Consider the following 60,948-nt stretch of genomic DNA (forward strand, 5'->3'; position numbering starts at 1 on the left):
TGAGATCTGCCACTTCGTTCTCCTCCTCCTCCCTCAATGTACGCTGTGAAGCGGACAGGAGTGCGCCCTGACTATCCTGCTGGGATGGTTCTGCTCCTATGCCCAACTCCTCAGCGTCCAATGCGTTATCCCGGACTGCGATGAGGGATTCTCGCATCACACACAGGAGCGGGATTGTGACACTCACGATTGCGTTGTCACAACTGACCCTCATGGTTGACTCCTCAAAGACACGCAAGATCTCGCATAAGTCTGCCATCCATGGCCACTCATGGTGCAGAGACTGCGAGGGCTGACTCTGAGGAACCCTTGGGTTTTGGAGATGTTACTCCATCAAGGGTCTCTTCTGCTCACACACTCTACTCAACATATGGTATGTCGAGTTCCAGCGTGTGGGGATGTCGCACATCAGCCGGTGTTCTGGCAGATGGAGGCGTTGCTGGAGGCTTCGGAGGCTAGTAACGGCTACTGTGGACTTGCGAAAGTGGGCGCACAAGCGCCGTACTTTCACCAGTAGCTTGGCTAAATTGGGTTACATTTTTAAAAACCGTCGCACCACTAAATTGAAAACATGGGCCAGGCATGGAACGTGTCGGAGGTTGGCAAGCTCCAGAGCCGCTATAGTCTGTGTTTGCTACTAGCTGCATACTGTTGTACAAGGAGCACATCTAAGCACTAGACTACCAGTACCCTTGGATCTGATGAAGGGGTATATCCCCGAAACGCGTTATCCTAAGCATTAAAAGATTTACTTCTACTATTGTGTCCTGAGGTGTGCGCCACCAGGCTTTTTTCTATCTACATTATATTATATATCTGTACACCATCAGTATATACACCATCTGTACACCATCTGTATATATATATATATATATATATATATATATATATATATATATATATATAAAACAAACATGATAGAAGTATAGATAGAATAGATAAGATAGAATCACTGCATGGTTACCAAATGTTAATTCCCTAATATGTAGGTCCAAAGTAGAAGGTAGGCCCCAAAATTCACAATCAAGAAACTACCAAAAACCAAAAAAAAGATGACTGGAGCACAAAAATATTATCAAAAATACAAAAATCTTTATTAGACAATGATGCTAAAAAGTACAGAAGGGAGGACAAGTGCTATCAGAGCAGAGAAGCCGTCTGAAGGAGGGGTAGTAAAGTATACATGGGTAATTGTATAAGAAAGGGGGCACTACTTCCAGAGAGCAGCCACTGCTGCTGCAGGAGAGAAGCTAACCAACCAGAGACATCCACACCTCCTGCCTTCTCCCAGCCCCGTCTCACCGTGCTGTCTCCACTACCCAGTTAAGTGCTGTTCTCCCCCTCCCCCCCCAGAGACGAGCTTCTCTTTGCTACTCTCTATCCTAAGGACTGCATGTACGGCCCTGAAGGCTGAGTATACTGCATTCTTCTGGACATTGTGTTTCCCAGGACAACAGTAAACTTGCTATACTAGAGGGCCATAGCTGAAGGTCTGAGAACCCTTGCTCTGTCTGCACTATTGATGTGAGCCTCCCTCCCCCTCCCTTTACATCTGGCACGCATAGACAGTGTCCCTTGGGACTAACTGACAGCACTTCCACTGGTGAAGGGGTTAATGCAGTGTGTAAGGGAACTCTTCTGCTCTCTGAACCCCTTGCTCTACCTGCTGCCTGGCATCCCTGCATTGCCTGAAGTGGAGACACCTCACCCCCCCCTGCTGTTTGGCTCCCATCCTGACACTTTCTGCTGGGACATTCTGCTAACTCTGTGAGTACTCCCTGCTGTTTTTTGGACTTTCTTACCCCCTTCAGAGACCTTTCTAGCAGGGAATTTTGTTGTCGTGCACTGCAGTGGTGTGAAGGGAGTGCTGAGCCCCTACTCCACCATCAGGGGGGGCTCCTCACCTTCCTCCACTTGCTGTGTGTTCCACGTTCTGCAGTATATCCCCACGGAACTAGCACTTCTCCCATTGCTCCTTTTGCACCTCATGGGTACCAGGTTTGATTATGGAACTGTGTGACCGCCTCATGTAAGGCCTGGTGATACTGCGAGTGTACCTTCATTACCTTCTATGGTCGCTTCTCATTGTGATATGTCCAGAAGACGTCCTAACACCTCTACTGCTCCTTCCCGCACGCCGGGCCGCTCTCTTACTCACTCACCGTCAATCTCTACCTTCCTGTCCCGATCTGGAACCTCGGCTACTGGGTCTGGCACTGATGACATGGCTCCTCCATCTCCTCCGCTTCGCCAATCGCAGCCACCTCCTTCACTGTTTGCCACCCTCCCTGGACATGACGTGCAATCCATGGATTCAGCCTCCCTGCCCTGCTCGGCAGCCCATATTGCCTCTGCGGACTTTCAGCTACTTCGGGACCTTATTCAAGCTCTGCCCACTAAACAGGACCTGGATGCTGTAGTTTCCCGAATGGAACAATCCCAGGCACAGGCCCTCGGTGCGATCCAGTCTGATGTGTCTCAACTTACTACTAGGGCTGACGCTACTGATCAAACACTGTCCTCTTTGGAACAACGCCTGTCTGCAGTGGAGAGCAATCAAACCCACTCTGAGGCCCGCCTCCAGCATATTGCTTTGCTCCTGGATGACCAGGAGAACCGGGGTCGCAGAAATAATATTCGATTACGAGGAGTGCCAGAAAAAGGCCCTCAGGATGATCTGATCAGCCGTATTAATACCATTTTCAATATGGCGACTCAACGCCCGCTGGATGCTACCTTCATGATGGACCGTGTGCATAGAGTCCAACGTTCTGGCCCGCTTGACCCTGCTAATCCTAGAGACGTTCTGTGTAGACTACATTACTTCACGGACAAGGAACACATCCTGAGGTGTGCCTGGGATATGGGATCGGTGCCTTTTGAGAATGCCTCTGTCAAGCTCTACCCAGACGTCTCATCCCGCACATTGGCTATGCGCCGTGCCCTTCAGCCGGTGTTGACTCTGATTAAGGACTGTGGAGGTTCCTATAGGTGGGGTCATCCCTTCCATTTGATTGTTCGTGTTGGCTCGTCTTCGATTGTTGTCCGTTCCCCGGCGGACTTGCCTGATTTGTTTGCCTCCCTGGCTGTGCGCCCTGTCTCAGTCCCGAACTGGCTTGCTCTGGATTCCTCCCGCCCTACTATACCCAGACGCGGCCGCGGTTCCAGGCATTCTTCTTCGGCTGCTTCCAGAGAGAGACCTCGGCGAAACTCATCTCCACGACGTCTTCCAATACCGGATCCGCCTGGGTCTCCGCTCCGCCAACCAGATCGCTCAGCTCAGCTTCCCATTGAAGCATGATCCCTCATGCCGCCGGTCTTTGATCTGCCCACAGGACAGTGTTAATATCCTTTTATGTTGAGTGGTCTTGGACTTGTTTCGCGGTTGGTGGACATTTTCACTATGTTTATTTTGTTCTGTGACTACTCTGTTCCTCTTGATCCTGTTCCTGCTGGGCTTTATAGATGGCCCTTGTTGTTGATATTGCTGTGTTTTTATACAATGTTGTTATTTGGACCTTAGAGTCACTTTGTAGCCCTGTGCTTCCTATCCCTGTACATTTTGTTGGGGGTGGGGGCATAGGGTCTTCCTTACCAGGTACACTCGTGGTGCTTGCGGGCCCACTTCTCCCCCCATCTTTTCTTACTCCCTCACTCCTTCCTGTTTGTTGTTGTGCCCCTGGCCCATTTGTCTAGGGGTAGTTAGATTTGTTCTACTCTTGGTTCTTTTTCCCTTTCCTTTCTTCCCCCCCCCCCTCATTCTTTACTGCTCTCCTTCCTCTACTCTGTTACTTTTCTCTCTTTTTTTTTTCTTTCCCTCCCCTTTACCCTCTTCAATTCTTCGCCCTCTCCCCTCCCTCCCCCCTCTCCCCCCTTTTTTTTTTTTTTTCCCCTCTGCTCCTAGGGTGTGAGCTGGGAAAGCCCGTCTCCCTCCATGCCTCCGCTTGATCGCCTTTCCTCCATCACAGTGGGCTCCCTCAATGTGAGAGGCCTTCATAGTCCAGAGAAGCGCTCCGTACTCTTCAATCTGCTCAAAGGTAAGCGCCTTCATGTTGTGTTTTTGCAGGAAACTCACCATTGCTCTACCAAGCCATACAAGTTGACTAATGCTTGGTTTCCTCATGCATATCATAGCTCTTCTCCTGACCCGAAATCCAGAGGGACTAGTATCTTGATTTCTCGCTCCCTGCCTTGGGAACATTTGGAGACTCGCACTGATTCTGAGGGGAGACTTGTTATGGTCAAGGGTCGTATCTCCTCTCAGCTTTTTACTTTTGCCTCTTTGTATTTACCTAACTCGGGACAGGGTCGTGCCCTTAGTTCTTACTTAGGGCTGTTGGACGGCTTTGTGGAGGGCTTCCTGGTGGCGGGGGGTGATCTTAATCTGGTCCTAGACCCTTCATTGGACTCTTCTGCTGGCGTCTCTTCTCACCCTTACTCGCTCATCAGGAGGGTTAAGAGGGACCTTCATTCCCACCAGCTTGTGGACTCCTGGAGGTTACTCCACCCATTAGATAGGGATTACTCCTATTACTCTCCGGTCCATCACCGATACTCTCGTATCGACTACCTCTTTATCCGTCACCAACATCTCCACTCTTTGTTGGCTGCGGAAGTCGATAACATTACTTTCTCCGACCATGCTTTGGTTACTTTGTCTGTTTCCTTGTCCTCTCCTATTCCCTTCCAGCATCAGTGGAAACTTAACGCATCACTTCTTGATGACGTAACCATCCTGGATGACATTAAGACCCGTTTGGGGGAATACTTTGAGAGGGAGGAATTGTCGGGGATTGCTCCTCCAATGGTGTGGGAGGCTCACAAATGTTTTATCTGGGGTATCCTGTTGCAACATGGTTCCCGCTTAAACAAGGAACGCCGGGCTTGTATTGAATCTCTGCTGCAGCGGATCCGCTCATTGGAACTTCTTCATAAACGCCAAATCACTCCTGATGTTTATTCCCAGCTTGCCAGCGCCCGAGAGGAATTGCGTACGCTCGTCACTGATAGGGTGAAGGGTACTCTAGCTAAATGCAGACGTCATTTTTATGAGTTCGGAAATAAGAGCGGGCGTTCCCTAGCTAGGGCCCTTCGGGTTCAGCAGTCCTCCACCTACGTTCCATGCATCAGTTCCGCCCAGGGTACTCGATTACACATGCCCATTGATATTGCAGCTGCCTTTCGGGACTACTATGCCTCTTTGTATTCTGTAAACTCTGGCCCTTCTCCTCTCCCTGAAGCGGAGTTCCGAGATCGCATTCGTTCTTATCTCTCCTCCTCTGGTCTCCCGTCGTTGTCTCTAGAGGACTTGACGGCCTTGGAATCTCCTATTGTTGAAGAGGAAATTTCTTTGGCTATCTCCAGTATGGCAACGGGTAAGGCCCCAGGCCCAGACGGCCTTACCTTGGTATACTATAAGAAACTTGGCCCTGAACTCCGTCCCAGACTGTTGAAAGTTTTCAATTCTCTCACCGATGGCTCGGCCCTTTGTCGTGACTCCCTGTGTGCTCACATAGCGGTTATCCCCAAACCCGGAAAGGACCCTCTTCTGTGCTCTAACTACCGCCCCGTTTCGCTAATCAATGTTGACCTAAAAATTTTAGCCAAGATCCTTGCGACGCGTTTATCGCCCTTGTTAGGAAATATTGTTCACCCGGATCAAGCTGGATTTTTACCCGGCCGTGAGGCTCGAGATAATACTACCAAAGCTATCAACCTCATGTATGGGGCTAAACAATCGGGCTCTCCTCTCATGCTTCTTTCAACTGACGCTGAGAAAGCCTTCGACAGGGGCAACTGGCGGTTCATGGAAGAGACCCTGTTACATATTGGTCTTGGAAATCGCATGATGAGTTGGATCATGGCTCTATACTCTCTCCCTACAGCGATGGTTAGGGTGAATGGTTTATTGTCCCAGTCCTTCCCTATCCGAAATGGCACTAGGCAAGGATGCCCCCTCTCGCCTCTCATTTTCGTCCTGACTCTTGAACCCTTCCTCCGCCAGGTTCGAGCCGACCCGAACATCTCAGGCGCTGCTCATTCTTCCTGTTTATACAAAGTGGCGGCTTATGCAGACGACTTGCTATTTTTTCTTTCCTCCCCTCATGTTTCTCTTCCAGCTCTGATGTCTGCCTTTCAGGTTTACTCGACCCTTTCGAATTTTAAAATCAACTTTTCGAAATCAGAAGCCCTTAATGTGACCCTTTCCTCCTCGGCGGCCACCTCCTTGAGTCAATCTTTCCCTTTTCATTGGGCCCCCACTTCTCTCAAATATTTGGGGGTTTATCTTACTCCGGACCCGAAAGATCTCTTTCGTTGCAACTTCCCCCCACTTCTGGCGTCTATCAGGGCTGATTGTACTCGATGGTCCGCTGGAGCCTTTACTTGGTTCGGGAGATGCGCGATTTTTAAAATGAACATTCTCCCTCGTCTTCTCTACTTGATGCAGGCGCTTCCCATTCACATCCCTCTGTCTTTTCTTAGATCCCTCACTTCCGTCCAACTGAAGTTCATCTGGTCGGGCAGACCCGCCCGAGTGAGCAAGGTTTTTCTCTTTCGTCCCAAGAGTTGCGGTGGTTTATCGCTTCCGGACCTGAAGTCCTATTACTTGGCTACCCACCTGACTCGTGTCGTGGACTGGTGTAGGCATGCTGTTTCTAAACCTTGGGTCTACATCGAACAGGCATTCTCTCCGATCCCTTTGCAGGTTGCCCCATGGCTGGACTCCTCCTCATTGTCATCTCTCTTTTCTCACCCTACCCTTGGTCCCACGCTTCGGATTTGCTCCAAGGGCCTTGTTCGCTCCACTCTCCTCCCTAAGGATTCCGCTCTTTTTCCAGTGCTGGGCAATCCTGCCTTTCCACCTGGAATGTTTGACCGAGTTTTTCGTAATTGGCGCCGTCATGGGATTTTCCGTGCCTGTCACTTCCAGGACGCTGGGGGATGGACTACACTTCTGAATTCCCAGGCCCCTCCTGAGCTGCCCCCTTTGGACGCTTGGCGGGGGATGCAACTTCGTCACTTTTTACATTCTCTCCCTGCTCCTGCAGAGTTCCGCGTCGATCCTACCCCCTTGGAGAAGATTTGTGTTGGTGCTGGCCCCCTTCGCCACTCCCTCTCGCTCACTTACCGGATCCTGGTTGAACCTCCGGAGGACTTTGTTCCACCGTTCTTGTTGAAATGGGAATCTGACTTATCCCTTTCCCTCTCTCAGGAGCAGCGTAGGCGCATTTTTCGCCTTTCTCATACTGCTTCCATCAGCTCTCGCCACCAGGAGGCCAGCTACAAAATCTTGTCCCGATGGTATAGGGTTCCTACGAGACTCCATGCTATGTTTCCTCAGGTCTCCCCATTATGTTGGCGCTGTGGCGACGAGGAAGGCACGCTGCTACACATTTTTTGGTCCTGTCCTGCCCTTTCGTCCTTCTGGGAGGGGGTCAAGCGGATAACCCTCCAGCTTACTGAAACTTCTCACCATTTGGGCCCTGCCCTGTTCCTCCTTAATCATTGTGAGTCTTCTGTAAAGGTCTTTAAGCGTTCCCTACTTAGATTCCTGATCCTCGCTGCCCGGGCTTGTATCCCCCTTTTTTGGAAACGAGTGGATCCTCCTCTCTCCCTCTGGATTTCGAAGGTCAACGAGATAATGCGCATGGAAAATCTCACGTCTTTCCTGCATGGCACGACTGAGGCGTACATCAAAACCTGGTTCTACTGGTTCAGGTTTCAACAGTCTGCAGAGTACCGGACGCTTCTGGGCTCTGACCCCTCCTCTGATTGATACTCTTGTTGTTCGTCTCAGGTATTTGACCAGTGGTTGCTCCCGAGCCCTTCCCAACTGGCTGTGGTATGGATGACCTGGCGATCGCTCTCACTGGTTTCCTGACTGCTCACACTCACCCCTACCTACCCTTTCACCCCACACATTTAGTCCTCTCCCCCACTCATCTGTCCCACTAACCCCTCCCTCCTCCTCCCCCCCCCCTTTTTCCTTTTTATTTTTTTTTTCTATGTTGCTTTCTTTGTCTTTAATTTTTTTTTTATTTTATTTTTATTTATTTTTTTATTCTTCTATGATTGTATTTTGTGTTGCACTGTGTGCTTTTTCTGTTCGCAGGGCGGGTGTTCGCCTTGTAACTTGTAATTGTTTTTTCTTTTCTTATTGTTTAAAAAAATTTTCAATAAAAAATTTGAGTCATAAAAAAAAAAAAAAAAAAAAAAAGGGGGCACACCATATATAGCGACAAGTATATAGCGACAGGTATATAACATATATAGTGACAAGGAATATTACTAAATCAAGCCATATAGCTCTGGTATACAAAAAGTCGCCAAATGCATATATAAACAAGTATAAAAGTGTGTCCACAACAAAAATACTGGAACAAGGATAGTATATGCCATAAAGCAAGAAACAACAGATATCAAGGCCACTGGAATCCCAACATGATGGGAGACGACTGCGGGGACAATGTGACCTTCACAAACACAAAAACCAGTCCTGGGCATTACTGAAGGAAGACTTTTACTCTGAAAAACAAAACTTTTTGACATTTTATTATTCCATTCCATTTCCATACACTGTTTACTAGGAAAACTTTGATGTAGATCAGGAAATTGTTGGAGTAAAACTCGTTCTGTTCAGAATTGTTGTTGGGATCTGTCTCCATTGTAGAAATATCTCTATGGATCCGCTCTTCATGTTCGTCACTTACGTGTCCCATGATGGGAATGTGAGAATGCGTCTCAATGACATTGGGCAGCCGCCTTGTCCATACGCTGTAAGCCTGGTGTCTACTAATCCTGCAGAGTCTTCAGCTCGTCTGTTCCCGGGGAAGTTCTGCCCTACGAACACAAATCCATCCTGAGCTGCAGGTCCAGGGGGTTTTGTTCTGAATGTGTCATTGCATTAGTTTGTTGATTTCGGGGCCAATAAAAGTTCCGACCTTTATTTTCGCCTCAGTTTTCGCTAAACTTCTCCTTCATATACTGGAAGCCGTTTCCATCACCATCAAGTGCAATTACAACATTAGTCATTAAACCAAGGTTAATGTGAAAAACTGCAAAACGGACTTGTTTTTGTTATAAAATCTCTATAGTGATACAAAAGTGGCTAACAATAAGCCTACATTCACATGGCGTGAGAATCAGAGGGGCTGCAGAGCCTTATTCACTTTTTTACCCTTTTTCACATATTCCTCAATCTGAGTCTAATTTTCCAAAAGTGTCCCAAATTTTTGGTAATAATTCTTGCAAATTTGAGCATGTCCTAGCCCCAAAAGAGGCAAGAGTTACAGAACCCCTGCGTTTTACAGCAGCTGCAAAGTGAAGGAGATTCTGCTAATCCCATCCACACATTGCAGAAAAAAACCCACTGGGGGAAAAGCTCCTGCACCTCTGAAAATCGCAGCAAGTCAATTATATCTGCGGAAATGCAGAACAATCTCCCTATAGGTTTAATAAGGGAAGAAAATCCTCAGATAAAAACTCAGCAACGACGCAATGAAAAACGCTAAAAACACTAAAGTAAAAAACGTGATGGGATTTCAGCAGGTGAATATGGGCTCAGACATAGAGAACGCACGGGCACACTATGTCCACACGTAACACATGTATAGTGGCAGGAATGATATTCACTCATTATCTCCAGGTGTTAACTTTGTAAAATCCATCTAATACGGAATCTGATTTCCGCACATTAACTCATCCTGACGTACAAACATAAATCCTTCCACGCCTGTTTTCCTAATGGGTGTATCCATATTGGCAGAGATCCCTCTTCATCTGAATGTAGGCTGCGATTATTGCCAAAATATAAGGAGATGATACGTGTCTGACCTCAGAGACAATGGAGGCGGCCATATGGACAGTAAACATGGCACCTACGTAGCCTGCACGCAGTACAAGCCTGACTCCTCGGCTGGAAAAATGTGTTTACCCTTGAGCACGTCGGTCCAACATCCAACCAAAAAAGTCACCAGTGCCAAAGTGCACAAGACAGAGCCCCTACTAAGAGGATAAGATAGAAGGGTAAGACATTGCCAGAAAGCAGGGGTCTGCCTGGTCCTGGACATAAGACGTGCAGACGACAGATACTCAGCCAATGAAGCAAGAATCTGGCAAATATTTTTTGGGGCACGACCTGTCACCACCCAGAGGCCGGCAGCACATGCTGAAAAACCACAGATAAGAGAAAAACAGAAAACCTCCAGCTTAGCAGAAAGTTCTGTTGTTCTGCCGTCTGCCGGTCGTGTTATGGGAATTTTCCAGGATTTTCAGAGAATTGCCTGGCAGGTATAAATAGCCAGTATCTAAAGGGAGTCTGTCAGCAGCAAGCACAACATCCGCACCGGGTTCAGGACCACACACAGTTTTGTTTTTTTGTATGTGCAGTTTTGAGGGCTAAAACATTTTTTTTCCTTTGGGTCATTCAAATTATTTTTCGGTGATAAATGCGGCTTTATTTTGAAGGTTTTTTTATTTTTCCACATTTTTTCTTTAGTTGAACCATCTCCAGACCACCCATTGGGTTTTTACATCCGGAAGGAGTTTGCCTAGTTCTGCAAGGACGCACCGATCTATCCAAGCAGAACTCGGAAGCTGCTGAAACGGGAAATCAGGAGAGAATCAGCCGGAGGTCCCGGAGAGAAGGCGGGGGCGGGATATTACTTTCTGTGCCTTCTCCATCGCCGTGTATACACAGCTATAGGCGCCACCATGATACAGCCGCCCTATGACCCCGGCGGTCACGTGATCCACTGGGATCAGCGCTATAGAACGGCAGGAGGCGAAATGTACCAGCCCCAGTTACAGGGAAAATAATCAGCCTCCCCCCCCCCCCCCCACCGAAGAAACAGAGATCAGATGTCTATTATCACCTTATGGGGACAACATGTAAAAAGAAAAATAAGAAAACATTTATAGAAAAGTGAAAAAAAAAATTAAATTAAATAATTTAAAAAAAAAAATTAAATAATACGCCAATAAAACGCTGTTATTAAAGGTTATAGCCCCACCCCCGACAACACCATACAAAATAAAAATTACCGTCATGGAGAGGAAAAACTATTTTATAAGGTTTTTAGTAGCACTGTGTGTTATTAAATTAAAAAAAAAATTGAAGAGTAAAAAACAGACAATCAGATCAGACAATAATCAATCAGACAATAATCAGAGAATAATCAGATCAGACAATAATCCTACTACTATTATACATGTGACAGTTTGGATGTTTGTTCCTCAATCACCCAAAAACAGCTGAACGGATTTGGATGACATTTGTCCCATAGATATTCTGTAACCTGGAGTAACACATCAGCTACTTTGTATCCCGGTACATGACATGGCTTCACTACTGTTCTGGATTTCTGGTCACATACTATATTACACTGCTCTTATCTCAGGTCCCAGGGCTGTTATCTCTCTATGTAACACACAGATAACCCTCAGTGGTTTGTGGACACACATTTGCATAGAAGTGAGAGTTGGGGCTGGTGAATTGTTGCAATGAAAGTCGTGATCCTATTGAACGCTATTGATACTTTCAAAGAAAGTATATTTCTGAAGGTCCTAAATTCTCCCCAGATGTCGGTAACAACCCACCCAATATATATCACTTAAAGGGCTTATTCAGTTTTTAAAAAATATGGGCCAAATAGAAGGTTGCATTAATACGAAACACTTCCTAACATATATATATATATATATATATATATATATATATATATATATATATATATATATATACACACACACACACATGCTATCCTATTAATATTATAAAGGTGAAAGTTTGTGAGTTTGTGTGTTTGGATGTTTGTTCCTCAATCACAACCAAACGGCTGAATGGATCTTGGGGAAATTTCACCCCCCCCTGGGGTGTCCCCAGGGATCAACCACGTTCCCCAGCTTCATGTCCCCCTCCTACATCACCCCCGGTGTAGTAGCACTCTCCTTGGCCACGCTCCCCCGCAGCTGTCTCCGCTCGCTCAGTGCACATAGCTTGCGTGCTGCTGCCTGTGGGTGTCGTAGGTGCAGCAGAGCGCGGCCCGGCATCATAGCAACCTGACGCCACACACAGGCAGCAGCCCGAACACTATATGCACTGAGCGAGCGGAGAAAGCAGCGGCGGGGGAGCGTGGCCAAGGTGAGTGCTACTATACTGGGGCTGATGTAGAAGGGGGACATGAAGCTGGGGGCAGAGATGGGGGGACATGAAGCTGGGGGCAGAGATCGGGGGACAAGAAACTGGGAGCACAGACATGAAACTGGGGGCATAGATGGGGGGACAAGAAACTGGGGCCAGAGATGAGGGGGACAAGAAACTGTGGGGACACAAAACTGTGGGCAGAGATGGGGGAACAAGAAACTGGAGGCAGAGATGGGGGGGGAAACACATATAAGCGGTTCAACGGCACCGCCAACCCACAGTTTAAATCCTGCACCATTTATCTGATTGATTTGCAGGACTTCAGTTTCATATACAAGCTCGCTGCCCCTCCCTATCAGCAGTTCAGACAGGAAACAAAACATCACAGCGTCATGTGACCTTGTACGTGGGAGGGATTTATTGGGGGGAGGGGCACACAGCGAGGGAGAGCAGGCAGATGAATCCTGGGACTTGTAGTTTGTTCACATTCACTGCAGGTAAATAACAGAGAAACAAGGAGCAGCAAGTAAAATAAAGTCAAGCAAAGGAAGCAGAAGGGAACAGCGAGGATTTAGTCCTTGACACAAAATATCTTTGGGTTGTAGGATGAAAGAGTCTGTAACATCTAAAGCTTTGGGTATCATAGATTGCTAACAGATGTGGTTATAAAACACTATAATAGCCACCATTAGGCACAAACCAAGGACGATGTGAAGAGCCTTGGTCATGGATAATGTGCACAAGGTCTTTCATCTACAAAAGGACTTCAGGTACTTGGAGAGCAATAAACTGCTAGAACATAAGCTTTGTAATGTAGATAAAATCAGCAATTTAAGCAAATCACATGCAGTCACATGACCACTTTCTCTGTCTTTATGACTCAGTCTCTAGTCAAGTCACTTATCTCGGTCCCTTCAAATAGAAAGGTATATACGCTCCTCCGATATTTGGTCTTGGTGGCTCCTGCTGCTCTTCCAGTTCTGAGACCGGATCCTCCCGCTCTCTAGATTTTGACGGTCAATGAGCTTATGCATACGGAGAATCTTCCATCTTTCCTACATAACAACTGAAGGATTGGGATAAACCCTGGTGTTATTGGATGGAGTTCCAATGGCGAATACCAGTTCTTTTCTGCAGCTTAGTGACGAGGACCTTAGTATACGCTATATATTCACCTGCAGATTCCCCCGTTGTTTTTCTTTTCCAACATGACGTGATACCAGTGTGCTCAGTGGTGGACGCTTCTACCTGGTTAGATCTTTATGGCCACACACACACACACACCATATATCTCATATAATACATGTCCTTATCTACTCGGTTTACAATTTTCTACTTTTAATCCCCTTCTCTCTCCTCTAGGGGACGCACAGCGTTTGCTATCAGCATATAAAAGTGTCAGTATACAGTCAGCATGTGCATCAGTCCGTTTTAAAGTCTCAAACTGAATTCAAACAGACGGATGGCATACTGATGTGTGAACCAAGCCTAATGGTTGTCTGAAGAGCGTTGTAAAGTCCTGCTCGCGGAAAAAACAAGCAAGCTGCCCTTTCTTCAAGCGGATTCTGCTTCGCGACACCTCTCTCCCAACTAGGCCCATTCATTCTGGCCTAATCTGGAGCAGAAAGCCGCGACCGTTGGAAGCCATGACAGTAGTTGCAGCTAGTCGTGGCAGGTGCAATTTGGTCTGGATTCTGACGTGGTGTCCCGCATCAAAATCCAGACCATGTTACACCGTCTGAACTAGCCCTTAAAGAGGAGCTTTCATGATCCGGGGCACAGGCAGTTCTATATATTGCTGAATTCAGTGTCGGCTTTCTGATCTGTGCCCCGGGTACAGCGCTTACGTTCCTCCCCGCTCACACTGTACAGCGCTATAGGCACTGCTGGGAAGAAGGACGTTCCTCCCCGCTCACACTGTACAGCGCTATAGGCACTGCTGGGAAGAAGGACGTTCCTGACTGACTGTGAAGCGCTACGCTACCAGGACAGATAGCTCTTCACCCGGGCACAGATTGTGAAAGCCGGCAGTGCGCTGAATTCAGCCGTATATAGAACTGCCTGTGCCCCGGACCATAACCGTTCCTCCCCGCTCACACTGTACAGCGCTATAGGCACTGCTGGGAAGAAGGACGTTCCTCCCCGCTCACACTGTACAGCGCTATAGGCACTGCTGGGAAGAAGGACGTTCCTCCCCGCTCACACTGTACAGCGCTATAGGCACTGCTGGGAAGAAGGATGTCTCTGACTGACTGTGAAGCGCTACGGTACCAGGACAGATAGCTCTTCACCCGGGCACAGATTGTGAAAGCCGGCAGTGCGCTGAATTCAGCCGTATATAGAACTGCCTGTGCCCCGGACCATAAAAGGTCCTCTTTAAATTGACTTTGTATGAAAAAGATAGAAAGTCAATTTAAGGACGCATAGGAATGACACGCTCTGCAGAAAGTGATGGCACTAGATTTGCAAAAAGAAATAAAATTCTAAAAACAATTCAGTTGAAAAAAAAATGTTTTTACAAGTTTAATAAATCAATAAGAGGGCGTTCACACTACTGTCTGTGGCGGCTGCTAAAGTCCGTTCAAAATCTTGTGCAGCATTAGCATCAGACACTCGCTGTGTCCATGACATTTTGTATTGATTTAAAAGGAGATCGGGTGCGTCTTTTACAGTCCGTGTCTGTCCTTAACTGTCCGTTCCCAAAGTTGTCCAACTTATCAAGTGGACAGAAAAAACCTACATGTCGGGTTTAGCTGTCCGCTTGAAAAGTCTGACATCTTTGGGAACGGACCGTAAAAGATGCACCCGATGTCCATTTAAATCAATGCAAAATGTCACGGACACAGCGAGTGTCTGATGCTAATGCTGCACAAGATTTTGGATGGACATTAGCAGCGGACACTAGCTGTCGGACACCGATGGTAGTGTGAACGCTCCCTAAGATGACACATTCTGGACAATGAACTAATAAAAAACAGAAATGAAAACAAATATCAAAACCAACACCAGAAAACAAATCCCTATTTCTGCTTGGCCTTCTTTTTGGATGGGGTGGCTTCCTCGGGGGCGGGATCACACAGGGCATGCTTTATAAACCTCTTCGCCGCTCCCTTGTCCAGTCTGGCTGCTTTCTTACGATCTGATATTTCTTTGACTCTGTTCATATAACTTCGTATTCTTTCCTACAAAACAAAATTATATTGACTTAGAGACTGACGGAGCCCCCCCCCCCTCCAGGACTCAGGTATTTTCAGCTAATGAAACAAATGATGTATCTGAATTGCAGCCAAGCCTGTTGTAGATGAGCTGCTGGTTCTGGCGGCTTGTCATATAGTGAATACTGGCAGTTTCTATTGTTTGTTCACATTGTGCATTACTGCAGAGTATTTACCACAACCTGTTGGCAGTTTCCGAACTAGAACTTGCTATTCACATCTGCTAAAAGAATGGAAACACATTTCAAGTGCACATCATAGGGGAAGTTTATCAGGGTTGGGCGCCAGAAATCCGATGTACAAGCCATGAAAAAATTTGCACATTAGAATTTTTGCACAAAAATTGAGACTTGCCATAAATTAGATGCAAACTTCAATGGGAATGGATTGTTAAAGTCAGCATGGAGAACAATGGTCTTGATAAGTCAGCCACCATCGCCAAGTATCCGGAAATCCTTAATGAGCGCTGACACAGCAACACCACATCCACCGACCAATACAGGCGAAGGGTAAGTTCACATTTGCGCCTGGGTCTCTGTTGGAGACTCCATCGTATTGTCCACCTGAAATTTGGCAGAGAAAAGTCCTGCACAGAGGATTTCTTTTCTTCCACTGGTTTCAGTTTTAGAATGACGGCCACCCAACCGGCCCCAATATAATCAATGAGGTCCGCTAGACGGATGTACTAGATTGTAGACTGGCCAGATTTCATGAAATGCGCTGCAGTTTACCAAGTATTGGTATAAAAGTCTATGAATATAAAAGTGTATCGTTATACCTTGACTTTGTTCTCATCTTTAGTGGTGGGACGCATCTGAAATATACAGATTTTAGGAAGACGAAGGCATGACGATGAATCCAACAATACCAAATAGTCATAGGTTCAGGCATGTTAAAGGTAGCCCGCCAGCAGAATCCAGCTCGGCATATAGATAGGTTAGGGTCCTCTAACTCACATAGTGTTAGCCGACGTTTGCTTGAAATCCCGGTTTTTGTCAGTATACAAAAGAGTTCTCTTGCAGCACTGGAGGCGTCCCCAATATAGCCAGAGAACTCTCCAGCGCCGCCTCCATCTTCTTCAGCCACGTCCTCTTCACGTGGCTTCTTCCGGCACAGGCTTCAGACTTCTAGGCCTCAGGCCAAAGCCAACTGCGCATGCCCGCCGGCCACGAGAAGAGGATGTTGCTGAAGAAGATGGAGACGGCGCTGAAGAGTTCTCTCAAAGCATTGGGGACGCCCCAGTGCTGTTTGAGTGCTGGGGACCGCCCCCAGTGCTGCGAGAGAACTAATTTGCATACCAACAAAAACCGGGATTTCAAGCAAACGCGGCACAAAGAAGACAACGAACGGTAGGAGAAGAAGAGCGTTTCTTAAGGCTATTCCGACATGTTAATTAGAAAAAAAAATGTGTTTGAATGATAGGATCCCTTTAATGACAAAATTAGTGGGACAAACAAAAAAAAATCACTGTAGGTTCTTTGTAGGTTTTTAACATGAACATATTGTATAGTTTTAACATTAGGAGTCAGAATTCATTATCTAAGTTTCTATACTTTGTATTTATGTCCCGTTAATCCCAGTGTGAAGAATATAATCTGGAGACACAGCCCAGGCAAATAAAGCGGCGAGGCGAGTGACGCGGCCCCATACAATGCACCAAATTCGTATTTTGCTTGGCTCAGAGTTTTTGGATTATAAATGTATATTGAGATCCATTATTATTCCTCGGTGACGAGTCACAATGGAAGCGGTTCATTCCCATTTGTAATATTTCTTACTCAAAATAAGTGATGGGCTTTGATGTTCCCGGCTGGCAAGAAACCTTGAGATCCCGAGCGTCTCGATTCAATCTGTTCATTCAACTTAATGGAACAAAAAAAGACAAACTGAAGAGATTTATTGGAGGTTGTAAATCTGTCACTTCTCCATGATTACTGGACAGTACACAGCCCGCCCCTGCCAAAAAAGCTTTTAGCTTTGTTGTAGAACCAAATTCTTAACTGTTGAGAAAATGAATTAATGAGGGAATAGGACAAGGTCTGCGAGGAGCGTGAATGGATGGGAGTGTGTAAAAGCCTCCGTCTATCGGGGGCCGCGCGCTCGTAAATCACCGCCTGCAATATTTATGGACTTACACAGGAATGTAGAAAGCCCAGATACCATTTAAGCTTTTACACAAAGATCATCTTAATGAAACATCTCTGCATTAATATCTCTTGGGGGGGAAAAAACATGGAGGAAATATGTATATATAGATATATAGTGAAAGAACCCGGGAAGACATGGCAGAAAACCTACAAGTCACGCTGGAGTCTGGGGAGGAGTCAGAGCTTAGCGAATAGCTTGTAGGTGTGATATAAAGTGGTAAGTGATCAGAGTGTATACCCGCTCTGTATGTAATGTGTAAGTTTATAGACAGGGCGGCCTCCACGTGGCTCGTGACCTTCTGACTACAAAGTGAACGCCAGAAAAGTGTCCTGGTCTCATTGCGATAGTACCAGATTCCCAGCGGTGTCTCGGCTCATCACATATATTTAATCCTTCGGGCATAGCTTGTCTAATCCAATACCGCCATGACTGGCCTGGAAGGAAGAGCTGGAAGGTGCCTGCTGACTGGCTGCAAGCATGTAGGGTCCTGTTAAGTAGGGACTGTGTTAGTGGGGGCAAACTGGGCAATTACCCGGGCCCCCACCCCCTTAGGGGGCCCCATACTTCACCTGCTGTTAGGACTAAGCACCGGCAGCAAAGAAATCTTTGGCAGTTGCAGGGGCTGAAGATCGCTTCTTGTAAAAGCTTCCTGCACTTATCAGACGCCTGTGCCGCCCCTGCTCCTCCTCCTAGCAGTGACTCATCCATCTCATCAGAGTGTGAGGGGACTTGTCCTTTGGCAGTAGAGAAAGCTGTCACATCACAGACAGACCTGCACATCATAACCCCCTCCCCCCCACTGGAAACGCTGCTGCACAAAAATCATCTGGTTTATCGCTCCATGGGGCCTTAGCTCTAGTGCACAGGAATCGCAGTTTGGCTTCTACAGTCGTTTCGGTACTAAGGCAGTAAAACTTAAGAGCAATAGATTTTTTTTTCTTGCACACTACAAAAAAGTGAAACCCAAGAAGGCTGTGAGATGGAGAAATGAATCCAGCGACGTCTCCGGCCTCAGACTAGTCCATCATCTCTCCTTGCAGGACATGGCTTTTTCTATATACCTCCTGTAGGTATACCCCGCCTCCTGTAGGTATACCCGGCCTACTGTAGGTATACCCGGCCTCCTGTAGGTATACCCGGCCTACTGTAGGTATACCCGGCCTACTGTAGGTATAGCCCGCCTCCTGTAGGTATACCCGGCCTACTGTAGGTATACCCGGCCTCCTGTAGGTATACCCGGCCTACTGTAGGTATACCCGGCCTACTGTAGGTATAGCCCGCCTCCTGTAGGTATAGCCCGCCTCCTGTAGGTATAGCCCGCCTCCTGTAGGTATAGCCCGCCTCCTGTAGGTATAGCCCGCCTCCTGTAGCTATAGCCTGCCTCCTGTAGGTATAGATATGTGTGAAATGGATCTATAGGCGGTTTAGTCCTGCTATAGGACGGCACAATCTTTTGGGGATAGGAACATCTAAGTATATTTTTCTTTTCTAATGTGTCCGGTGAATCCTTAGGATAGGCCATCCATATTAGATCTGTGAAGGTCCAACCTCCAGGACCCTGCAGATCATCTCCTTAGACAGCGCAGCTCTCAATAATGTTACATACCAGTACCGAGCGGTATACTCGCTGTACAGTGTGTGGCGGTGACTTTACATACCGCAGCATTGTCCCATAGACATCACTGGAGCGGTGCAGCCGTCGCTGCGGCTTGTTCTTTGTGATCATATATAGCACATATATAAAAATATAAGCACACGACTGACCCGAGGTTTGTGAATTTCTCTTTTGCTCATAAGCCGTTATCCTAAATCTGACCCTCCCCATCCTGATCGGACCCTCCTCGCGTTCTGCTCCCATTTTACCAATAAAGAGGCTTTAATATCACACAAGTAACCCGAGGATCCATTATCCCTAAGTGCATGGATTCATCCCACTGGCTTCTGCACGTGTGATCGTCGTGGTCTCATTGGCGTTGGACATCCTCGCCGTCACCCTCACGGTTTGTTTAATGCTGTGACACTCACAACTCACCTGGGTGACGGCCATCTTTGGCCACTTCTTCCATATCACACAATGAGACAGATCTCCACTATCATTTGCTCCCCTTTTTGTATTAGCAGATACTAAATATGACCTCATGTTCCCATCGCAGCCGTATCCACATAGTAGAGGTTTATAGCAATTCATCAAGGCTTAAGAGGAAGACACCCCAATGTGTATAGCGCCTGTATCTAACGTCCGCAATAACGAACAGGTCATCAGGGTCACGTAGTCTGCGGAGAACCTCAAGACTCAGTTACAGTGAACCTGAAGAAGTAGGACAACTCCCGACAGGACTCCGAGCAGGGAGAAGGAGAGTCCGACTAACCCAGACGTCAATCATTGTTTATTGGTGGGAAAGCAGCCGGCGTCTAGAAGAAGCCGACGAGGAACACGGTCACAGTTAACCTGTCTTTTTATGTTTTTGCTCCAAATTATATCCCCCCTATATATCACACAGCTCAGCTTCTCTCTTCTATCCTGTACCCCTATATATCACACGGCTCAGCTTCTCTCCTCTATCCTATACCCCTATATATCACACAGCTCAGCTTCTCTCCTCTATCCTATACCCCTATATATCACACAGCTCAGCTTCTCTCCTCTATCCTATACCCCTATATATCACACAGCTCAGCTTCTCTCCTCTATCATATACCCCTATATATCACACAGCTCAGCTTCTCTCCTCTATCATATACCCCTATATATCACACAGCTCAGCTTCTCTCCTATACCCCTATATATCACACAGCTGAGCTTCTCTCCTCTATCATATACCCCTATATATCACACAGCTGAGCTTCTCTCCTCTATCCTATACCCCTATATATCACACAGCTCAGCTTCTCTTCTCTATCATATACCCCTATATATCACACAGCTCAGCTTCTCTTCTCTATCATATACCCCTATATATCACACAGCTCAGCTTCTCTCCTCTATCCTATACCCCTATATATCACACAGCTCAGCTTCTCTCCTCTATCCTATACCCCTATATATCACACAGCTCAGCTTCTCTCCTCTATCATATACCCCTATATATCACACAGCTGAGCTTCTCTCCTCTATCCTATACCCCTATATATCACACAGCTCAGCTTCTCTCCTCTATCATATACCCCTATATATCACACAGCTGAGCTTCTCTCCTCTATCCTATACCCCTATATATCTCACAGCTCAGCTTCTCTCCTCTATCCTATAACCTTATATATCACACAGCTCAGCTTCTCTCCTCTATCATATACCCCTATATATCACACAGCTCAGCTTCTCTCCTCTATCCTATACCCCTATATATCACACAGCTCATCTTCTCTCCTCCATCATATACCCCTATATATCACACAGCTCAGCTTCTCTCCTATACCCCTATATATATCACACAGCTCAGCTTCTCTCCTCTATCATATACCCCTATATATCACACAGTTCAGCTTCTCTCCTCTATCCTATACCCCTATATATCACACAGCTCTGCTTCTCTCCTCTATCCTATACCCCTATGTATCACACAGCTGAGCTTCTCTCTATCATATACCCCTATATATCACACAGCTCAGCTTCTCTCCTCTATCCTATACCCCTATATATCACACAGCTCAGCTTCTCTCCTCTATCATATACCCCTATATATCACACAGCTCAGCTTCTCTCCTCTATCATATACCCCTATATATCACACAGCTCAGCTTCTCTCCTCTATCCTATACCCCTATATATCACACAGCTCCGCTTCTCTCCTCTATCCTATACCCCTATATATCACACAGCTCCGCTTCTCTCCATCCTATCCTATACCCCTATATATCACACAGCTGAGCTTCTCTCCTCTATCATATACCCCTATATATCGCAAAGCTCAGCTTCTCTCCTCTATCATATACCCCTATATATCGCAAAGCTCAGCTTCTCTCCTCTATCATATACCCCTATATATCACACAGCTCATCTTCTCTCCTCCATCATATACCCCTATATATCACACAGCTCAGCTTCTCTCCTATACCCCTATATATATCACACAGCTCAGCTTCTCTCCTCTATCATATACCCCTATATATATCACACAGCTCAGCTTCTCTCCTATACCCCTATATATATCACACAGCTCCGCTTCTCTCCATCCTATCCTATACCCCTATATATCACACAGCTGAGCTTCTCTCCTCTATCATATAACCTTATATATCACACAGCTCAGCTTCTCTCCTCTATCATATACCCCTATATATCTCACAGCTCAGCTTCTCTCCTCTATCCTATAACCTTATATATCACACAGCTCAGCTTCTCTCCTCTATCATATACCCCTATATATCACACAGCTCATCTTCTCTCCTCCATCATATACCCCTATATATCACACAGCTCAGCTTCTCTCCTCTATCATATACCCCTATATATCACACAGCTCAGCTTCTCTCCTCTATCATATACCCCTATATATCACACAGCTCAGCTTCTCTCCTATACCCCTATATATAATCACACAGCTCAGCTTCTCTCCTCTATCATATACCCCTATATATATCCCACAGCTCAGCTTCTCTCCTCTATCATATACCCCTATATATCACACAGCTCAGCTTCTCTCCTCTATCATATACCCCTATATATCACACAGCTCAGCTTCTCTCCTATACCCCTATATACATCACACAGCTCAGCTTCTCTCCTCTATCATATACCCCTATATATCACACAGCTCAGCTTCTCTCCTCTATCATATACCCCTATATATCACACAGATCAGCTTCTCTCCTCTATCCTATACCCCTATATATCACACAGCTCAGCTTCTCTCCTATACCCCTATATATATCACACAGCTCAGCTTCTCTCCTCTATCATATACCCCTATATATCACACAGCTCAGCTTCTCTCCTCTATCATATACCCCTATATATCACACAGCTCAGCTTCTCTCCTATACCCCTATATATAATCACACAGCTCAGCTTCTCTCCTCTATCATATACCCCTATATATATCCCACAGCTCAGCTTCTCTCCTCTATCATATACCCCTATATATCACACAGCTCAGCTTCTCTCCTCTATCATATACCCCTATATATCACACAGCTCAGCTTCTCTCCTATACCCCTATATATCACACAGCTGAGCTTCTCTCCTCTATCATATACCCCTATATATCACACAGCTCAGCTTCTCTCCTATACCCCTATATATCACACAGCTGAGCTTCTCTCCTCTATCATATACCCCTATATATCACACAGCTCAGCTTCTCTCCTCTATCCTATACCCCTATATATCACACAGCTCAGCTTCTCTTCTCTATCATATACCCCTATATATCACACAGCTCAGCTTCTCTCCTCTATCCTATACCCCTATATATCACACAGCTCAGCTTCTCTCCTCTATCCTATACCCCTATATATCACACAGCTCAGCTTCTCTCCTCTATCATATACCCCTATATATCACACAGCTCAGCTTCTCTCCTCTATCCTATACCCCTATATATCACACAGCTCAGCTTCTCTCCTCTATCCTATACCCCTATATATCACACAGCTCCGCTTCTCTCCATCCTATCCTATACCCCTATATATCTCACAGCTCAGCTTCTCTCCTCTATCCTATACCCCTATATATCACACAGCTCCGCTTCTCTCCATCCTATCCTATACCCCTATATATCACACAGCTCAGCTTCTCTCCTCTATCATATACCCCTATATATCACACAGCTCATCTTCTCTCCTCCATCATATACCCCTATATATCACACAGCTCAGCTTCTCTCCTATACCCCTATATATATCACACAGCTCAGCTTCTCTCCTCTATCATACACCCCTATATATCACACAGCTCAGCTTCTCTCCTATACCCCTATATATAATCACACAGCTCAGCTTCTCTCCTCTATCATATACCCCTATATATCACACAGCTCAGCTTCTCTCCTCTATCATATACCCCTATATATTACACAGCTCAGCTTCTCTCCTATACCCCTATATATATCACACAGTTCAGCTTCTCTCCTCTATCATATACCCCTATATATCACACAGCTCAGCTTCTCTTCTCTATCATATACCCCTATATATCACACGGCTCAGCTTCTCTCCTCTATCCTATACCCCTATATATCACACAGCTCAGCTTCTCTCCTCTATCATATACCCCTATATATCACACAGCTCAGCTTCTCTCCTATACCCCTATATATCACACAGCTCAGCTTCTCTCCTCTATCATATACCCCTATATATCACACAGCTCAGCTTCTCTCCTATACCCCTATATATATCACACAGCTCAGCTTCTCTCCTCTATCATATACCCCTATATATCACACAGATCAGCTTCTCTCCTCTATCATATAACTCTATATAGACCAAACGAAGATCACTCCGCACAGAGAACTAATGATTATGACGATGACCATGAGGTCTTCCTCTTTCTCTTCTGTTTTTCCTTAGCTGCCATGGCCTCCTAGTATATCTTCTCTTCTCAGCTTATCTGTGTCTACGTCTGTAATATATTACTCTGTATTATCCTGTATCTGTATTACTATGCTGCTGTAACACGCTGAAATTTCCCCAATGTGGGACTATTAAAGGATTATCTTATCTTATCTTATAGCACACTATATACTCCGGTCTTGGGCAGGGGTGCGCTCTGCTCTCACAGTATATACATAGGCTGCAGATTTAGTAAAAGTAAATGTCTTCTCTTACCAGCTCTCCTTTCACTGCGTGCTCCTTAGGATTAACCCCTTGTGTTGTCAGATATACTAAATTAAGCAGAAATATCAGATTAGTCCCCTTTCCCATCCAGGCTTTCCCCCCCCATTTCCAGCACCATTAACACTTACCCCAGAACAGAGAGTTTAAGGCGTACGCAGACACCAAATCTAATTTTGCTTGTTCCAGCGGATCTATCTGCAACAAAAGAGAAACATTTACATAACGCAGAAAAACGGTAAAGTGTCCCCAAATCCCCCAGTACAAGGGCTATTCTCTAGGGGCTTATAGAATAGCACAAAGGATTTATTTAGGGATGTTGGGGCGGCTGCACCTCTCCTGGACGCTTTCCTAAGCCCCAGACTGTTACTATAACATCCCACAGGCCTGATGTGGTCGAGCACCAAATGTCAACACTGAAAAGACAGGAAATGAATTGACCAGAAACGCCGGAACGCATAGTCCACTGAAGAGCGTGCGGGAGACCAAGGGGTTTATTGGCCCTCAGCGTGAATAGAGTCTGGGGGCCGAGAGCGCCTGTGCGACCCAAGGGGGCTGAGTCCAGGGAAGAGTATGCTGGGGAAATGCGTGGGGTAGTGACACAGTCATAGACGAAAACCAGACCACAGTCATTCACTGGGCTGAACCCTTCACCAGAAAGTGGTGACGTCACCGGGGAATAGATCTCTACATTCCGCGCACACATTAGGACAGATTCATTAGGACTGGCACCAGGGAACAGAGGACACCAAAATGTGCGGTGCCACTCCTACTAAAGTCAGAGACCTCTGCAATGACCTGATGGAGAAGAGACCTGTCATGGCAGAAGAATTCTACAATGACCTTCAGGCTCTTGTATACATTTGTTTTCGCTAAAGGGATTGGCCCAACTTTTGATATTACCCCCATCCACAAGCTGATCAGTGGGGGTCCAACCACTAATGATGTGTTCCAGCCATCTGAATGGGGCGACAGGCCAGGCAAGTGCTCGGCACGGCAGTCAGTAATCTCTATAGGTTCCCAAGAAAGTCAATGAGGCTGCGTACTCGGCTGTCACTCCACTGGCACAGATGTACGGGAACTCTGTTCTCATGATCAGTGGAGGTCCCGTCGGTCAGATCCCCACTGATCAGCATGTGCAGAATTTTTTTTTTTTTTTTTTAGAAAGGTCTGTTAGTGCTAGTAATTGGTTAATAAGTGCACCCATATACCTGTAGCGGAGTTTGGAGTGATTTCTGGGGGTCTCTGGTTGCTGCTGCATCGTCTGCCTTGATTTACATGGTGTAACTTCCTGCTGTGCAGCTTCTACACAATAGCCCCCCTCCTCTCTCGTTCCGTTACAAAACCATCCATGCCTATAGATCCCTCCATTAATAGCCCCTCCCACCGTCCATGTCTCATAATGCTAAGCGATCCGGCTCATTACTAGCCCCTCCCACCCACTCCCGTCTCCCTAGCTAACCTATTCCGCCCACTGCTAGAAGACCAGAAGAGGGGAGGAGCCATTCCCCGGACACAGGGAGTCTTGGTAAGTATTGATGGGGATAGGGGAGGGGGAAACGTAATGGAGACGTTCTGTTTCGGAAGCGGTGAAACAGAACATCACCGGATTATCAGAGTGTGTCCCTGGGGTGGTCACATGATCATTCCAGGGATATGGATAATAGTTTGTTTTGTTTTTTTAATTAAAGTAAATTAGCAGTTAGGCGGGTGGGGGGGGGGGAGGGGACAACCCCTTTCATCTATGGATAAGGGATAACATTAAAACTTGAGACAAACTCTTTAATGGGATATCTACCACCTTGGTTTCTGTCCCACTGATATGCCTAATTTGGTCTACAATTGCCATCGCGCCTCTGAATTTACTGAGAACAGTCTCCCCGCACTGCGCAGTCTCAGTCTCCCCGCACTGCGCAGTCTCAGTCTCCCCGCACTGCGCAGTCTCAGTCTCCCCGCACTGCGCAGTCTCAGTCTCCCCGCACTGCGCAGTCTCAGTCTCCCCGCACTGCGCAGTCTCAGTCTCCCCGCACTGCGCAGTCTCAGTCTCCCCGCACTGCGCAGTCTCAGTCTCCCCGCACTGCGCAGTCTCAGTCTCCACGCACTGCGCAGTCTCAGTCTCCCCGCACTGCGCAGTCTCAGTCTCCCCGCACTGCGCAGTCTCAGTCTCCACGCACTGCGCAGTCTCAGTCTCCCCGCACTGCGCAGTCTCAGTCTCCCCGCACTGCGCAGTCTCAGTCTCCCCGCACTGCGCAGTCTCAGTCTCCACGCACTGCGCAGTCTCAGTCTCCACGCACTGCGCAGTCTCAGTCTCCCCGCATTGCGCAGTCTCAGTCTCCCCACATTGCACAGTCTCAGTCTCCCCACATTGCACAGTCTCCCCGCACTGCGCAGTCTCAGTCTCCCCGCACTGCACTTTCTCTAGGAGCAGCTACTAATAGATCAGCGACACTGCAGAGCCTCAGTTTCCCCGCACTGCGCAGTCTCAGTCTCCCCACATTGCACAGTCTCCCCGCACTGCGCAGTCTCAGTCTCCCCGCACTACACTTTCTCTAGGAGCAGCTACTAATAGATCAGCGACACTGCAGAGCCTCAGGGTATGACCATGTGTTACAGCTTCAGTCTGTAGCCCCTTCTTCTGACATGTGATAGATTTCCCCCTTTCAGCTCTGAGAGCAGTAGGCAGGGTAGAGAGTGTCACACCATCTCAGGAATACACTGGAGATTCTGCACACAGTATACACAGATAGCAGGGATAGGCAATGTGATCCAGGAGTGTTTTATAACTCTGCAGGTAATCACTGTACGGACTCACAAACTTTACTGCTGCCTGAGATATGGGAGACAGTATATCTAGTAGAAGTCTATGCATTTTATTGTAGGTCTCCTTTAAAAACGGAATTAGTCCGAATTAATATTCCAAATAGAAAATTCCATTGAAGATACAGATATTTGGCAGAAGGCCATGCTGTATATTTACCGAAGAGCATTACTGACACCATCAGGCACACGCAACCAAGAAAAGCTTCAGCAAAGCAAACGCTTCCAAGCCTATGAATACGTATGGTGAACCCTCTCAGGGTACCTACCGTATATACTCGAGTATATACCGAATACTTACCAAATAGCCAGAAGTCACAGTATAAGGATCAATCATAGCAGTGAGCCAGTCAGAGATTTCAGAGTAGTCACAACTATAACTGGGAAGGATGAAGTTTAAAGGGGTTGTCTGAGACCCAGATGAAAAGGATCCGGATGACCGTAGAACCGTAGATTGTATATAATATAGAGTATCTAAGTGAATGGCAGCAGAGCGGCTCCACCACTACGGTATACGGCTCCATATACTGTATACAGCTTCCAGCTCTGCACAGTAATGGTCACAGCGGGAAACTGTAGGTCTGCTCACAGTCACTTGAATAGAAGCAGAGCTATTAAAACAGCTGATCAGTAGGTGGTCCAGGTGTCAGACCACTAGCCCATGGATGGGTCATCAGTATCCATTTTACTTGGGTCTTACCAACCCCTTTTTCTTAACCTACTGCAGAAAGGTCCAATGGGGGGAGGCTCCTGCTGCAGCCAGTCATCTTACAGACTAGTCAGGAGGGGACATGGCTGATCTCCTGGGGTACATACAGAAGATTTCTTTATATTCTAAACCATAAGTGTAATAGAAGAGAAAACAGAAGCAGATGAAGAGAAGAAGAAAGGGATGTGTAAAGTTACAGAGCGGTCATAAACCAATAGTCTATGTAGGAATGGAAAGGTAAAGGCATCTATGCAGATTAGCAGAAGCTGTGCCTTTAATAGCGCCTGCTGGAGGGCAAGAAATGTACAATGTCTGATCCATAGAAGCCAGAAAGCGATACACAGCTCAGATCTTGTCTGATGAACCTCCTGGCACAGGCGATTATAGGGGGGACATAGACTACGGTCACCTACCATCAGCTCCTGCTGGAGACACGAGGAGGGAGCAGAGGACAAAGGTAACTTGCAAATATTTTACCAGATAAGTTATTTGGATTTATGCCACAAAGCATCTTTATCCTTTAACCATAAGATAGAGGATAAATAGATGATCGGTGGGAGTTTCTCCGCCAAGACCCCCATCTATCCTGAGAAAGGGGGTGTCTGACCTCATTGGGAATGTAGGCTGAATGGAGGACTGCCCCTGATGCATGAAAACCCCCAAGTACAGCTTGAACTCTATATGTTACTGCAGTCACTAGAGGGCCGCACACCGGCCGGACACTAGAGGGCCGCACACCGGCCGGACACTAGAGGGCCGCACACCGGCCGGACACTAGAGGGCCGCACACCGGCCGGACACTAGAGGGCCGCACACCGGCCGGACACTAGAGGGCCGCACACCGGCCGGACACTAGAGGGCCGCACACCGGCCGGACACTAGAGGGCCGCACACCGGCCGGACACTAGAGGGCCGCACACCGGCCGGACACTAGAGGGCCGCACACCGGCCGGACACTAGAGGGCCGCACTCCCGCCGGACACTAGAGGGCCGCACACCGGCCGGACACTAGAGGGCCGCACACCCGCCGGACACTAGAGGGCCGCACACCCGCCGGACACTAGAGGGCCGCACACCGGCCGGACACTAGAGGGCCGCACACCGGCCGGACACTAGAGGGCCGCACTCCCGCCGGACACTAGAGGGCCGCACACCCGCCGGACACTAGAGGGCCGCACACCCGCCGGACACTAGAGGGCCGCACACCCGCCGGACACTAGAGGGCCGCACACCCGCCGGACACTAGAGGGCCGCACACCCGCCGGACACTAGAGGGCCGCACACCCGCCGGACACTAGAGGGCCGCACACCCGCCGGACACTAGAGGGCCGCACACCCGCCGGACACTAGAGGGCCGCACACCCGCCGGACACTAGAGGGCCGCACACCCGCCGGACACTAGAGGGCCGCACACCCGCCGGACACTAGAGGGCCGCACACCCGCCGGACACTAGAGGGCCGCACACCCGCCGGACACTAGAGGGCCGCACACCCGCCGGACACTAGAGGGCCGCACACCCGCCGGACACTAGAGGGCCGCACACCCGCCGGACACTAGAGGGCCGCACACCCGCCGGACACTAGAGGGCCGCACACCCGCCGGACACTAGAGGGCCGCACACCCGCCGGACACTAGAGGGCCGCACACCCGCCGGACACTAGAGGGCCGCACACTAGAGGGCCGCACACTAGAGGGCCGCACACTAGAGGGCCGCACACTAGAGGGCCGCACACTAGAGGGCCGCACACTAGAGGGCCGCACACTAGAGGGCCGCACACTAGAGGGCCGCACACTAGAGGGCCGCACACTAGAGGGCCGCACACTAGAGGGCCGCACTCCCGCCGGACACTAGAGGGCCGCACACCCGCCGGACACTAGAGGGCCGCACACCCGCCGGACACTAGAGGGCCGCACACCCGCCGGACACTAGAGGGCCGCACACCCGCCGGACACTAGAGGGCCGCACACCCGCCGGACACTAGAGGGCCGCACACCCGCCGGACACTAGAGGGCCGCACACCCGCCGGACACTAGAGGGCCGCACACCCGCCGGACACTAGAGGGCCGCACACCCGCCGGACACTAGAGGGCCGCACACCCGCCGGACACTAGAGGGCCGCACACCCGCCAGTCACAAGTGGTCGGACCGCTCTAGTACAGGCTGTGGCTATCAGGTCCAATGAATTGAATACCAAGCTGATGGTCCATTCAGACTGGGGTGCAACATCCTAAGTTCTTGGGATCACTATGATTCCCAATGGTTGGACCCCCCACCCATCATGTGAATATACGGAGCAACTTGTGACAGAAATATCACTTTAACCTGTTCTGGATCGCCCATAGACGTTTTTAGCAATTCCACTCAACTCTGCAATGACGTCCCCATAGACCCTTGTAGCTGCAGAACTGGGGAGCCGCTGTAACCAGAGTCAGATCCCCGATAGAGAAGAGCGGGACGGTTTATTGCGCTCAATGAATGTTGTGTACATAGCCATGGGAGCCTCCATTGTGCAGCCTCCTTCTGACCCTCGGCCACATGACCACTAGGGGGCAGCAACTGCTGGGTCCTAGAGGATCCAGATCGGGTCAGGTCAGAAGGCCACAATCCTCCTGTAAATGGTGATAAATAGATCAGTCCCAAATGATGGAAAAATCTGATTTAACAAAAAAAAAAAAACACACGGTCTATGATGACTTAATAGGGGCACAACGTAAATTTTTTTTTAAAAAAGGGGGTAACCACCCCCCCCGTCACAGGTTCTCGTCCTTCCCCTGGAGACACTACACTACATAAAAGTTACTGTAACGGACGGGGAAACTATTTTAATAAGTTTTTTTAGCAGCACTTTGTGCTATTAAAGAAAAAAAAATAAACTTGAAAAATATGAAGAGGCTTCCCCTCATTTTTGGTTTACATTTTCCTGTATATAGGAACCACATGTAGGAAGAAACCCGAAAATGTGTCCGGCCCTGACCCGAGGCAAGTGGCCCAGAACAGAAGGGGTTAATGTGTCCATGTGCTTGTAAGGATTAGGGCTCACCTTCTGGAGAAGCTCAGACCGCGACACCGACATCATCTGCTGCAACATTTCATCAACGCTGCCCACCGAGTCATTAAAGGCCACCAGGTACTCGTGGATCTCTGTGGGGTAGTCCTCTGTAGTCATGGCTGCCTCTGTGATGCCCCCTGGAGGGAGAAGAAAGAAGAGCACTTTGTATGAGAAAAGCACATTAAGAAGGTTAAAAGCTACTATATACACATTATATATACACAGACACACATATATTATATACACACACAAGTACACTATATACTGTATATACACAGACACATATTATACATACACACAAGTACACAATATATATACAGACACATATATATATACACACACACACACAAGTACACTATATACTGTATACATATTATACATACACACAAGTACACAATATATATATACACACAGACACATTATATACACACACACACACACTATATACTGTATATACACAGACACATATTATACATACACACAAGTACACAATATATATACAGACACATATATATATACACACACACACAAGTACACTATATACTGTATACATATTATACATACACACAAGTACACAATATATATATACACAGACACATATTATATACACACACACACACACAAGTACACTATATACTGTATATACACAGACACATTATACACACACAAGTACACAATATATATACACACATACACATATTACATATACATACATGCATACTATATATACACACACTATATATACACACACATATATATTATATATATACACACACAAGTACACAATATATATACACACACACATTATATATACATACATGCATACTATATATACACACACATACTATATACACACATATATATTATATATATACACACACACACACACACACACAAGTACACTATATACACACATACACATATTACATATACATACATGCATACTATATATACACACACTATATATACACACACACATATATTATATATATATACACACACAAGTACACAATATATATATACACACACATTACATATACATACATGCATACTATATATACACACACATATATATTATATATATACACACACACACACACAAGTACACAATATATATATATATATACACACACATATTATATATACATACATGCATACTATATATACACACATATATATTATATATATACACACACAAGTACACTATATACACACATACACATATTACATATACATACATGCATACTATATATATACACACACATACTATATACACACATATATTATATATACACACACATACTATATACACACATATATATTATATATACACACACAAGTACACAATATATATATATACACACACACTTACACTTCTTTAAAACAAGCAGACCATAATTAGGACACTTAATATGCAGATATTTTTTTCTCTAGGAATCTCCCCAGACCTCTGCAATCCCTCCATATCCTCCCGCTCCCTTGTGCAGCCTTTGCTTGGCTTTATTTTACTTGCTGCTCCTTGTATCAGTCTTGTTCTGTGCACAGACTACATTTCCCAGGATTCCCTTTATCCTCCCGGCTTCAGGGTCTGTTTTGTGTCTTCCTTCTTCAGTGGGTGCAGCATCGCCGACCTCTGAATACCTGAGCAGGCAATAATGAGTGGCTTCAAGGGGAAAGAAAGTCACGTGCTGCGGTCACGTTTCCTTTGCTGGCTGCACTGCTAACAGGGAGGGGTAGCTGGGTTTTTTTGTGGGACAAGCTATACTTTTTAATCAGCCTTGGGTACATAAGAATTTTTGATCAGTTCTATTACAATTTTTGGAGGCAACGTTGTAAAAAAACAAAAAAACAAAAAACAGCACTTCAGCAATTGTATTTCTGCGGCTTACTGTGTGAGCAACGTGTTAGTTTTATACTAGAGGTTTTCACATAAGCAACAATGTAACGGGTGTAGTGTGAATGTTCCCTTAATAGGTAGCCGCAAAACGTGCAGAAATTGAGAAGAAAAACGGAAATCGACTCAATTCCCTCAAGCTATTTTTCGGACTATAAGGGCTCATTCACATCTGCGCCCGGTCTACGTTCTGCAGGTTTCTGTTTCTTGCACAAAACAGAGGCAGGAGACGGAAACCTGCAGGACTCTTTCATTTGAATGGGTTTGAAAGATGTCCGGCTGTGAGCGCCGGTGAGCGTTTTATGTTCTCCACTGCGAAACCGTTTTTTTTTTTATAATCGGACACAGAGTCGGACATGCAGTACTCTGGGTCTGGTTTTAAAAAACCGGTTTCGCGACGGAGAGCACAAAACGCTCACCGCCGCACCAGCTCTGAAAGCTGAGAACGGAGACCCGAACGCTAATGTGAACCTAGCGTAAGACGCCGTTTTTTCCCAAAAAATTTAGGGGGAAAAGAAGGGTGCGTCTTATAGTCCGAATGTGGCCGCCTGGCATCCGCTGTAATAGAAAGGCAGATTCCGGGGAGGGTTAGCCGCCGGGGCCTGAGAGATCGCTACACTCCTGCCCTGCAGGAAGCCAGCAGCGGCAGGAGCGATGCTGCTATACCGGGGGGGGGGGGGACGACGGAGGAGCGGAATAGCAGCATCACTCCTGCCGCAGCTGGCTTTCTGCAGGGCAGGAGCGTAGCAATGTCTCAGGCCCCAGCACCTGTGTCGGCGTCTAACCCTCCCCGGCATCCGCCTTTCTATTACAGTGGATGCTGGGTCTGTATTGGCGGCCCTTTTCCCCCAGAGTGTAGAAAATCATATGTCAAACACATACACATTAGGTGTCCCTGTGTCCGAAAATGCCCGGTCTACTAATAGTTTTCCTGTACAGTGAACGTCAAAATCAAAAGTGTCAAACCACCGGGTTTTTTTCTCAATAAAAGGTGATGTAAGCAATAGACATTCCCCAAAATGGTATAATAAAAAGTACATCTGGCCCCGCAAAAAAAAAAACACTCTATGCGTCCCCGTACAGCTGCAGGGTCACCTGTCAATGTGCAAAACAACAACTCCCATATATTAAATATTTTACCATTTTTTGCTTCAAAATCTTTTTCCCTATTTTCCTCCTCTAAAACCTAGGTGCGTCTTATAGTCCGAAAAATGCGGTATTTATGCTGGTGAGCGCACCGCTAGTGAAAGATACTGCGCTGGAGGATTGTGGGAAATATCTGGAGAAATGATAGGTTATCAGTAAGGCCACGTATCAGCCATATTAGTGTAACACTCTGCACATGGATATACATTGCTGTATACTCTCCATCACATTGTACACTAATGGACCTGGTTTGGGCGCTCCTCACCCGCTGCGAGCACCTGAAGCGTTACAGCCGTACGTGCTAGCGGTTCACTACGAATGTTATGGAGAATATACATTTACCCGGCTACGCTAAACAAACATTAACAAACCAAGGAAAATCTGCTGCAAAGTGGGGCGGCCAATGCCAAAATCAACAACGTCACAGCACGTTCACACCGACAGACCTCACACACATCCCCAATGCCCACAGGGTAATCCTGTTCTAAATCCTCTACAATGATTGTTGGGTAAGGGAGTGGCTGCTAAGAAATACTGTTGAGATACTATAACAGGATGAGACTGGAACGGATTGAGAAATCCCCATCACGTACACAACTAGGAAGTGCTGGAATAACAACGCAAGTGAGTGGCACAAATCCACTTGGCAGACTCAAAAGGAAAAAAGCGTCTATTGTGCCGGGTGTCGGTGCCAGGGCATTAGTTACATGGCTTATAAAATAACGTGAGATACACAAGTGTCATTAGCGCTGATCCACTGACGTACGAAGGACAAATCAATGTCTTGAACAAGAGGGCTGACATTTCCCAAATTCTAAAAGGCCCCGGGCTCCAACTAGTGGCCCACAGGAGAACTGCAGCTGTAGAATCTGTAGTGGCCGGTAACACGAGGCGAGAGTACCGCCGCTGGCACCGGGTGCGCTATGGCCTGACATGATATTAGGCGCTCCTTGCTGCAAAATCAAGTGGGGTGTCAGACACTTGGCTTAAGCAAATGTGACAATAAGCACAGCCCAATTACAACGTGTTAAAGTTCTTCAAGGAGGAATTAGGGGGATGATTGAGGGGAATTAAGATCCAAATGTCATCCAGAACCTGCCTCCTATTAATGTCAATGGGAGGTCACGGTGGACACTTCTTTTCAGGACGATCTTCACATAGATTCTGCAGATGATTCAGCCACCAAACCCACAGCACAAGACCGCTGCTGATCAGCCCATTTCTACCTCTGCTTTCCTTACCTTGGGTAAGCCTACATTCATACAAGAGATTCATCTGTGAACTGGAGTCCATGTACGAGCCGGATTTCCTGACCTGGACATTGGTTGAATCTCAGTCATACAAATGTCGGCTAACGCAGGGCTGAAGAGGCGTTTGCAGAGGGCTGAAGAAGCGTTTGCAGAGGGCCGATGGTCTTCTGTAAGCCCAATATAACAGAGTTTGGCATCATGTGGGGGATCAGCAACCAACGGGTGCAAACTCACAACTGAACTTCTCCCCAATCAGGCAGGTTACTTGTTAGAGGGGTTGTCTGGTTTCTAAGATTAATCAATACTAGATTTGGGGATTTCCCACACCCCCGCAGATCACCTGTACAGAGACAGTGCGATTCTCAGTAATGTTTCCATACCACAAGCCATATAGGCAAAATTAGATAAGATATTAGATATCTGTAGGGGAATGGGACCCGGGAAACGGTGGTGGTGTTGGCAGGCACGTTAGGCGAGTGCAGGCACGTTAGGCGAGTGCAGGTATATTAGGCCATGGTTAGGCGATTGCAGGTACATTAGGCGATTGCAGGTACATTAGGCGATTGCAGGTATATTAGGTGATTGCAGGCATGTTAGGCGATGGCAGGTATATTAGGCGATTGCAGGCACGTTAGGCGATTGCAGGTATATTAGGCCATGGTTAGGTGATTGCAGGTACATTAGGCGATTGCAGGTATATTAGGTGATTGCAGGTATATTAGGTGATTGCAGGCATGTTAGGCGATTGCAGGCATGTTAGGCGATTGCAGGTATATTAGGCGATTGCAGGTATATTAGGTGATTGCAGGCACGTTAGGCGATTGCAGGTATATTAGGCCATGGTTAGGTGATTGCAGGTATATTAGGCGATTGCAGGTACATTAGGCGATTGCAGGTATATTAGGTGATTGCAGGTATATTAGGTGATTGCAGGCATGTTAGGCGATTGCAGGCACGTTAGGCGATTGCAGGCACGTTAGGCGATTGCAGGTATATTAGGTGATTGCAGGTACATTAGGCCTTCCTGTCCACACAATGGAGCCCGCCTATAACCCCATCCCCATATGACCAAAGCCCGGCCATGGAAAAATCATCTTGCTTGAAGCCAGTCCCTGGTGCAAAAAAAGTTGGGGACCCCTGTACTAGCCCACTTATCATGGCAGAGACAAGATTAATGGGGTTTCCCAGCCCCAAACTGATTTTGGACACTGCTGTGCTATCCTCAGCAGGGTCTGGTTGTCGGGCCCTATAGATCACCTGTTTTAGCAGCCTCCAGGTGCTGGAAGCTACAAGTGGACGTACGCCATGTTCAGGTAATAGAAGAGGTGCTGCCGATCCGCTAACTACTGCTATATAGTGGACAGGGCTGCTGCACAGCTCCTATAACTTGTGTAGTGGTTCTGCATACGCTGCCCGGCCACCAACACTCAGAGGATGCTAGAAGTCCAGATGTCCTGACGCGTCACCTACTGATCACCTATCCTGCTGATAGCTCATGTTATGAAAATTCAGTTTGGGGATTCCCCCCCCCCCCCCATCCCCAGTGGTGAGGCAGCTACAACCAGTAAGAGAGTGGCTGCACATGTGCAAAGCTTCATGTCTATGGAAGAGGCAGAAAGGCCGCACTGTCCTATGGATGTGCCATCAATGTCTACGATGGGAATAGCCCACGAGCGCATGGTTGGTGGAGGTCACAGGGGTCAGCATCTTGTTAGGTAGCAAATTATCAGTGACCACCAACTGTATACAGCGCCAAGACCCGGAAATTAAGGTTCCACTTTTATGTAAAGCTTAAAGGGTTTGTCACAAAATAAGTGATAAATGGAATTGCCGCTGATCAGATGGCCGCCGTAAGTCACATGTTCCTCCTCACTAGTCACTGACTACAGGACTGACCGACACAGACCAGTACAAGGCTCAGTCAGCCCAATAGACACTGAATGGGGCAACAAGGTGCACGTCCTTTCAATGGGAACAATTGGTGAGAGGTAATAAGGGGCTCAGGCGCCCGGCTCTAGTGAGCACATGTGAATCTGCCTTGTGGTGGAGGTCTCTTTAATTACTATCTAAGTTATTGTATAGAAATATTATTACCGATATGTAACAAGTCTTATTGTAATCAATAAATCATCAGTAGGTGTTGGACACAAAATTTCTAAAATATCATTTCTTTAATTAGGCCATTGGAGGTGACAAGAAACCAAAGACCCCGGAGTCTTCCCAGCTCGGTCCGGTCCTGCTGCTCGGATGTCTCGCTGTGACATCCCGGGTCCCTTCCTTATGCCATAGTCACATGACGGCCGAGGCCAATCAGTGGCTAAGGAAGGAATCCAAGAGGACAGAGGTTACAGTCAGTGCAACCGAACAGCAAGACCTCAGCAGACACATGCGGCAGGGACAGCGGAGCTACAGGATTGGGCCGAGAGGCCACAGAGCACTGGGGACCGGCGACTATGATGTTTGGGGGGGGGGGGGGTTCCTCCTCCTATGGCCTGATTAAATATTTCTTTTACAGTGATTATTATTAACAATGGGAATCTCGTTTCCCTGCAGCCATCCTGGCTCTTTGGATTTGCCTCTTGTGGAGTCCACTGGGTGATCACGACGTCCAGTCACTGGCAGCGGAGGCGCCAAAAGTTATAAATAAGAGATCCTGGAAAATCACCTTAAACTTTATCAATGTTATGAACGGCCCTTCCAAAAAAAAAAAAAACTCCTAAAAGTTCATGCCCCGTGACATGTGCCAGCTCTCCACGCTCTGCAGCTTAATAATCTGTGCCGGATACCGGTAACCACATCAGTAACCGCGAACAATGACTGGCAACCTGCAGGGAAAGCAAACGAAAATCCTGCACTAGTCCTTGGCAATAACATTAGCTCAAACAGAATTTGGGCAGAGCGCCAAGCTAGAGTATAAGACTCCTCAAATTATCAGGAGGAGCATAAAAGGTCAGCGAGCGGGGCACGATGGGAACCCATCAGAAGTATGGGGCTCCTTATAGAGTAGGGCTGGTGCGGCCTCTAGCCATGGTCAGTATAGGCCATACCCTAAAGCTCATACATGTCTGCTGTCTCCCAATACCGTAGACCCCGCTGAGGATGGAGCCATGTGAAGGTTTGTATCCTGGCAGACATCTCCTGGCCTACTTCCATTGGGATTAATGGGATTGGGTCCTCTGACAGATGCCAGGGTAGCGTTAGGACCCCCCCCCCAGGGCTGTGGAGTCGTTAGGTCAAACCACTGACTCCTATTTCCCCACAGTCCAGCCCCGACACCTCCATAACTGGCTGATAGCCGAGGTCAGACAGACGCAGTAAGGCCCCATTCACACGGGGCGTGGATGGCGGATTTTGATCCTGATTTTGACACAGGAAGCCGCGGCAAAATAAGGTCAAAATCCACCTGCTGCGACTTCTGACAGTCACGGCACTCCAGGCTGGTGTAGGCCCAAATGAATGGGCCCAGTCCATAGGGGGCTGCCGCGAGGTGGACGCGGAATCCACCGGAAGAAAGGGCACAGCTGGCAGCAGGGAGGGCACAGCAGAGGGCACAGCGGGCAGCAGGGAGGGCACAGCGGGCAGCAGAGAGGGCACAGCGGGCAGCAGGAAGGGCACAGCAGGCAGCAGGGAGGGCACAGCGAGCAGCAGAGAGGGCACAGCACAGAGGGCACAGTGGGCAGCAGGGAGGGCACAGCGAGCAGCAGGAAGGGCACAGCAGGCAGCAGGGAGGGCACAGCGAGCAGCAGGAAGGGCACAGCAGGCAGCAGGGAGGGCACAGCAGGCAGCAGAGAGGGCACAGCACAGAGGGCACAGTGGGCAGCAGGGAGGGCACAGCGGGCAGCAGGGAGGGCACAGCGAGCAGCAGGAAGGGCACAGCAGGCAGCAGGGAGGGCACAGCGAGCAGCAGGAAGGGCACAGCGGGCAGCAGGAAGGGCACAGCGGGCAGCAGGAAGGGCACAGCGGGCAGCAGGAAGGGCACAGCACAGAGGGCACAGCGGGCAGCAGGGAGGGCACAGCGAGCAGCAGGAAGGGCACAGCAGGCAGCAGGGAGGGCACAGCGGGCAGCAGGAAGGGCACAGCGGGCAGCAGGAAGGGCACAGCGGGCAGCAGGAAGGGCACAGCACAGAGGGCACAGCGGGCAGCCCGGGAGGGCACAGCAGGCAGCAGAGAGGGCAGCAGGGAGGGCACAGCAGGCAGCAGAGAGGGCACAGCGAGCAGCCCGGGAGGGCACAGCACAGAGGTCAGCAGGGAGGGCACAGCACAGAGGGCAGCCCGGGAGGGCACAGTGGGCAGCAGGGAGGGCACAGCAGAGAAGGCACAGCAGAGAGGGCACAGCGGGGAGGGCACAGCGGGCAGCAGGGAGAGCACAGCAGGCAGCAGGGAGGGCACAGCAGAGGGTACAGCGGGCAGCACAAGGTAGAAGATAGTGGTGTAATGGTGGTGACTGCAGGACGTCCAGCAGACCCGAGGAAGGAATAATTCGGACATGTTTTCTTACAATTATTCCTCCTGGGAATTGATGACAGGCGGGCGCAGCCATTTTCACGGCACCTGACTGGACAACGCCACGCTTATTGGAAAGTGACACAGTAACACCGAGTTCTCAGCCTATTATTACATTTCCAAGAGGGACAACAGAGGAACAGCACAACAAAGTATTAGTAAAGGATGCTATGGACGTGTAATCCTCCAGGACCGTACGGACACGAGAAAGGGGGTGGAGGTGCCACAATATATTAGGAGAGCCACTAAAAACACTTGGGAGGTGTAAGGGGGGGGGTGTCCAAGATCCAGAATTTATCAGAGGACTACAGGACAACTGGAAGAACTGAGGAACATGTGACGTCACTGGAAGAGCCTCGGAGGGTCACATGACACTGGGGGAACGCAGCACACGCGGCCATGACAGACCTGACACCAGATTGTTACCATCCCATTCACTACACTGTAACGTCAGCATACCGCAGCAGTGTGAACTGGCACCATAGTCACATGACCCGCTCCATGCTGGACTCACACAGCGGCCCCTGGACATGAGGTGGAGAAGCCTCACACACGTAACACAACACTACAGAGAGCACAACATAACACATAACACACACTACAGAGAGCACAACAACAACCCCACACACTACAGAGAAGAGAACAACAACCCCACACACTACAGAGAGCACAACAACAACCCCACACACTACAGAGAGCACAACAACAACCCCACACACTACAGAGAGCACAACAACAACCCCACACACTACAGAGAGCACAACAACAACCCCACACACTACAGAGAGCACAACAACAACCCCACACACTACAGAGAAGAGAACAACAACCCCACACACTACAGAGAGCACAACATAACACATACACACTACAGAGAAGAGAACAACAACCCCACACACTACAGAGAGCACAACATAACACACACTACAGAGAGCACAACAACAACCCCACACACTACAGAGAAGAGCACAACAACAACCCCACACACTACAGAGAGCACAACAACAACCCCACACACTACAGAGAGCACAACAACAACCCCACACACTACAGAGAGCACAACATAACACATACACACTACAGAGAAGAGAACAACAACCCCACACACTACAGAGAAGAGAACAACAACCCCACACACTACAGAGAGCACAACAACAACCCCACACACTACAGAGAGCACAACATAACACATACACACTACAGAGAAGAGAACAACAACCCCACACACTACAGAGAGCACAACATAACACACACTACAGAAGAGCACAACAACAACCCCACACACTACAGAGAGCACAACAACAACCCCACACACTACAGAGAGCACAACAACAACCCCACACACTACAGAGAGCACAACATAACACATACACACTACAGAGAAGAGAACAACAACCCCACACACTACAGAGAAGAGAACAACAACCCCACACACTACAGAGAGCACAACAACCCCACACACTACAGAGAGCACAACAACAACCCCACACACTACAGAGAGCACAACATAACACATACACACTACAGAGAAGAGAACAACAACCCCACACACTACAGAGAGCACAACATAACACATACACACTACAGAGAAGAGAACAACAACCCCACACACTACAGAGAAGAGAACAACAACCCCACACACTACAGAGAGCACAACATAACACATACACACTACAGAGAAGAGAACAACAACCCCACACACTACAGAGAGCACAACATAACACATACACACTACAGAGAAGAGAACAACAACCCCACACACTACAGAGAAGAGAACAACAACCCCACACACTACAGAGAGCACAACATAACACATACACACTACAGAGAAGAGAACAACAACCCCACACACTACAGAGAGCACAACATAACACACACTACAGAGAGCACAACATAACACACACTACAGAGAAGAGCACAACAACCCCACACAGAAGAGCACAACAACAACCCCACACACTACAGAGAGCACAACATAACACACACTACAGAGAAGAGCACAACAACAACCCCACACACTACAGAGAAGAGCACAACAACAACCCCACACACTACAGAGAAGAGCACAACAACAACCCCACACACTACAGAGAAGAGCACAACAACAACCCCACACACTACAGAGAAGAGCACAACAACAACCCCACACACTACAGAGAAGAGCACAACAACAACCCCACACACTACAGAGAAGAGCACAACAACAACCCCACACACTACAGAGAAGAGCACAACAACAACCCCACACACTACAGAGAAGAGCACAACAACAACCCCACACACTACAGAGAAGAGCACAACAACAACCCCACACACTACAGAGAGCACAACAACAACCCCACACACTACAGAGAGCACAACATAACACATACACACTACAGAGAAGAGAACAACAACCCCACACACTACAGAGAAGAGAACAACAACCCCACACACTACAGAGAGCACAACATAACACATACACACTACAGAGAAGAGAACAACAACCCCACACACTACAGAGAGCACAACATAACACATACACACTACAGAGAAGAGAACAACAACCCCACACACTACAGAGAGCACAACAACAACCCCACACACTACAGAGAGCACAACAACAACCCCACACACTACAGAGAGCACAACAACAACCCCACACACTACAGAGAGCACAACAACAACCCCACACACTACAGAGAGCACAACAACAACCCCACACACTACAGAGAGCACAACAACAACCCCACACACTACAGAGAGCACAACATAACACACACTACAGAGAGCACAACATAACACACACTACAGAGAGCACAACATAACACACACTACAGAGAGCACAACAACAACCCCACACACTACAGAGAGCACAACATAACACACACTACAGAGAGCACAACATAACACACACTACAGAGAGCACAACATAACACACACTACAGAGAGCACAACATAACACACACTACAGAGAGCACAACATAACACACACTACAGAGAGCACAACATAACACACACTACAGAGAGCACAACATAACACACACTACAGAGAGCACAACATAACACACACACTACAGAGAAGAGCACAACAACCCCACACACTACAGAGAGCACAACAACCCCACACACTACAGAGAGCACAACATAACACACACTACAGAGAGCACAACATAACACACACTACAGAGAGCACAACAACAACCCCACACACTACAGAGAAGAGAACAACAACCCCACACACTACAGAGAGCACAACATAACACACACTACAGAGAGCACAACATAACACACACACTACAGAGAAGAGAACAACAACCCCACACACTACAGAGAGCACAACATAACACATACACACTACAGAGAAGAGAACAACAACCCCACACACTACAGAGAGCACAACAACCCCACACACTACAGAGAGCACAACATAACACACACTACAGAGAGCACAACATAACACACACTACAGAGAGCACAACAACAACCCCACACACTACAGAGAAGAGCACAACAACCCCACACACTACAGAGAAGAGAACAACAACCCCACACACTACAGAGAGCACAACATAACACACACTCGTTACCTCACACACGCGTGTCCGCAGCACTTCCGGGAGAGGCCGGCGTGAAGAGGGTTAAAGGCTGTCACGTGGCCAGGGCAGGAAAGGGCGGGGCTTACAGTGAGACAGTCTGTACTGGAGGAGTCTGCTGGGAATGGGCGGGGAGGGGGCGTGCCTAATAGCAGAGAGATGCTCTGCAGGGGGGGGGGGGGTAATATCAGAGAGATGCTCTGCAGGGGGGGGGTAATATCAGAGAGATGCTCTGCAGGGGGAGGGGGGGGTAATATCAGAGAGATGCTCTGCAGGTGGGCGGGGGGCTAATATCAGAGAGATGCTCTGCAGGTGTGGGGGTAATATCAGAGAGATGCTCTGCAGGGGGGGGGGGGTAATATCAGAGAGATGCTCTGCAGGTGTGTGGGGGGTAATATCAGAGAGATGCTCTGCAGGTGGGCGGGGGGTAATATCAGAGAGATGCTCTGCAGGTGGGGGGGTAATATCAGAGAGATGCTCTGCAGGTGTGGGGTGTAATATCGAGAGATGCTCTGCAGGTGTGGGGGGGGGGGTAATATCAGAGAGATGCTCTGCAGGTGTGTGTGGGGGGCTAATATCAGAGAGATGCTCTGCAGGTGTGGGGGTAATATCAGAGAGATGCTCTGCAGGTGTGGGGTGTAATATCGAGAGATGCTCTGCAGGTGTGGGGGTAATATCAGAGAGATGCTCTGCAGGTGTGTGTGGGGGGTAATATCAGAGAGATGCTCTGCAGGTGTGGGGGTAATATCAGAGACATACCCTGCAGGTGTGTGTGGGGGGGGTAATATCAGAGAGATGCTCTGCAGGTTGGGGGGGGGTAATATCAGAGACATACCCTGCAGGTGTGTGTGTGGGGGGGTAATGTTAGAGAGATGCTCTGCAGGTGTGTGGGGGTAATATCAGAGAGATGCTCTGCAGGTGTGGGGGGTAATATCAGAGAGATGCTCTGCAGGTGTGGGGTGTAATATCGAGAGATGCTCTGCAGGTGTGGGGGTAATATCAGAGAGATGCTCTGCAGGTGTGTGTGGGGGGTAATATCAGAGAGATGCTCTGCAGGTGTGGGGGTAATATCAGAGACATACCCTGCAGGTGTGTGTGGGGGGGGTAATATCAGAGAGATGCTCTGCAGGTTGGGGGGGGGTAATATCAGAGACATACCCTGCAGGTGTGTGTGTGGGGGGGTAATGTTAGAGAGATGCTCTGCAGGTGTGTGGGGGTAATATCAGAGAGATGCTCTGCAGGTGTGGGGGGTAATATCAGAGAGATGCTCTGCAGGTGTGGGGGGTAATATCAGAGAGATGCTCTGCAGGTGTGGGGGGTAATATCAGAGAGATGCTCTGCAGGTGTGGGGGTAATATCAGAGAGATGCTCTGCAGGTGTGGGGGGGGGTAATATCAGAGAGATGCTCTGCAGGTGTGGGGGGTAATATCAGAGAGATGCTCTGCAGGTGTGGGGGGGGTAATATCAGAGAGATGCTCTGCAGGTGTGGGTGATGATCTGCAGGGTCATGTGATATAAATCCCCCTCCCCCATCAGCAGATTAGACCATGGTCACATTTGCATTGTAGGTTCCATCTTCGGAGACAGTAATGTGAGACGCCATGGTGAGGAGCTGCGGGATCTTAGGTGTGTGACATGATGGAGCTGGCACCCTATGGTCCTATATACAGTGTCACCCCTCACACCCAGAAGAGTCCCCTGGGCGGGGCATTGCCGATACTACAGAGTCCATTACCGTCCAACTATTCGATTGCAAGAAGTCTTCACCATGGAAACCGCGTCCTTAACACCGCGTCTCCTGACCTGACGGAAGATCTGTCTAATAGAGCGGCCGCCATTAAAGTGAAGACCAAACTCTATGTAAACCTATGGCAGCAGCCACAGCAATATGGCGGACATACTGGAGACAAACAAGCCTGTGTTTCTTAGCCAGAGATTCTTCAGTGAAGCTGCGAGGAGATAAAGGCAGTCTGAGGATCTCTCCTTGTATACAGCTTTCTGTGCTATATTCTGTCCTAACTCTGATGTATTGTGCCATTTGGTTCAGAATCCTTGTGTGTGTGTCTTGTCCTTCGTGTCGTCTCCTTCCAGTAAGTTAGTAATAAATCACAGGGGTGCAGTGTGTAACGGGCACATTCATAGAGTGTAAGCTCTTGTGCCCGGGCAGACACTTCTATGGATTATTCCTTTGTCTCATACTGTCTGTTCATGTCTCCTCTGCTACGGTATATGTCAGCGCTATATCAATAAAGTTATTATTATTCATTCACCAGGAATTTGTGGCGAACTTCGACCTTCTGCTGAACCATAAACGTGTAGAAATAACTCTGGGACAAATTGGACGTTCTCATTCCAAACTCTGGAGCGAATGGAAGACGAGCTTAAAGGGGATGTCCAGGAATTACAGGTTTCTGCACTTAGGCTGCTGATGGGGATAAATCAAGAAAACATCCATCCTCAAGTGTCCCCTGTGCTGTCAGCGCCCTGGGAATTGTACCCGCGGAAGCCCTCTCTGCACGTGAACTAAGGAAAGGACCCGGGACGTTACTCCTATACATCATCTGTAACGTCCCATATACATCATCTGTAACCTCCCATATACATCATCTGTAATGTCCCATATACATCATCTGTAACCTCCCATATACATCATCTGTAACCTCCCATATACATCATCTGTAATGTCTCATATACATCATCTGTAACCTCCCATATACACCATCTGTAATGTCCCATATACATCATCTGTAACGTCTCATATACATCATCTGTAACGTCTCATATACATCATCTGTAACCTCCCATATACATCATCTGTAACCTCCCATATACATCATCTGTAACGTCCCATATACATCATCTGTAACCTCCCATATACATCATCTGTAACGTCCCATATACATCATCTGTAACGTCTCATATACATCATCTGTAACGTCCCATATACATCATCTGTAACGTCTCATATACATCATCTGTAACGTCTCATATACATCATCTGTAACGTCTCATATACATCATCTGTAACGTCTCATATACATCATCTGTAACGTCTCATATACATCATCTGTAACGTCCCATATACATCATCTGTAACGTCCAATATACATCATCTGTAACGTCTCATATACATCATCTGTAACGTCCAATATACATCATCTGTAACGTCCCATATACATCATCTGTAACGTCTCATATACATCATCTGTAACGTCTCATATACATCATCTGTAACGTCCCATATACATCATCTGTAACGTCCCATATACATCATCTGTAACCTCCCATATACATCATCTGTAACGTCTCATATACATCATCTGTAACGTCCCATATACATCATCTGTAACGTCCAATATACATCATCTGTAACGTCTCATATACATCATCTGTAACGTCCAATATACATCATCTGTAACGTCCCATATACATCATCTGTAACCTCCCATATACACCATCTGTAACGTCTCATATACATCATCTGTAACGTCCCATATACATCATCTGTAACGTCCCATATACATCATCTGTAACCTCCCATATACATCATCTGTAACGTCTCATATATATCATCTGTAACGTCCCATATACATCATCTGTAACGTCCCATATACATCATCTGTAACGTCTCATATACATCATCTGTAACGTCCCATATACATCATCTGTAACGTCTCATATATATCATCTGTAACGTCCCATATACATCATCTGTAACGTCCCATATACATCATCTGTAACGTCTCATATACATCATCTGTAACGTCTCATATACATCATCTGTAACGTCTCATATACATCATCTGTAACGTCTCATATACATCATCTGTAACGTCCCATATACATCATCTGTAACGTCTCATATACATCATCTGTAACGTCTCATATATATCATCTGTAACCTCCCATATACATCATCTGTAACGTCTCATATACATCATCTGTAACCTCCCATATACATCATCTGTAACGTCCCATATACATCATCTGTAACCTCCCATATACATCATCTGTAACCTCCCATATACATCATCTGTAACGTCTCATATACATCATCTGTAACGTCCCAAATACACCATCTGTAACGTCCCATATACATCATCTGTAACGTCTCATATACATCATCTGTAACGTCTCATATATATCATCTGTAACCTCCCATATACATCATCTGTAACGTCTCATATACATCATCTGTAACCTCCCATATACATCATCTGTAACGTCCCATATACATCATCTGTAACCTCCCATATACATCATCTGTAACGTCCCATATACATCATCTGTAACCTCCCATATACACCATCTGTAACGTCTCATATACATCATCTGTAACGTCTCATATACATAATCTGTAACGTCCCATATACATCATCTGTAACGTCTCATATACATCATCTGTAACCTCCCATATACATCATCTGTAATATCTCATATACATCATCTGTAACCTCTCATATACATCATCTGTAACGTCTCATATACATCATCTGTAACGTTCCATATACATCATCTGTAACCTCCCATATACATCATCTGTAATGTCTCATATACATCATCTGTAACCTCCCATATACATCATCTGTAACGTCTCATATACATCATCTGTAACGTCTCATATACACCATCTGTAACGTCTCATATACATCATCTGTAACGTCTCATATACATCATCTGTAACGTCCCATATACATCATCTGTAACGTCCCATATACATCATCTGTAACGTCTCATATACATCATCTGTAACGTCTCATATACATCATCTGTAACGTCTCATATATATCATCTGTAACCTCCCATATACATCATCTGTAACGTCTCATATACATCATCTGTAACCTCCCATATACATCATCTGTAATGTCTCATATACATCATCTGTAACGTCTCATATACATCATCTGTAACGTCTCATATACATCATCTGTAACCTCCCATATACATCATCTGTAACGTCCCATATACATCATCTGTAACCTCCCATATACATCATCTGTAACGTCCCATATACATCATCTGTAACGTCTCATATACATCATCTGTAACCTCCCATATACATCATCTGTAACGTCTCATATACATCATCTGTAACGTCCCATATACATCATCTGTAACGTCCCATATACATCATCTGTAACGTCTCATATACATCATCTGTAACCTCCCATATACATCATCTGTAACGTCCCATATACATCATCTGTAACGTCTCATATACATCATCTGTAACCTCCCATATACATCATCTGTAACGTCTCATATACATCATCTGTAACGTCTCATATACATCATCTGTAACGTCTCATATACATCATCTGTAACGTCTCATATACATCATCTGTAACGTCCCATATATATCATCTGTAACGTCCCATATACATCATCTGTAACCTCCCATATACACCATCTGTAACCTCCCATATACATCATCTGTAACGTCCCATATACATCATCTGTAACCTCCCATATACATCATCTGTAACCTCCCATATACATCATCTGTAACGTCCAATATACATAATCTGTAACGTCTCATATACATCATCTGTAACGTCCCATATACATCATCTGTAACCTCCCATATACATCATCTGTAACGTCCAATATACATCATCTGTAACCTCCCATATACACCATCTGTAACGTCTCATATACATCATCTGTAACGTCCCATATACATCATCTGTAACGTCCCATATACATCATCTGTAACGTCTCATATACATCATCTGTAACGTCCCATATACATCATCTGTAACGTCCCATATACATCATCTGTAACCTCCCATATACATCATCTGTAACGTCCCATGTACATCATCTGTAACCTCTCATATACATCATCTGTAACGTCTCATATACATCATCTGTAACGTCCCATATACATCATCTGTAACGTCCCATATACATCATCTGTAACGTCTCATATACATCATCTGTAACGTCCAATATACATCATCTGTAACCTCCCATATACACCATCTGTAACGTCTCATATACATCATCTGTAACGTCCCATATACATCATCTGTAACGTCCCATATACATCATCTGTAACGTCTCATATACATCATCTGTAACGTCTCATATACATCATCTGTAACGTCTCATATATATCATCTGTAACCTCCCATATACATCATCTGTAACGTCTCATATACATCATCTGTAACGTCCCATATACATCATCTGTAACGTCCCATATACATCATCTGTAACCTCTCATATACATCATCTGTAACGTCCCATATACATCATCTGTAACGTCCCATATACATCATCTGTAACCTCCCATATACATCATCTGTAACGTCCCATGTACATCATCTGTAACCTCTCATATACATCATCTGTAACGTCTCATATACATCATCTGTAACGTCCCATGTACATCATCTGTAACCTCTCATATACACCATCTGTAACGTCCCATATACATCATCTGTAACGTCCCATATACATCATCTGTAACGTCCAATATACATAATCTGTAACGTCTCATATACATCATCTGTAACGTCCCATATACATCATCTGTAACCTCCCATATACATCATCTGTAACGTCCAATATACATCATCTGTAACCTCCCATATACACCATCTGTAACGTCTCATATACATCATCTGTAACGTCCCATATACATCATCTGTAACGTCCCATATACATCATCTGTAACGTCTCATATACATCATCTGTAACGTCCCATATACATCATCTGTAACGTCCCATATACACCATCTGTAACGTCTCATATACATCATCTGTAACCTCCCATATACATCATCTGTAACGTCTCATATACACCATCTGTAACCTCCCATATACATCATCTGTAACGTCCCATATACATCATCTGTAACCTCCCATATACATCATCTGTAACGTCCCATATACATCATCTGTAACCTCCCATATACACCATCTGTAATGTCCCATATACATCATCTGTAACCTCCCATATACATCATCTGTAACGTCTCATATACATCATCTGTAACGTCTGATATACATCATCTGTAACGTCCCATATACATCATCTGTAACGTCTCATATACATCATCTGTAACCTCCCATATACATCATCTGTAACCTCCCATATACACCATCTGTAACCTCCCATATACATCATCTGTAACCTCCCATATACATCATCTGTAACGTCTCATATACATCATCTGTAACGTCTCATATACATCATCTGTAACGTCCCATGTACATCATCTGTAACCTCTCATATACACCATCTGTAACCTCCCATATACATCATCTGTAACGTCCTGGGTCCTTTCCTGAGGCCACTGATTGGCTAAAGTGGTGACATGTGCCAGGAAACGCCGGAGCACGCGTGTGAGTACGTTTCATTTTTTCCATGTGTCACCTCCCCCGGCCTCCTGTAATTCCTAGACCAGCGCTTTAGTTTCTTCGCCTTCTGGTGTGAGATGCGCCTGAATTATTAAGAGGCCCAGACCTACAAGGATGACATGTTCACCAGTCAGGGGTTGGCCTGGATTTCACATGTAACTCCCACCAGTTTTCTGTCAGGTGAGGGGTTCCCGTCCCAGCCCCCCATGTTCTCCCTCCTGCTCTACTAACCTTTCTAACAAGTGGCAAGCTGAGCAATAACTAGAGAAACTGGCACGCTTAATGCTGCAAATGGGCAATGCCCTACAAATGCATTACTTTTACGCTAGAAAACTGGTGTTGGTATTTTTGTAAATTTGCCCCGATGTCCCGGGGAGGCAGTTGCATGAGGAGGATAATTGTGACCTGGAGAGGCTTTCTGTGTCTGGAGTAAAACTAGAACCTCTTTACAAATCAGACATAACCAGATACCAGGTAAGAGCGCCCAGTCAGGTCACACAGCTCAGCGTGGACACGTGGACACGTGACTCAGGGGCTACCTGCACATTACTGCTGGGTCTTCTTCAAGGATTTTATTCCTTTAGCCTCCTTTTGCCTTGTTCTCCTTATTGTAGGCAGAGAGACTGGGAGGAATTGAGTAAGACACATTGGGCCACATTCTTAAAGGGGTTTTCCGGCCTGAATTGATTTTCAATACAAATAACGTACCCACAGGATAGGTCATCAGTATGTGATCTCTGGGGATCCAAAACCTGAACCCCACACAGATCAGTTGCTGCCGTAGTCACTTTGTACCGGAAGCTGTTAGTGGATGGGGAGCCCTGCTCTTATATAAGTAATAGGAGCCGAACTGCTGCCTCATCCACGGTATTGTGGTGATTCGCTGTGTGCGCCATCCATCCACGAGCAGCATCCGGCTCTCAGAGATTGCTGCAAAAGCTGATCTGTGTGGGGTCCAGGTCACATAGTGAATACGTGTCTCAGCCCACCTTGACTCTCTTCGCACTCCATCAACTTTTTAAAAAAGTGGCAAAGGTGTCAAGTAATTGGACCAAGTGGCACATTTCTGGTGCAAATGATCATCAGAAAACCAAAGTAAATACAGTACAGACACACACACGCTCGCACACAGACACGTGGACACACACAGACACGCACACACTCACAGACACACACACTCACACACACATAGAAACACGCTCGCACAGACACGCACACATAGACACACACACGCTCGCACACAGACACGTGGACACACACAGACACGCACACGCTCACAGACACACACACTCACACACACATAGAAACACGCTCGCACAGACACGCACACATAGACACACACACGCTCGCACAGACACGCACACATAGACACACACGCTCGCACACAGACACGTGGACACACACAGACACGCACACGCTCACAGACACACACACTCACACACACATAGACACACGCTCGCACAGACACGCACACATAGACACACACACGCTCGCACAGACATACGCTCACACACACATAGAACACACGGACACACACAGACACACACATAGAAACACACACACAGACACACACACGCTCGCACACACATAGACACACACACGCTCGCACAGACATACGCTCACACACACATAGAACACACGGACACACACAGACACACGCATAGAAACACACACACAGACACACACACGCTCGCACACACATAGACACACACATGCTCACACACACAGACACACGCTCGCACAGACACGCTCGCACACACATAGAAACACACACAGACACACACACACTCGCACACACACAGGCACGCACACACACACACGCTCGCACAGACACGCACACATAGACACACACACGCTCGCACAGACACACACGCTCACACACACATAGAACACACGGACACACACACACACGCTCATACACACATAGAAACACACACACAGACACACACACGCTCGCACACACAGACACACACATGCTCACACACACACAAAAACACGCTCGCACAGACACGCACACACACAAACACACGCTCACACAGACACGCACAGACACACAGGCTCGCACAGACACACACACACACAGACACACACACGCTCGCACACACACACTGTATATCAATCCATTCCGGGGGCTTTTTGCCTTGTAAAGTACAGACTACATGACTTATGTTTCGACTGTTTTCTGGACACAATTTTTTTCCAAAGGTAAAAACACCTCGGCTAAGAATAATATCCGGTTGTGCATCTAAGAACAGATGAAGGAGAGGTGGTGGGTTAGGGTTCACATCTGCGTTCAGTATCCTGTTTGGGGTGTCTGCATGGGAACCCCCGAATGGAATACCAAGATTTAAGATATTTAGCAGCAAGGAGGGATTCTGTAACAAAAAAGGGGGTGTGATAACTGTTTGGGGGGAGCTGATGGGAGCGATGGGAAGCTTGTGTGCACTGAACAGTCTTCATGGTGGTCTGGGCCCAGATGGCTGTAATGTATCGGTGGGCTGTGGCCGATGGAGGAGACCCTGCAGAAGCAGACATGAGCTTGTAGAGTCCTGCACAGAGCGCCTTTCATCCTGAGGCCAGACATTAGACTTTGTAATCCAATAATGGCAATGTAGACAGACGGTATCTCGTGTCACTCCGCACTTACCGCTCGCAGAGATGCTGCGCCATTGTTCTTTGTCACTAACTCACTTTTAATGATCTGCTTTGTCCTCTCACTTGCAGGGAGGTGGTGGCTCGAGGACAGTGACTTTGAGAGATGGCCTGAATCCTGTAGTGGTAGAAGTGACTGCTGAAGATGGAACTGCCAAGAAGTATCCGCTAGAAATCACTGAATTATCTGCGCGTCACTAGAAGGGATCGCTCTGTCTGAGGAGCTGAATGTGGCCCCGCCATTTGCTCCAGATGTCTTGGAATATTCATGTACTTCTATCTCCTAGACCTGTCACTGTGAATGATTACTGTCTAATACATTAGGAGCTGCCAATGCTGCACAGTACTCGTATATTCCAAAAACATTGATTTTATTACTTAGTTATGCTTTTTCCATCTTGCTAGTTCAATCCCATTTGATCTCTTGCAGTAACCGCCATACGTACGTTATACTACAATTCATTGCCGTTGTCATCACGTGAACAGCTGTAAAAAATTGTATTTCATTAGGCTGGAAATTGGAATTAATGGGATTACACCTGCTAAATGGAATATTTTACAGACGGGGTCAGTGGACGTGATGGGGGGATTTTACTGAGACCGGTGTTTCTTATTCCAGTCTTAATCATTTCACCCTCTGCAGTGACATTCACCTCATTCATTACGAGGATCCGGCCTGTTCTTATATCTGGGACGCTCCCATGATGTGCCTCAATAGAAATCTACGACAGTCACAGACGGCTATAAATCACATCACACATCACATCATCACATCACACATCACATCACACATCACATCATCACATCACATCACACATCACATCATCACATCATCACATCACACATCACATCACACATCACATCATCACATCACATCACACATCACATCATCACATCATCACACATCACATCACACATCACATCATCACATCACACATCACATCACCACATCACATCACATCACACATCAAATCACATCATCTGCAGGATTTATGGCCCATCAGAAAGGGCCAAGTGCTGGAAAATTGGCAGAAAATTCCCCCCCGTCTGTAGTCACTTTCTAATAGTCACCTGCACTATCATTCTTTGTCTCTTGCCCTTCCTTGCTGACAACTCATCGCCGTGTCTGTATATAATTGGTCATTATGTAATCAGATACCTGCCTGGTAACGAGCTGTGCACCTGTGTGTCCATCACATGACCCTGGACTGTATATCACATGACTATGGACTGTATATCACATGACCCTGGACTGTATATCACATGACCATGGACTATATATCACATGACCCTGGACTGTACATCACATGACTATGGACTGTATATCACATGACCCTGGACTGTATATCACATGACTATGGACTGTACATCACATGACCATCGACTGTATATCACATGACCATAGAATGTATATCACATGACCATGGACTTTATATCACATGACCATGGACTGTACATCACATGACCCTGGACTGTACATCACATGACTATGGACTGTATATCACATGACTATGGACTGTATATCACATGACCATGGCCTGTATATCACATGACCCTGGACTGTATATCACATGACCATGGACTGTATATCACATGACCATGGACTGTATATCACATGACCATGGACTGCATATCACATGACCCTGGACTGTATATCACATGACTATGGACTGTATATCACATGACTATGGACTGTATATCGCATGACCATGGCCTGTATATCACATGACCCTGGACTGTACATCACATGACCCTGGACTGTACATCACATGACCATAGACTGTATATCACATGACCATGGACTGTATATCACATGATAATGGACTGTATATCACATGATAATGGACTGTATATCACATGACCGTAGACTGTACATCACATGACCATGGACTGTATATCACATGACCATGGACTGTATATCACATGACTATGGACTGTATATCACATGATAATGGACTGTATATCACATGACCGTAGACTGTATATCACATGACCCTGGACTGTATATCACATGACCATGGACTGTATATCACATGACTATGGACTGTATATCACATGACCTTGGACTGTATATCACATAACCATAGACTGTACATCACATGACCATGGACTGTATATCACATGACCGTAGACTGTATATCACATGACCCTGAACTGTATATCACATGACCATGGACTGTATATCACATGACTATGGACTGCATATCACATGACCATGGACTTTATATCACATGACCATGGACTGTACATCACATGACCCTGGACTGTATATCACATGATCATGGACTGTATATCACATGACCGTAGACTGTATATCACATGACCCTGGACTGTATATCACATGACCGTAGACTGTATATCACATGACTATGGACTGTATATCACATGACCATGGACTGAATATCACATGACCATGGACTGTATATCACATGACCATAGAATGTATATCACATGACCATGGACTGTATATCACATGACCATGGACTGAATATCACATGACTATGGACTGTATATCACATGACTATGGACTGTATATCACATGACCATGGACTGTATATCACATGACCCTGGACTGTATATCACATGACTATGGACTGTATATCACATGACTATGGACTGTATATCGCATGACCATGGCCTGTATATCACATGACCCTGGACTGTACATCACATGACCCTGGACTGTACATCACATGACCATAGACTGTATATCACATGACCATGGACTGTATATCACATGATAATGGACTGTATATCACATGATAATGGACTGTATATCACATGACCGTAGACTGTACATCACATGACCATGGACTGTATATCACATGACCATGGACTGTATATCACATGACTATGGACTGTATATCACATGATAATGGACTGTATATCACATGACCGTAGACTGTATATCACATGACCCTGGACTGTATATCACATGACCATGGACTGTATATCGCATGACTATGGACTGTATATCACATGACCTTGGACTGTATATCACATAACCATAGACTGTACATCACATGACCATGGACTGTATATCACATGACCGTAGACTGTATATCACATGACCCTGAACTGTATATCACATGACCATGGACTGTATATCACATGACTATGGACTGCATATCACATGACCATGGACTTTATATCACATGACCATGGACTGTACATCACATGACCCTGGACTGTATATCACATGATCATGGACTGTATATCACATGACCGTAGACTGTATATCACATGACCCTGGACTGTATATCACATGACCGTAGACTGTATATCACATGACCATGGACTGAATATCACATGACCATGGACTGTATATCACATGACCATAGAATGTATATCACATGACCATGGACTGTATATCACATGATCATGGACTGTACATCACATGACCATGGACTGTACATCACATGACCCTGGACTGTACATCACATGACCCTGGACTGTACATCACATGACCATGGACTTTATATCACATGACCATGGACTGTATATCACATGACCATGGACTGTACATCACATGACCATGGACTGTACATCACATGACCCTGGACTGTACATCACATGACCCTGGACTGTACATCACATGACCCTGGACTGTATATCACATGACCCTGGACTGTATATCACATGACCCTGGACTGTATATCACATGACCATGGACTGTATATCACATGACCGTAGACTGTATATCACATGACTATGGACTGTATATCACATGACCATGGACTGTATATCACATGACCATGGACTGTATATCACATGACCATAGAATGTATATCACATGACCATGGACTGTATATCACATGACCATGGACTGTACATCACATGACCCTGGACTGTATATCACATGACCATGGACTTTATATCACATGACCATGGACTGTACATCACATGACCATGGACTGTACATCACATGACCCTGGACTGTACATCACATGACCCTGGACTGTATATCACATGACCATGGACTGTACATCACATGACCCTGGACTGTACATCACATGACCATAGACTGTACATCACATGACCCTGGACTTGTACATCACATGACCCTGGACTGTACATCACATGACCATGGACTTTATATCACATGACCATGGACTGTATATCACATGACCATGGACTTTATATCACATGACCATGGACTGTATATCACATGACCATGGACTGTATATCACATGACCATGGACTGTACATCACATGACCATGGACTGTACATCACATGACCATGGACTGTATATCACATGACCATGGACTGTATATCACATGACCATGGACTGTATATCACATGACCATGGACTGTACATCACATGACCCTGGACTGTACATCACATGACCATGGACTGTATATCACATGACCCTGGACTGTATATCACATGACTATGGACTGTATATCACATGACTATGGACTGTATATCGCATGACCATGGCCTGTATATCACATGATCCTGGACTGTACATCACATGACCCTGGACTGTACATCACATGACCATAGACTGTATATCACGTGACCATAGACTGTATATCACGTGACCATGGACTGTATATCACATGATAATGGACTGTATATCACATGATAATGGACTGTATATCACATGACCGTAGACTGTACATCACATGACCATGGACTGTATATCACATGACCATGGACTGTATATCACATGACTATGGACTGTATATCACATGATAATGGACTGTATATCACATGACCGTAGACTGTATATCACATGACCCTGGACTGTATATCACATGACCATGGACTGTATATCACATGACTATGGACTGTATATCACATGACCTTGGACTGTATATCACATAACCATAGACTGTACATCACATGACCATGGACTGTATATCACATGACCGTAGACTGTATATCACATGACCCTGAACTGTATATCACTTGACCATGGACTGTATATCACATGACTATGGACTGCATATCACATGACCATGGACTTTATATCACATGACCATGGACTGTATATCACATGACCCTGGACTGTATATCACATGATCATGGACTGTATATCACATGACCGTAGACTGTATATCACATGACCCTGGACTGTATATCACATGACCGTAGACTGTATATCACATGACTATGGACTGTATATCACATGACCATGGACTGAATATCACATGACCATGGACTGTATATCACATGACCATAGAATGTATATCACATGACCATGGACTGTATATCACATGACCATGGACTGTACATCACATGACCATGGACTGTACATCACATGACCCTGGACTGTACATCACATGACCCTGGACTGTATATCACATGACCATGGACTTTATATCACATGACCATGGACTGTATATCACATGACCATGGACTGTACATCACATGACCCTGGACTGTACATCACATGACCCTGGACTGTACATCACATGACCCTGGACTGTATATCACATGACCCTGGACTGTATATCACATGACCCTGGACTGTATATCACATGACCATGGACTGTATATCACATGACCGTAGACTGTATATCACATGACTATGGACTGTATATCACATGACCATGGACTGTATATCACATGACCATGGACTGTATATCACATGACCATAGAATGTATATCACATGACCATGGACTGTATATCACATGACCATGGACTGTACATCACATGACCCTGGACTGTATATCACATGACCATGGACTTTATATCACATGACCATGGACTGTATATCACATGACCATGGACTGTACATCACATGACCCTGGACTGTACATCACATGACCCTGGACTGTATATCACATGACCATGGACTGTACATCACATGACCCTGGACTGTACATCACATGACCATGGACTGTACATCACATGACCCTGGACTTGTACATCACATGACCCTGGACTGTACATCACATGACCATGGACTTTATATCACATGACCATGGACTGTATATCACATGACCATGGACTTTATATCACATGACCATGGACTGTATATCACATGACCATGGACTGTATATCACATGACCATGGACTGTATATCACATGACCATGGACTGTACATCACATGACCCTGGACTGTATATCACATGACCATGGACTGTATATCACATGACCATGGACTGTATATCACATGACCATGGACTGTACATCACATGACCCTGGACTGTATATCACATGACCATGGACTGTACATCACATGACCATGGACTGTATATCACATGACCATGGACTGTACATCACATGACCATGGACTGTACATCACATGACCCTGGACTGTATATCACATGACCATGGACTGTATATCACATGACCATGGACTGTACATCACATGACCATGGACTGTATATCACATGACCATGGACTGTACATCACATGACCTTGGACTGATTTTTATCTTCTGGCAGTCAGCAGAGATCTAGAGAACTGTGAGGAGCTGATACAGAAAGTCTATTGGGAACTTGGACAACTTTTCATTATACAGACACTAACATTTATCTCTCAATATTTGTCTGACACTGGACAACCCCTTTAAGCCACAATTTTCCAATGAGAGCTCATGTGGTGAGACATATCATTAGGATACGTTACCTATGTACTAACAGCTGGTCAGTGGGGGTGTGCAGAGTCAGACCCCGTCATATTGACAGTCGACTATCAATATTAAGATTCCCTAAAGCCCCTTTAAATTTCAATAACTAACACGTGCGCCTTGTTGCTGTGGTTCTACTTTATTTGCAGATCTCTTGTATTTTGGGGCTTCATTAAATATATTTCAGCGCTTGGATATTGTTTATGATCGGGATTTTGCAGCGGCGGCGGCAGCGGCGGCCTGCAGAGCGTTACATATTAATGATTTCACCCAATTAAAGCAATGCGTTGTGTGCTGAATTCTCTTGGCCACATCAGCTTGTAGCGGTGACATTCACGGTTCTTAAAAAGCCTCCTGCAGGTTTAATTTTACAGTAATTCTCTCTTTGGGTGCATTCACACTACGTAACGCCAGCGTGTATCACAGCCGTACACGCCGGCGCTACAGCAGGGCTGCCGAACACTTCCCATTCATCTCTATGGGAGCCGGCATGCGAGCACTCCCCATAGAAATGAATGGGCTGCTTCTTTCACTACGAGCAGTCCCATTGAAGTGAATGGGAAGTGCCGGCGTATACAGCAAGCTCTGCTCATGCCGAGCCGTATACACCGGCACTTCCCATTCACTTCAATGGGAGCGCTCGCAGTGAAAGAAGCAGCCCATTCATTTCTATGGGGAGCGCTCGCATGCCGGCTGCCATAGAAATGAATGGAGCTGCTTTAGACGCCGCTGATTCTGAACGTGTTTTACGTTCAGAATAAGCTTCAGTATACGTAGTGTGAATGTCCCCTTTAGGTAATTGGATTGTTATCATCCTCTATATCCCTCGTCATACACTTACCCCCTTCATTGTATACATTAGCTTTAGGCTGAGGACACACATTGCGGAAATGCAGGTTTTTTGTTGCAGATTTTATAGCATTTTTTTGAGCCAAAGCCATGAGAGGATTTACCAGACGGGAAACGTCGGAGAGCCCCTTTATATTCCCATAGCTGATATAGCCAGGCCTGACTTTGGCTCAAAAATCCACAGCAAAAACTGCATCAAAATGACGGCGTTTCCGAAATGTGGAGCCTCAGACTAAGACAGTTTCCATTTCTGGGCAGGTTTT

General features: G+C 46.6%; 1 protein-coding gene across 1 annotated transcript; it reads right to left on the reverse strand.

The window, feature by feature from the left end:
* Window positions 1–12,181: 12,181 nt before the first annotated feature.
* C1D (C1D nuclear receptor corepressor) lies at window positions 12,182–43,290 on the reverse strand. The gene is made up of 5 exons (XM_075261941.1): window positions 43,222–43,290; window positions 30,851–30,996; window positions 24,414–24,480; window positions 24,277–24,332; window positions 12,182–15,327 (listed from the first exon to the last, which is right to left on the reverse strand). Exons 2-5 carry the CDS (start codon window positions 30,974–30,976, stop codon window positions 15,166–15,168), a joined length of 411 nt encoding a protein of 136 aa, XP_075118042.1. The 5' UTR covers window positions 30,977–30,996; window positions 43,222–43,290; the 3' UTR covers window positions 12,182–15,165.
* Between the last annotated feature and the right edge of the window lie 17,658 nt (window positions 43,291–60,948).

Source organism: Leptodactylus fuscus, unplaced genomic scaffold, assembly GCF_031893055.1.
Source record: "Leptodactylus fuscus isolate aLepFus1 unplaced genomic scaffold, aLepFus1.hap2 HAP2_SCAFFOLD_66, whole genome shotgun sequence".
In the NCBI taxonomy this organism is placed as follows: Eukaryota; Metazoa; Chordata; class Amphibia; order Anura; family Leptodactylidae; genus Leptodactylus; species Leptodactylus fuscus.

Excerpts from the sequence above, each read along its gene's own strand:
- C1D (XM_075261941.1), bottom strand. The coding sequence starts at position 30,976 with ATGACTACAGAGGACTACCCCACAGAGATCCACGAGTACCTGGTGGCC. Across the intron at positions 24,333-24,413 it reads CTTAAACTCTCTGTTCTGGG|TATATCTGACAACACAAGGG; the intron begins GTAAGTGTTAAT and ends TGCTTAATTTAG. Across the intron at positions 15,328-24,276 it reads ACGCAGTGAAAGGAGAGCTG|GAAAGAATACGAAGTTATAT; the intron begins GTAAGAGAAGAC and ends TTTGTTTTGTAG.